At 37.9% G+C, this 72,089-nt stretch overlaps 1 protein-coding gene across 1 annotated transcript; it reads right to left on the bottom strand.

The window, feature by feature from the left end:
* Positions 1-49,025: 49,025 nt before the first annotated feature.
* Positions 49,026-52,021, bottom strand: LOC147616600 (pentatricopeptide repeat-containing protein At1g06140, mitochondrial-like). Its single transcript, XM_086777665.1, has 3 exons — positions 51,729-52,021; positions 51,506-51,644; positions 49,026-51,429 (listed from the first exon to the last, which is right to left on the bottom strand). Exons 2-3 carry the CDS (start codon positions 51,584-51,586, stop codon positions 49,462-49,464), a joined length of 2,049 nt encoding a protein of 682 aa, XP_086633791.1. The 5' UTR covers positions 51,587-51,644; positions 51,729-52,021; the 3' UTR covers positions 49,026-49,461.
* Between the last annotated feature and the right edge of the window lie 20,068 nt (positions 52,022-72,089).

Raw genomic sequence — 72,089 nt, forward strand, 5'->3', positions numbered from 1 at the left:
CATCTACATGTAACATGTACAAGGGAACCAAGTCGGGATGCCCGTCGTCAAAGTATTCTGTCCTCTTCATCAACATTCAAGCCTTTTGACATATTGAATGTTTCTGCATGAATTGGCCTTTGGATAGGTTCTACTGATCCCCTTACACCAGAAAGGTCAACATGGGCTTTTCGCTTTCCCTTTATGATGGAGATTTTGTTTCTGCCCAAATCCTACTTCACTTTGTCGTGTCTCAACTAGGGCCATCCCAATAACACTTGGTAAGACCCGGTGTGATTTTCAGTGGTTATGACCACTAGGTTGACCTTGAAGTCTACTTGTTTGATTTTCACTTGGACATTTTTGGCAATTCCCTTGGGAACCACCATTCTATTATCTGCCATTCTTATGTTAAATGTGATGGGTTCCCATTAGAGACACAATCCTACTGCAACTTCCTCTGTAATGACATTTACTCTAGATCCACCATCCAATGCTGCATCATTGATGAGCACATTGTTGAGTTGGATTGTGACTTTCGCCACTTCATCATCTCTAGAAACTGGGGTTCCTCAGCTTGCATTCAGGAGTTTCTTCTTGTTTGGAGTATCTTAATTCTTTACTCAATCCTTCAATGCTTGCCATCAGGATTGTAGCCTTAAATCTTAGGATTAAATCCAGCACTTGTCTCAAAAGGACCTGTTTATCCAGCAGCATTGATACTACATTGGTTTGCAACCAATATGTGAAGAATGGATGTGAAGAATGGATATGGATAAGTATGTGAAAGAATGGAGGTGGATGTATGTGAAAGAACGGATGTGGATGTGTATGTGAAAGAATGTGATGTGATGTAAACAGATGTGATGTGACATGAATATACGTGAATGTGAAGTGATAGATATGAATGTATGGATAGATGTGAGTAGTCATACATGTGAACGATTGGATGGATGTGGATGAATGAGATGAGATGTGTATAAATGAGATATGATGATGTGGATAGAAGTGATGTGATATAATGTGGATAGAATGTATGTGATGGGATGGTATGAGAATGAATGTGGTGGATATGAATGAATGAATGTGATGGATATGAATGGATGTGATGTGATGGATGTAAATGGACGTGAATAGATATGATGTGATGTGAATGAATGAATGTGATGGATGTGAATAGATGTGATGTGATGTGAATCAGGATGTGAATGAATGTCATGGATATGAATGAATGTGATGTGATGGATGTAAATGGATGTGATGTAAATGAATGTGATGGACGCGAATAGATGTAATGTGATGTGAATCGGGATGTGCATGAATGAGATGTGATGTCATGTGAATCGGGATGTGAATGAATGAGATGTGATGTAAATTGGGATAGATGTGATGTAAATTGGGATAGATGTGATATGTGATGTGAATGAATATGATGTGATGAGATATGGATATGGGTAGATGCGAATGGATGAGATCTGATGCTGCGAATAAATGAGAACAGATGTGATGAGATGGAAAATGATGTGATGAGAATGGGAATACATATGAGATAAATGAGGATTGATATGGAACAATGTGGAAAGACGAGAGTTCGTTATAGAAATTGTATATATGACCTATTTTTAAATGACTATTTTATGTCAAAAATGCTGGGGAAGTATTTTGACCATCTTGTGAATGAGGTCGTGGAGACCTATGCTGATAAAGTTGCAACAGCTGATGGAGAGTCAACGGAGGATGTCTTGCATAGCAATATCAGCCGAGGTCTTGGACAAGCCTCAGTTCGATTTAAATGGTGAGCTTCCGGTACGGTGGATGAGGGACCAAGGAAGCGGCCTATGAGTGAAGCGCTAGGTGACCTGCGAAAGAGGGTGCTGACCATACGGTGCTCGGGCTCTGGGTCACCAAAGATATCCACACGTGCATCAGGGAAGATATTGGAGCAAGGAGTAAGAGTTGTTTTCTGAATTCGGGCATGGATCTAGTTGATTGACCTTGCTGGTCCTCAATGGATTAGTCCATGGCTCTTTTATATGGATCTGTTGGTTGATCTTGCTAATCTTCAACAGAGATTCCATTTTGATTTTTATAAGTGAAAATATTATCGGTTACTATGAGCTAGGAACTATCAAAAAGGCCCCTAAGTGGACAGGTGGTGAGCATTTTGGTTGCAAATGATGCCATAGGTACACCGATGAAGGAAAAATTGGAAATTAGGATTCAATAGGATATTTTGGAGGATTATGATCAGTGATACTATAGTTTCATTAAATGATTGTTTTAAAGATAGCTGAATCTGTGAGAAAGGCAATTTCGTATTGGGTGTGTAAGTGGTTGTCTAGTTTTAAGTTTGCATGAATATCCAACTAGGGGGCCTGGGAACTCTTTTCCCTAGTACCTGAGACAAAACCTAACCAAATTCTTAAATGGATCCCATCACTACAATGGTTGGATGGTTGGCTAACCCACCAGACTCGATGGGGTTAGGCTGGACGACTAATGGATCCCTAAAATGAGACTCAATTCTGTTATGAGACGATAGATGAAGTAAATCCCAAATAAAAATTGTTCTATGGAAAAGAATCAACAGTTGTGCCTCTCAATGAGGAAAAAAGCGTTGGTATCTATGATCCAAGTGCAATTTTTTCCTTGACCTGACTATGGGACTTACAGGTTTGGTCAAATCAGTTCAGTTAGTTAAGGATTTTGACTATGTTAGAGTGAAAATATCGTGGAGGAATCGCCCGTGTTTTAAGGTGAGGGAAGTTTTTCCAGGTTTGGTTTGGAAGAACCGAGGGATTAGACTCTTATCTGGATATACATGGGCGAGGCCTCGAGTGAGGGACCCTACCCCATGGAAGAAGCGCTACTTCCACTGCTAGCACCCCAGAATTTGTTACGCGGTGGGGCCAGGGTGACCTGAATTACACAAGCCATAAGCTCGGTCATCCCATATCTCTTTTTCAATTAACACTTTGCACAGTTACAAAAAGTGTGGCCACACTTGAAAAATGATGTTAACCGAAGTGGTTAACAAAGGTGAATCTCACTGTTCTTTAACTTTTGTGGAGCAGCACATCAATGATGTGCCACCTCTACATGGTATTGCTATCGTGATTTATTGTATTGATATGTGTTTTATGTGATTGTGTTTTAATTCTTTGGGGTCTTGCCCTATGTTTTGGTTCTAGGTTATTTGGTTTGTATGTAGGCCTTAATGGCCACATCGTTGATTCTAGGTTATTTAGTTTTTATGTAGGCCTTAAAGGCCCCATTGTTCAAAAATTCCTCTCCATTTGTATATGTGTCAGAGCTTGCATATGGTGATCTACCACTACTTGGAGAAGCCAAGTGTATAGTGATAGCCACCAACTACATTGCTATAGGCCACAATTTTTCATTCAATGTGAGAAACCTTAGGTGGGCGCTGGTACATGAGCATATTATCAAAGGAAGAGAGTATGTTAGGAAGGGGAGGCTAGTGGGTTGGGCTGCATATTTCATCTTCTTGGATCTCCCGTTTGGAGGGGTGCATCATGCACCAACCACACACCCTATTTGGGATGTGTGTATAGAGGACATGTGCAATATGATGTGGCCCTTTCTGCTTTGACACTACTCCAGGTGGTTTCTTATTATGGCATCATTGGGAGGTATGTCTACATGTTTTCTGTAGTTTCTATTCCTACGAGGAGGTATTTGCCTTGAGTTGGGATGTGGCATAGCTCCCATCCTCCAGGCATGTTTACATATACGGCATGTGTGTACATTAACATGGATGAGAGACTTATTACTTCTTATGTTCAGCCTTTGCTTTGCACTAGGAAGTGGCCTAGGAAGGATGATTCTACATCTTTTGGAGATGAGGATGTGGACAAAAATGCGGGTGCAAACCTGTTCGATGATTAGTGAGCATTACATCTTCACTAACCACACATTTCTTGCTACTTATGGATATTTATGATAGGGTTTTGATTTCTAGGAGTTCTTGATGTGGTGTATATTTTGACATATCATGGACATATTTAACATAGTTCTGGTTTTGATGCTATCACTTTGTCTTTTGAGTGGTGATTTATGAAAGTTAATATATCTTTTAGTTTCTTGGAAAAGTGTGTTGCCAACGTATGTTGAAGCAATGGCAAGATCAATGGAGTGAATGATGAACGGTGTAAGAAGGATGTCCAACAATGTCAACTAAGGCGCAATGTCTTCATTGATGATGAGTGTGACTCATCTTTGTCATTCAGATTAGCTCTTATATTTGTGTTTTGATTTTGTTGCAGGGTGATCTTTTTTCCTAGTATATTTTTGAATTGTTAGTCTTTCGATATTAAACTCACATAATAAGCTACAAATATACCAAGGGTCTTTTGTGTACAATGCATTCAAAAACAAGAAACTAAATTGTATACTATAATATTTGGATGCAAAATCTTCATTGGAGATAGGTGCAACTTGTATTTGTCTTTGTTTTGTGGTTTTTTTACATAGTGATAAAGTACCCTTGTATCTTGGTCGATCATGTGTCATTTTGATGGGTTCTTCTTGGTTATTTTGGTTTGCTAAAAAAATCTCGCTTGGTGTTTGATATAAATCAAGCAAATGAGGTATAAATGTTATAATGCTGGACCATATGCGAGATAAGGGTGAGTAGGGAGAGTAGTTGGTATGCTTCTATAAAAGACTTGATTGGGGTTGGTGCATAAGAGCTGGCGGTTACACAGAATACAGGTCAACAATCACAATCATTGAGTGGATCAAGAGGGTTCTCTAACAATGGGTCTATTCATAGACCATGGAGTGGTAGGCTGCCTTAGAAAATTAATCATGGACAACAATTTTTGTGCCGAAAATGCATTTTGGGCATGTTAGGACCTCCGTTTTTCAGAAAGCAGACGATTTCAAGCACTACGGGTAAGTCATCGATTCCTTGCAGAACTTTGTTTTAAGAACTGCAGGAAGACAAATTGGTTGTGCAGACATTGTGTGTGCTGCAAGGAGGTCAACAGTTTTGCCATTGGGTGTATGTATGCACATTGAGGTCACTCGTGGTTGTGACATTTGAGTGTAGTACAGTTTGTGCAGGACAAACCAGAGTGCTGTTTCTGGTAAATTTGTGCATCTGGCAAGATGTCAAATGATGGCATAAACCAGATTGTTGCTGTTCAGCTTGATAAGAACAACTTCCATGCTTGGAGGTTCAGCTTGACAAATTTCTTGAAGGGAAAGGGTTACTGGGACTACATAGAAGGTGAGCATGAAGAGGCACCAGAGATACCAGAGATCAATCTGACTGTTGCAGATGTGAAAGAGTTCAAGGATTGGAACCAAGGAGCCATAAAAGTTATGTATTGGCTCTCTATCAGTATACAGGACACCATGATTGGGCACATACAGGATGCCAAGTCCCCCAAGGAGGCGTGGGACACCTTGGTAAAACTCTATGAAATGAATACCAAGGCACGAAAGATACAGTTGAAGAATGAACTGCATACTGTGGAGAAAAAGTGTATGTCTGTGAATGACTATGCATTGAAGATCAAGGGTATTGTGGAATCCCTTGCATCTATTGGCATTTCAGTAGATGATGATGATAAGGTGGAAGTTTGTCTACGTGGTCTCGGGCCACAATACAAGGCGTTCAAGACATCTATTCAGACTCGGGAAAACATTCCCAATTTCACAAATTTGGTGTCTATGTTGATTATAGAAGAGAAGAGCTTGGGTGAAGACCAACAGCCTTCACAAAACAAAAACAGTTCAAAGCAACAGGCCCTCTACACAAGTTCAAGAAGAGGACGAGGTAGAGGAGGCCGTGGACGCAACCAAGGAGGTGGCCGAACAAGTAATCAAAATTATGGCTAGCAACAGCAGCAACAACAGTCCCAAAATTCACAACAACAACACGCATGTGGAAGAGGCTCTAATTCAGAGGTAGGGGGAGTCAAAGAGGTCATGGAAATTGGCAAAGGCAGTATAATGATACACATGGATGCTTTTATTATGGTAAGCCTGGACATGTGAGGGCAGATTGTTATAAGAAGCAGGCTGACATGCAAAATGAGAAATTGCAGCAAAACAACTATGCATCCTCAAGCAAAAACAATAAGGATAATGAAAGGTTGTTTGTTATATGCAGCATGTTGTTAATGCCATGTCTGAAAATGTTGAAGCAGCACATAAAGATGATGTATGGTACGTTGATTCAGGTGCTTCGAACCACATGACAAGTCATGGGGAGTGGTTCAAGGAGATGAAAAACCTTGAAAGACCAGGTTTTGTGGAAACATGGGATGACACTGCTCATCCAATTGCCCATGTTGGATATGTGTCATTGTCTATGCAGAATGGCAAAGTGAAGTGCCTTGTAATAAATGTACTTCATGTTTCGAACATAACAAAGAATCTGGTTTCAGTTGGCCAGATGATTAAGCCTGATGGTTGTTATGTTGAAGACTTTAAAGACAAGTGCAGGTTGGTTACAAAAGGCAACAGAGTGGGCAGAATGTTTACATTGAATGTAAACATGCCTAAAGTGAGTGCTGCGATGTTTGCAAATGGTTCAGGAATTGTTGCAGACACAGACATTTGGCATAAAAGAATTGGACATGTGAATGTGCAGAGAATGACGTCTATGCAAACTAAAGGAATTGTGACAAGGCTGCCAAAGTTTAAAGTTGAAGGTGTGCACAAAATATGTGAAGCATGCCAATTTGGAAAGCAAACAAAGCATGTATTTTCACGTGAAAGAAATGTGAGAAGAAATGCACTAGATGTTGTGCATTCAGATGTATGGGGTCCTACGAAGACCATGTCTATGGGAGGCTAAGTATTATGTGACATTTACTGATGACCACACAAGGAAAGTGTGGGTATACTTCATGAAGGAGAAGGGTGAGGTGTTCACTCATTTTCAGAATTTCAGAGTTATGGTGGTTAAAAAGCAAATAGGAAAATATGTAAAGTGCCTAAGGTCAGATGGAAGGGGAGAGTACTCCAATGAGTTATGTGAATTTTTTAAGAAGAATGGTATTCGGAGACAATTTACATGCAGATACACTCTGCAGCAAAATGAAGTTGCTGAGAGAAAAAACAGGCACATTGCTGAGATTGCATGAGCATTGATGGGAGAGACGAATATGCCGCATAGCTATTGGACTGAGGTTGTTTCTACAACAGTTTACATCATGAACAGGACTCCAACTGCAACCATACATGATGTATTCCAGAGGAGAGGTTTACTGGTAGAAAACTTAATTTGTCTCATTTGAAAGTCTTTGGATGCATTGCATATGTGCATGTGCCAGATGAGCTGAGAACTAAGCTGGATCCAAAAGCTGAAAAATGTGTGTTTATTGGGTATTCCCTTGAGCAAAAGGTTTACAGGTGTTATAACCCTGCTACACGTGAGTTGAGGGTAAGCACCGATGTTGTTTTTGATGAGATGAGCAGCTAGTATGCTGCTTAAAAAGAAGCTTTTAGGGCTGATGTGAGTGGAAATGTGGTTGCACAGAATGCAAGTTAGCAATCACAGTCTTTGAGTGGACTAGGAGAGTCCTCATCTAGTGGTTCAGTTGATAGACCATGGACTGGTATCACGCTTTTAATATATATAAAAATATCTTTTATGCATATGTTTATGCATACAAATCATTTATGATGAAAATCACTCTTTTAATATATAAAAGAATTTCTTTTATGCATCCATTTATGCGTAAAAATCATTTATGATGAAAATCACACTTTTAATATAAAAAATATCTTTTATGCATACAAATCATTTATGATGAAAATCACTCTTTTAATATAAAAGAATTTCTTTTATGCATCCATTTATGCATAAAAATCATTTATGATGAAAATCACACTTTCAATATTTTAAAAAATATCTTTTATGCATATGTTTATGCATACAAATCATTTATGATGAAAATCACTCTTTTAATATAAAAGAATTTCTTTTATGCATAAAAATTATTTATGATGAAAATCACACTTTTAATATAAAAAAATATCTTTTATGCATACAAATTATTTATGATGAAAATCACTCTTTTAATATAAAAGAATTTCTTTTATGCATCCATTTATGCATAAAAATCATTTATGATGAAAATAACACTTTTAATATTAAAAAAATATCTTTTATGCATATGTTTATGCATACAAATCATTTATGATGAAAATCACTCTTTTAATATAAAAGAATTTCTTTTATGCATCCATTTATGCATAAAAAAATCATTTATGATGAAAATCAAACTTCTCATATAAAAAAATATCTTTTATGCATATGTTTATGCATACAAATCATTTATGATGAAAATCACTCTTTTAATATAAAAGAATTTCGTTTATGCATCCATTTATGCATAAAAATCATTTATGATGAAAATCACACTTTTAAAACATAAAAAAATATTTCAATATGCTTCCTTCTATACATAGAATTTAATTCTAAAGAAGTAACATTTTTTTAATAAATTATTTTTAGTATGCATTTTTCCATACCTAGGATGAAAAATAACACTTCAAGAATACATATACGATGGGACTTACTCTTTTTGAATAAAAAGTAAAACTTATTTTTCACAATTTTAGAAAACATTTGCCATAACCTCCTTTGTATGGCTGACCATTTTTCAATTTTTAGCTCTCTAAAATTAATTAGAAGTTCACCCCAAGAGTATTTAAATCATTCTAATGTAAACATTTTCTACTTTATCAAAGAGAAACATTATGAAAAACTTGATTTTATCCATTAATCATTCATCTAGGATAAAGAATGGTTGGATTTACTAAAGAAGAGAGGGGAATGCCTTTTTTCAATGAGGCATAACATCATATTCAATTTAGAGAAGACAAAAATCATAAAAAAAACCATAAAATGAATAGAAAAGAGAAGAATCTCCAACTTACAAAGGAATTTGAGAGCTTTCCTTTGGCTTGATGGTTTTAAAAGGATTTTTTCTATTGTGGCAAACCAACTCACTTTGTAATAATAGAATGCTACAAAGACGCAGAGTGATATAAAAAGTGGCAGGTTGTAGCAAAATAGTTATACCTCTTCAAGTAAACAAGCTAACGAATGATGTCAGTAATTGTTTCTTATGCAAGACGTTGAATTCACTGATTATAGATATATCTAGAAATGGTGATAATGTATGGTATGTGGATTCAAGAGCCTCTAACCATATGACCTATCATGGTGAATGGTTTAGAGATGTCAAAAATTTGGAATCAAGTTATGTAGAGATGGGGCATGACATGGCTCATCCTATTGCTCACATTGGGAATGTACCATTAGCTATGCAAGATGGAAAGATGAGTTACTTGGCTGATGTACATCGTGTGCCTAATATAACAAAGAATTTGCCAAGGTTTGCAGGTATGCTTTAACCCCGTGAGGGCTGCTATGTTGAGGACTTCAATAACAAATGTCATTTAGTTGCAAAGGGTAAAAGAGTGTACATAATGTTTACTTTAGATGTAAGGATTCTTGAGGTGAAAGTTGTTATGTTTACACAAGGTGCAGGTGTTGTGGCCCAATATAAATATTTGGCACAAATGTATTGGGGTTCATGTGAATGAACAGATTGAAGTCTATGCAGAATTGATAAATTGTTACATGTTTGCCAAAGTTTAAGGTGGATGAAATGCATAAAGTATGTGAAGCATGTCAGTTTGTAAAGCAAGCAAATAATGTATTTCCACATGACACAAATGTAGTAAGAGAGCACTTAATGTGGTGCATTGAGATGTATGGGTGCAACAAAGGTGACATAAATGGGAGGATGCAATTACTATGTACCTTTCATTGACCACATAAGGGGAAAGGTGTGGGTCTATTTCATAAAAGAGAAAAGTGAAGTGTTTACTCACTTTCATAATTTCATAATGTTGGCTAAAAAGCAAACAAATTTGTATGTTAAGTGCCTTATGTCAGATGGAGGGGAAGAGCACTTATCCAATGAGTTCAGTGGAGAGTACGTGAGAAAGCATGGAATTCAGAGGCTGAAAAGGAAACAAGGCTAAAAAGGAAACAGATTTGTATGTTAAGTGCCTTAGGTTGGATGGAGGGGGAGAGTACTTATCTAATACGTTCAATGGAGAGTACTTAAGAAAACATGGAATTCAGAGGCAATTCACATGCAGGTATACTCTGTAGCAAAATAGTATGCTGAGAGGAAGAATAGGCACATTGCATTGGGGTGGTGGTTGAGAAGAGTATGCCTCACCATTATTAGGCTGAAGTAATTGTTGCAAACTACTGTTGTTTATATTATGAACACGACTCCCATAGCGCGCAAGCACAGCATTGCATGGTCTGACTCCAGAGGAGAAGTATACTAGAAGAAAACCACATTTATCACATTTAAAATGTTTGGATGCATTGCATATGTACACATTCCTGATGTTCTATGCAATAAGTTGAATCGAAAGGCTGAAAATGTGTGTTCGATGATTAGTTATACTCCCTTGAGTAAAAGGGATAAAGATGATTAGTTATACTCCCTTGAGTAAAAGGGGTAAAGATGTTATAACCTTCTCACACATGAGATGAGGATGAGCAGGGATGTCTTTGATGATGATGAGATGAGAAATCGGTATGTTGTTGTAAAATTTAGGGCTAATGCACAAGAGCAGGTCATAGTACAAAACACAAATCAACAATCACAGTCATTGAGTGGGGACCCGAGAGAGTTCTCTAGTAGTGGGTCTATTAATAGACCATGGAGTGGCAAGCTACGTCAAAAAATTAGTCCTACAAGTTCAAAAAGTGAATCACATAAAGTTAAAGAGAAGCTTGGTGAGTCTTTGAGTATGCCTGACATTTCACCACCAATAATGCATTCATACGTTGATGGAGAGTCTAGTGGCTCAGAGCAAAGCCTTGCTTAGGAGTTTGGAATTCTGACACCTGGTGCAATGAAGGCTAAGCTAGTCATTATAAGGACACCAACAAGGATAGATTCAGGACCATGCAGGTCGAGCACGGTCAAAACATCTCTTCAAAGATTGATATATAATGGTTATATAGCTCACCATTATGCATACATGTCAAAGGTTGTGTAGGAGGGTTGAACGCACATGTTTTGAGGATGTTGTTGGGCATGTAAATTGGGAGGTTGTGTAGGAGGGTTGAACCCACATCTCTTCAAAGATTGATATATAATGGTTATATAGCTCACCATTATGCATACATGTCAAAGGTTGTGTAGGAGGGTTGAACCCACATGTTTTGAGGATGTTGTTGGGCATGTAAATTGGGAGGTTGTGTAGGAGGGTTGAACCCACATGTGTTGAGGATGTTGTTGGGCATGTAAATTGGGAGGAGAAAGCCATGGATGAAGAAATGGCTACATTGGATGCAAATAAGACATGGGAATTGGTGTCTTTACCCGAGGGTAAAGAGGCTATTGGATATAAGAGGTTCCACAAAGTGAAGCATAACTCGGATGGAAGAATTAGCAAGTACAAGGCTTGATTAGTTACCAAAGTTTATGCTTAGACCTACCGCATATATAATGAGAAGACATTCAGCCCCATTACTAAGATGGCAACAACTGTGAGAGTTGTTATTACATTGGGGTGGCTACATCAAAAGGTTGGGTTTTTCATCCTGAAATGGATGTAAGAAATGAATTCTTACAAGGTGAGTTGCAAGAAGAAGTATATTTGGAATAGCCACATGGATATGAGGATTTGAGTCACCCAGATTATGTGTGTAGGCTACATAAATCCTTGTATATCTTGAAGAATACATATACGATGGGAATTACTCTTTTTAAATAAATTTTTTTTTTTACAATTTTAGAAAAATTTTGCCATAACCTCCTTTGTATGGCTGACCATTTTTCAAATTTTAACTCTCTAAAATTAATTAGAAGTTCACCCAAGAGTATTTAAATCATTCTAATGTAAACATTTTCTACTTTATCAAAGAGAAACATCATGAAAAACTTGATTTTATCCATTAATCATTCATCTAGGATAAAGAATGGTTGGATTTACTAAAGAAGAGAGGGGAATTCCTTTTTTCAATGAGGCATAACATCATATTCAATTTAGAGAAGACAAAAACCATAAAATGAATAGAAAAGAGAAGAATCTCAACTTACGAAGGAATTTGAGAGCTTTCCTTTGGCTTGATGGTTTTAAAAGGATTTTTTCTATTGTGGCAAACCAACTCACTTCGTAATAATAGAATTCTACAAAGAAGCACAGTGATATAAAAAGTGGCAGGTTGTAGCAAAATAGTTATACCTCTTTAAGCAAACAAGCTAACGAATGATGTCAGTAATTGTTTGTTATGCAAGACGTTGAATTCAATGATTGTAGATATATCTAAAAATGGTGATAATGTATGGTATGTGGATTCAAGAGCCTCTAACCATATGACCTATCATGGTGAATGGTTTAGAGATGTCAAAAATTTGGAATCAAGTTATGTAGAGATGGGGCATGACATGGCTCATCCTATTGCTCACATTGGGAATGTACCATTAGCTATGCGGGATGGAAAGATGAGTTACTTGGCTGATGTACATCGTGTGCCTAATATAACAAAGAATTTGCAAAGGTTTGCAGGTATGCTTTAACCCCGTGAGGGTTGCTATGTTGAGGACTTCAATAAATTGCAAAGGGTAAAAGAGTGTACATAATGTTTACTTTAGATGTAAGGATTCTTGAGGTGAAAGTTGTTATGTTTACACAAGGTGCAGGTGTTGTGGCCCAATATAAATATTTGGCACAAATGTATTGGGGTTCATGTGAATGAACAGATTGAAGTCTATGCAGAATTGATAAATTGTTACATGTTTGCCAAAGTTTAAGGTGGATGAAATGCATAAAGTATGTGAAGCATGTTAGTTTGTAAAGCAAGCAAATAATGTATTTCCACATGACACAAATGTAGTAAGAGAGCACTTAATGTGGTGCATTGAGATGTATGGGTGCAACAAAGGTGACATAAATGGGAGGATGCTGTTACTATGTACCTTTCATTGACCACATAAGGGGAAAGGTGTGGGTCTATTTCATAAAAGAGAAAAGTGAAGTGTTTACTCACTTTCATAATTTCATAATGTTGGCTAAAAAGCAAACAAATTTGTATGTTAAGTGCCTTATGTCAGATGGAGGGGGAGAGCACTTATCCAATGAGTTCAGTGGAGAGTACGTGAGAAAGCATGGAATTCAGAGGCTAAAAAGGAAGCAGATTTGTATGTTAAGTGCCTTAGGTTGGATGGAGGGGGAGAGTACTTATCTAATACGTTCAATGGAGAGTACTTAAGAAAGCATGGAATTCAGAGGCAATTCACATGCAGGTATACTCTATAGCAAAATAGTATGCTGAGAGGAAGAATAGGCACATTGCATTGGTGGTGGTTGAGAAGAGTATGCCTCACCATTATTAGGCTAAAGTAATTGTTGCAAACTAATATTGTTTATATTATGAACACGACTCCCATAGCGCGCAAGCACAGCATTGCATGGTCTTACTCCAGAGGAGAAGTATACTAGAAGAAAACCACATTTATCACATTTAAAATGTTTGGATACATTATATATGTACACATTCCTGATGTGCTATGTAATAAGTTGAATCGAAAGGCTGAAAATGTGTGTTCAATGATTAGTTATACTCCCTTGAGTAAAAGGGATAAAGATGATTAGTTATACTCCCTTGAGTAAAAGGGGTAAAGATGTTATAACCTTCTCACACATGAGATGAGGATGAGCAAGGATGTTGTCTTTGATGATGATGAGATGAGAAATTGGTATGTTGTTGTAAAATTTAGGGCTAATGCACAAGAGCAGGTCATAGTACAAAACACAAGTCAACAATTACAGTCATTGAGAGTGGCAAGCTACGTCAAAAAATTAGTCCTACAAGTTCAACAAGTGAATCACATAAAGTTAAAGAGAAGCTTGGTGAGTCTTTGAGTATGCCTGACATTTCACCAATAATGCATTCATACGTTGATGGAGAGTCTAGTGGCTCAAAGCAAAGCCTTTCTTAGGAGTTTGGAATTCTGACACCTGGTGCAATGAAGGCTAAGCTAGTCATAATAAGGACATCAACAAGGATAGATCCAGGACCATGCAAGTCGAGCACGGTAAACACATCTCTTCAAAGATTGATATATAATGGTTATATAGCTCACCATTATGCATACATGTCAAAGGTTGTGTAGGAGGGTTGAACCCACATGTTTTGAGGATGTTGTTGGGCATGCAAATTGGGAGGTTGTGTAGGAGGGTTGAACCCACATCTCTTCAAAGATTGATATATAATGGTTATATAGCTCACCATTATGCATACATGTCAAAGGTTGTGTAGGAGGGTTGAACCCACATGTTTTGAGGATGTTGTTGGGCATGTAAATTGGGAGGTTGTGTAGGAGGGTTGAACCCACATGTGTTGAGGATGTTGTTGGGCATGTAAATTGGGAGAAGAAAGCCATGGATGAAGAAATGGCTACATTGGATGCAAATAAGACATGGGAATTGGTGTCTTTACCCGAGGGTAAAGAGGCTATTGGATATAAGAGGTTCCACAAAGTGAAGCATAACTCGGATGGAAGAATTAGCAGTACAAGGCTTGATTAGTTACCAAAGTTTATGCTTAGACCTACCGCATATATTATGAGAAGACATTCAGTCCCATTACTAAGATGGCAACTACTGTGAGAGTTGTTATTACATTGGGGTGGCTACATCAAAAGGTTGGGTTTTTCATCCTGAAATGGATGTAAGAAATGAATTCTTACAAGGTGAGTTGCAAGAAGAAGTATATTTGGAACAACCACATGGATATGAGGATTTGAGTCACCCAGATTATGTGTGTAGGCTACGTAAATCCTTGTATATCTTGAAGAATACATATACGATGGGAATTACACTTTTTAAATAAAAAATAAAACTTTTTTTTTACAATTTTAGAAAAATTTTGCCATAACCTCCTTTGTATGGCTGACCATTTTTCAAATTTTAACTCTCTAAAATTAATTAGAAGTTCACCCAAGAGTATTTAAATCATTCTAATGTAAACATTTTCTACTTTATCAAAGAGAAACATTATGAAAAACTTGATTTTATCCATTAATCATTCATCTAGGAAAAAGAATGGTTGGATTTACTAAAGAAGAGAGGGGAATGACTTTTTTCAATGAGGCATAACATCATATTCAATTTAGAGAAGACAAAAACCATAAAAAAACCATAAAATGAATAGACAAGAGAAGAATCTCCAACTTACGAAGGAATTTGAGAGCTTTCCTTTGGCTTGATGGTTTTAAAAGGATTTTTTCTATTGTGGCAAACCAACTCACTTTGTAATAATAGAATGCTACAAAGAAGCAGAGATATAAAAAGTGGCAGGTTGTAGCAAAATAGTTATACCTCTTTAAGCAAACAAGCTAACGAATGATGTCAGTAATTGTTTCTTATGCAAGACGTTGAATTAGCTATGCAGGATGGAAAGATGAGTTACTTGGCTGATGTACATCGTGTGCCTAATATAACAAAGAATTTGCCAAGGTTTGCAGGTATGCTTTAACCCCGTGAGGGCTGCTATGTTGAGGACTTCAATAACAAATGTCATTTAGTTGCAAAGGGTAAAAGAGTGTACATAATGTTCACTTTAGATGTAAGGATTCTTGAGGTGAAAGTTGTTATGTTTACACAAGGTGCAGGTGTTGTGGCCCAATATAAATATTTGGCACAAATGTATTGGGGTTCATGTGAATGAACAGATTGAAGTCTATGCAGAATTGATAAATTGTTACATGTTTGCCAAAGTTTAAGGTGGATGAAATGCATAAAGTATGTGAAGCATGTTAGTTTGTAAAGCAAGCAAATAATGTATTTCCACATGACACAAATGTAGTAAGAGAGCACTTAATGTGGTGCATTGAGATGTATGGGGGCAACAAAGGTGACATAAATGGGAGGATGCTGTTACTACGTACCTTTCATTGACCACATAAGGGGAAAGGTGTGGGTCTATTTCATAAAAGAGAAAAGTGAAGTGTTTACTCACTTTCATAATTTCATAATGTTGGCTAAAAAGCAAACAAATTTGTATGTTAAGTGCCTTATGTCAGATGGAGGGGGAGAGCACTTATCCAATGAGTTCAGTGGTGGAGAGTACGTGAGAAAGCATGGAATTCAGAGGCTAAAAAGGAAACAGATTTGTATGTTAAGTGCCTTAGGTTGGATGGAGGGGGGGAGAGTACTTATCTAATACGTTCAATGGAGAGTACTTAAGAAAACATGGAATTCAGAGGCAATTCACATGCAGGTATACTCTATAGCAAAATAGTATGCTGAGAGGAAGAATAGGCACATTGCATTGGTGGTGGTTGAGAAGAGTATGCCTCATCATTATTAGGCTGAAGTAATTGTTGCAAACTACTGTTGTTTATATTATGAACACGACTCCCATAGCGCGCAAGCACAGCATTGCATGGTCTGACTCCAGAGGAGAAGTATACTAGAAGAAAACCACATTTATCACATTTAAAATGTTTGGATGCATTGCATATGTACACATTCCTGATGTGCTATGCAATAAGTTGAATCAAAAGGCTGAAAATGTGTGTTCGATGATTAGTTATACTCCCTTGAGTAAAAGGGATAAAGATGATTAGTTATACTCCCTTGAGTAAAAGGGGTAAAGATGTTATAACCTTCTCACACATGAGATGAGGATGAGCAGGGATGTTGTCTTTGATGATGATGAGATGAGAAATTGGTATGTTGTTGTAAAATTTAGGGCTAATGCACAAGAGCAGGTCATAGTACAAAACACAAGTCAACAATCACAGTCATTGAGTGGGGACCCGAGAGAGTTCTCTAGTAGTGGGTCTATTAATAGACCATGGAGTGGCAAGCTACGTCAAAAAATTAGTCCTACAAGTTCAACAAGTGAATCACATAAAGTTAAAGAGAAGCTTGGTGAGTCTTTGAGTATGCCTGACATTTCACCAATAATGCATTCATACGTTGATGGAGAGTCTAGTGGCTCAGAGCAAAGCCTTGCTTAGGAGTTTGGAATTCTGACACCTAGTGCAATGAAGGCTAAGCTAGTCATAATAAGGACACCAACAAGGATAGATCCAGGACCATGCAGGTCGAGCACGATCAAAACATCTCTTCAAAGATTGATATATACTGGTTATATAGCTCACCATTATGCATACATGTCAAAGGTTGTGTAGGAGGGTTGAACCCACATGTTTTGAGGATGTTGTTGGGCATGTAAATTGGGAGGTTGTGTAGGAGGGTTGAACCCACATCTCTTCAAAGATTGATATATAATGGTTATATAGCTCACCATTATGCATACATGTCAAAGGTTGTGTAGGAGGGTTGAACCCACATGTTTTGAGGATGTTGTTGGGCATGTAAACTGGGAGGTTGTGTAGGGCGAGGCCCCGAGTGTGGGACCCCTGTCTCGTGCGAGAAGTGCTACTTCCGATGCTAGTACCCCGAATCTATTGCTCGGTGGGAACAGGGATCTCACAGTTGGTATCAGAGCGAATTGGCTAATAAAGATCAACTGAGAAGCCAAATAGGTCAAAAATTTATCAAGAAGCACAAAAAAGTTGTAATTGTGTGATATAATTCATACAATTTGATATTCAAACTGAAAATTCGTAATTTAGTAATTGGGTCTTCAGATGGAAGTACCGCAATTGTATGGAACCCTGACTTGCTTGAGGCCTAGACATGATGGTTTTTACCTTATACTTCCAAGTATCATGACTACCCGTATATACCGAGGGTATAACTGCAGCTCTTTACCGGCAGTATATACGAGTAAATCTAAGACTTGAAATTATAAACATTAATGCTATCCAGATGATGATTTCGAATGTGGTTGATATGATTTTTAATTTTGTTTGAGTTTTGATGAATTGATTTGGATTCTGATTGAAAAAAATGATGATTTTTGAAAAGTGGTTAAAATATAATAACCTGAGCGAAACCGCAATGAGGATGAATGGGACGAGTCCCTATGATGATATTCATAACTAGAATAATGATAATGATTTCAGCAAATCACTATGAGATTAGTGGATTGTGCTGTCAAATTGCTACTGTTAACACTTGACATGGTAGATCAAGTTAAGGGATGACAAATTGAGAACTTGCTTGACTGAAATTCTCGTGGAGGAATGTTCAGAAAGAAATTTTTCGGTCTAATGGACCATTATCGTGTTAAAAATATAGATGATATGATCTGAATGAATTGTTATTTAATGATGAGTTCTATATAAGGGATACTTATCCCCGTATTCTATTGGGTTGACCAGAATATAAGGAACCCCAAAATAAATTGGATCTTAAGAAAAAAGAGTTGTCCTCTACTTGCGAGATGAGGACATCTCGCGCCTTTTTAAGTGGGGTAGAATGTAAGATTCCTCCCCCAGCCTTTGAGGTATACAGGAGTAAGAACCTCCCTTTCTGATCTTATAATTATTCCCTCTCTAAAATAAAAGAAAGATTCTGTTTAAAAAAGGAAGACCCTTTCCCCAGAATACTTCTCAGGAGCCCAACTGTTTTAAGGATTCAGAACGTTGAGTTCGGAAGTGAGAACCGGTGTTTTGATACCAAGGTTTTGGTCTTAATTCGAGTACGGCCCAAAAGAAGTTCTTTATCTCTTGAGAAGTATAAGAAGTTATACCCCAGTTATTGTGGGCCATATCTAAATTCAAAGAAAGTAGGTGACTTAGTCTACGAGCTTCTTTTACCTCCTCATCTCAAAGTTCATAATGTATCTCATGTAAGCCTTCTATAGAAATATGTGCCAAAACCAAATCATGGAAAGACGGTAAAAATTCAGTGACAAGATACCCCATTGGCTTCTAGGTTACGCTAGTTCTTTCTTTTATATATAAGTCGTAACTTTTACTTGTTGCTCACAGTAATCTTACTTCCATCGATCTCCCTTCTTCTTAATCTCCTTTATGGCTTGGCAACAGGAATTAGTTTTATCCATGATGATTTCTCACCTTCAAGACGCAAGCGAGTCTATGAAGAAGGATTTTATAGAACAGTATGAGCGCTCACTTTTTCCTCACTTGGGAACTTCTGTAGCTCAGACTAAATGGCGAACCTATCAAGACATAACTAGGGTAACACCCTGGGGTCAGCAGCACTTTCGTAACAATGTCCGCTTGGCCATGGTTATTGAAGCCTTGGGTTTAGGTCCCCGATACTACTGCGTCATGAGATCGACATCTTGGGTTTTCTGAGCGGGTCTTCTTATTGGCGTGTTTTCTTCCTCATCAGAAGATATGCCTTTACCCCGTTTTTGGCTTGCCTCTCAGAGGTCCTTTTGTTAGATCACCTCATACCACTGAGATAGGTGCGGCAATAACCAACATAATTATTCCCATAGATGAGTTACCTTATACGTGCGTAGCTTGTGAGTGCTGCTTTTGTGATCATATGATGGACGGGCTTATGGAAGTGTAAAGAGTTCTTCTATCCTTACTGTATATGTTCCAAGAATGAATAAAGTTTAAATATTGTTCTTGTCTTGACCCTTACTCTCTTTGAGACTTTTCTTCGTGGTTAATCTTAATTAAAAAATTTCTCTCAGTCTCATATTCGTGTATCTTGCGAAATTACCCCAGTTCGCGAGATGAGGGCATCTCGCGTTTTTCAAGTGGGAGAGAATGTAAGATTCCTCCCCAGCCTCTCAAGATGTCCAGCATCTTCCCCTGTAATCAATCCCCTCTTCAGAAATATAAAAGATCTTGTCTCTACCTATTTTGACTTAGAGAGAAAAAATATTCTAGAGAGAGAATATTCAGGTTGGCTAATAAAGATCAACTGAGAAGACAAATAAGTCAAAAATTTATCAAGAAACACAAAAAGGTTGTAATTGTGTGATATAATTCATACAATTTGATATTCAAACTGAAATTCGTAATTTGGTAATTAGGTCTTCAGATGCAAGTACCGCAATTATATAGAATCCCTCACTTGCTTGAGGCCTAGACATGATGGTATTTACCTTATAATTCCAAGGGTCGTGACTACCCATATATACCGAGAGTATAACTGCAGCTCTTTACTGACAGTATATACAAGTAAATCTAAGACTTGAAATTATAAGCGTTAATGCTATCCAGATGATGATTTCGAATGTGGTTGATTGATTTTTAATTCTGTTTGAGAATTGATGAATTGATTTGGATTCTGATTGAAAAATGATGATTTTTGAAATTTAGTTGAAATATAATAACCTGAACAAAACCACATTGAGGATGAATGGGACGAGTCCCTGTGATGATATTCATAACTGGAATGATGATAATGAATTCAGCAAATCACTATGAGATTAGTGGATTGTGCTGTCAGATTGCTACTGTTAACACTTGACCGGTAGATCAAGTTAAGGGATGACAAATTGAGAACTTACTTGATTGAAATTTCCATGGAGGAATGTTCAAAAAGAAATTTTCAGTCTAATGGACCATTATCGCGTTAAAAATATGAATGTTATGATTTGAATGAAATGTATTTAATGATGAGTTCTATATAAGGGATATTTATCCCAGTATTCTGTTGGGTTGACCAGAATATAAGGAACCCCATAATAAATTGGATATAAGGAACCCCATAATAAATTGGATCTTAAGAAAAAGAGTTGTTCTCTACTTTGCGAGATGAGGACATCTCGCATTTTTAAGTGGGGTAGAATGTAAGATTCTCCTCCAGCCTTCAAGGTATACAGGAGTAAGAATATCCCTTTTTGATCTTATAATTATTCCCTCTCTAAAATAAAACAAAGATTCTGTTTAAAAAAGGAAGACCCTTTCCCTAGAATACTTCTCAGGAGTCCCACCTATTTTAAGGATTGAGAACAATGAGTTTAGTAGTGAAAATCGGTGTTTTGGATACCAAGGTTTTGGTCTTCATTCGAGTACGGCCCAAAAGAAGTTCTTTATCTCTTGGGTAGTATAAGAAGTTATCTCCCAGATATTGTGAGCCTTATCTGAATTCAAAGAAAGTAAGTGACTTAGCTTACGAGCTTCTTTTACCTCCTCATCTCAAAGTTCATGATGTATTTCATGTAAGCCTTTTATAGAAATATGTGCCAAACCCAAATCATGGAAAGACGGTAAAACTTCAGTGGCAAGATACCGATGGCTTCTAGGTTACGCTAGCTCCTTCCTTTATATAAGTCATAACTTTTACTTGTCGCTCACAGTAATCTTACTTCCATCGATCTCCTTTCTTTCTTAATCTCCTTCATGGCTTGGCAGCAAGAATTAGTTTTATCCATGATGATTTCTCACCTTCAAGACGCAAGCGAGTCTGTGAAGAAGGATTTTATAGAACTGTATGAGCGCTCACTTTTCCCTCACTTGGGAACTTCTGTAGCTCAGACCAAATGGCGGACCTATCGAGATATAACTAGGGTAACACCGTGGGGGCGACAGCACTTCCGTAACAATGTCCGCTTGGCCATGGTTATTGAAGCGTTGGGTTTGGGTCCCCGATACTATTGCGTGATGAGTTCAAGGCATGGTGGATTTTCTGAGCGGGTCTTCTTACTTGCGTGTTTTCTTCCTTACCAGAAGATATGCCTTTATCCCAATTTCGGCTTGCCTCTTAGAGGTCCTTTTATTAGGTCACCTCATACCAATGAGATAGGTACTGCAATAACCGACCGAATTATTCCCAGAGATGAGTTACCTTATACGTGTGCTGCTTGTGAGTGCTACTTTTGTGACCATATGATGATGAACGGGCTTATGGAATTGTAAAGAGTTCTTCTATCTTTATTGTATACGTTTCAAGAATGAATAAAGTTGAAATCTTTGTTCTTGTATTGAGTCTTGCTCTCTTTGAGACTTCTCTTAGTGGTTAATCGTCGTAATTAAATTTTCACTTAGTGCATCTTGCGAAATTACCCCCAGTTTGCGAGATGAGGGCATCTCGCGTTTTTTAAGTGGGAGAGAATGTAAGATTCCTCCCTATCCTCTCAAGATATCCAGCATCTTTTCCTGTAATCAATCCTCTCTTCAGAAATATAAAAGATCTTGTTTCTAACTGTTTTAACCTAGAGAGAGAAAATATTCTGGAGAGAGAATATTCAGAGTTTGAATATTTTTAGATAGAAAAATATCTCATGTTATTAAAATTAATTTCCCTGAAACAGAAATTCAAAAAGAATTTTCCAATGTGCAATTGGAATTAATTGGAAATAGGTATAAAGGACCTTAACCTAAGGGTCTAGATTTTCAGAAATTTTTGGATTATGGTCCAATTAAGGTTCCTATGGACCAATAAGATCAATCCATGTGTGGGGAGGAGATAAATCCAATTTTGTAAAAGATGATATCCAAAAATGAGTAAATGCTCACATAAGATGAAGAGTTGAAAATGTACAAGGTTTATTAGTAAAAAACTATGAGCAATATTAAAAATATGAGATATTTTGGGTATCCAAAAATGAGTAAATGCTCACATAAGATGAAGAGTTGAAAATGTACAAGGTTTATTAGTAAAAAACTATGAGCAATATTAAAAATATGAGATATTTTGGGTATCCAAAAATGAGTAAATGCTCACGTAAGATGAAGAGTTGAAAATGTACAAGGTTTATTAGTAAAAAACTATGAGCAATATTAAAAATATGAGATATTTTGGGTATAATGATTCCATTTTGACACATATGTAAGGAAGGGGAGTCCATTAAAGGAGGTGTATATTTCACATGCTTGAATGAGTTTTAAACTCATAAATAATGTGATATTTTATCTCTCCTCTCTCCTAATTCGAGTATAGTTGCAAAAAGTTAGCTCAAGTGACCTAAAAATGGTCAAAAATTGACCAAACTGAGTTGGAAAATTTTAGAATCAGTTTGTTTGGTTAGGAGCTCAATTTTTCCTATAAATAGAGGCCTTCCCCTTTGTTGAAACTCAACAATGTCTAATGCATTGTTACTCTACTTCACCCAAGCCAAGAACTATGAATTTGATTAATAATTCATTAGTTTTTAACATTTCCCTCTTCCAAAGATTGGTGGTCACTCTTGTCCAAACAAGAGTTGAACCCTCAAACCATCAAGCCAAAGGAAAGCTATCAAAGTCATTAGTAAGTTGGCGATTCTACTTTCTTTCAATTATTTTATGGATTTTTATGATTTTAAATGGTTTTGATGCTTTATGTCTTCTCTATAATGTTAGGCCTCATTACAAAAGGCATTCCCCTCTCTTCTCTAACAAAACCAACCATTCTCTATCCTAAGTGAATGGTTAAGTGATCAATGTCAAATTTTTATAATGTTTATCTCAATTAAGTGAAAAAAAAATATTTACTTTAGGATAATTTCAATATTGGTGTACTTTTAATTAGTTTTAAAGATGTAGAAAATTGAAAAATGGTCAGCCATACAAAGGAGGTTATGGCAAAATTTTTAGAATTTAGTAAAAGAAAATTCATCTTTTATTTTATTATAAAAGTGTTACTTTTAGCATAATTGAATTTCATGCATAGAGGTATGCATAAAAGATAAATATTTTATTATAAAAGTGTTACTTTTAGCATAATTAAATTTCATGCATAGAGGTATGCATAAAAGATGAATATTTTATTATAAAAGAGTTACTTTTAGCATAATTGAATTTCATGCATAGAGGTATGCATAAGAGATGAATATTTTATTATAAAAGAGTTACTTTTAGCATAATTGAATTTCATGCATAGAGGTAGGCATAAGAGATGAATATTTTATTATAAAAGTGTTACTTTTAGCATAATTGAATTTCATGCATAGAGGTAGGCATAAGAGATGAATATTTTATTATAAAAGTGTTACTTTTAGTATAATTGAATTTCATGCATAGAGGTATGCATAAAAGATGAATATTTTATTATAAAAGTGTTACTTTTAGCATAATTGAATTTCATGCATAGAGGTATGCATAAGAGATGAATATTTTATTATAAAAGAGTTACTTTTAGCATAATTAAATTTTTATTATAAAAGAGTTACTTTTAGCATAATTGAATTTCATGCATAGAGGTATGCATAAGAGATGAATATTTTATTATAAAAGTGTTACTTTTAGCATAATTGAACTTCATGCATAGAGGTATGCATAAGAGATGAATATTTTATTATAAAAGTGTTACTTTTAGCATAATTGAATTTCATGCATAGAGGTATGCATAAGAGATGAATATTTTATTATAAAAGTGTTACTTTTAGCATAATTGAATTTCATGCATAGAGGTATGCATAGAAGATGATTATTTTATTATAAAAGTGTTACTTTTAGCATAATTGAATTTCATGCACAAAGGTATGCATAAAAGATATGGGAAGTGATAAGATGTGATAAGATGCATATGAGATGAGTTAGGATGTGATAAGATGAGTTAAGAAGTGATAGGATGTGTATGGGATGAGGTAAGAAGTGTATGTGATGGGATAAGATGTATATGGGTTGTGATAGGGTGAGAATATGGATGTGAATGTGGATGGGTATGTATGGATGTATGCATGTAGATGTAGATGTATAGATGTGGATGTGAATGTGGAGGTGGATGTATGCATGTAGATGTAGATGTATGGATGTGAATGTGAATGTGGATGTGGATGTATGCATGTAGATGTAGATGTATGAATGTGGATGTGAATGTATGCATGTAGATGTGAATGTACGCATATAGATGTGGATGTATGGATGTGAATGTGCATGTAGATGTGGATGTATGGATGAGGATGCATGAATGTGCATGTAGATGTGGATGTGAAAATAGATGCATGGATGTAGATGTGGATGTATGGATGTAAATGTGGATGTAGATGTGGATGTATGGATGTAGATGTGGATGTAAATGTGGATGTGAAAATAGATGCATGGATGTAGATGTGGATGTTTGGATGAGGATGCATGAATGTGCATGTAAATGTGGATGTAGATGTGGATATATGTATGGATGTGAATATATGATATGTGATGTGAAGGAATCTGAAGTGATGAGATGGAAAATGATGTGATGGGATGAGTACACATATAAATGGAATGTGGAATAAGTAATGTGGATTGATGAGGGATAATGTGGAAAAATGAGAGTTAATATAGAAACTGTATTTGTAAACTGTTTGTAAATGCTATTTGTAAATGGCTGTTTTATGTCAAGAATGCTGGGAAAGCATTTTGACCGTCTTGTGATTAAGGTCGTGGAGACCTAACTGATAAAGTTGCAACTGCTGACGGAGAGTCAATGGAGGACGTCTCGCGTAGCAAAGTCGGCTGAGGTCTTTATCAGCCTCGGTTCGATTAAAATGGTGAGCTTCCGGTACGGTGGATGAGGGACCAAGGAAGCGGCCTATAAGTGAAGCGCTAGGTCACCTGCGAAAAGGATCCTAGAGGGTGCTGACCATACGGTGCTCGGGCTCTGGGTCGGCTAGGATACCCATGCGTGCGTCGAGGAAGATATTGGAACAAGGAGTAAGAGTTGTTTTGTGAAATCGGGCATGGATCTCGTTGATTGACCTTGCTGGTCTTCAATGGATGAGTCCATGGCTCTTTTTATGGATCTATTGGTTGATCTTGCTGATCTTCAACGAGAGTCCATCTTGATTTTTATAAGTGATAATTTGCCGAGTATTATGGGCTAGAAACTATTGAAAAGGCCCCTGAGTGGACACGTGGTGAGCGTTCTAGTTGCCAATGATGCCATAGATACTCTAATGAAGGAACGATGGAAAATTAAGAATCAACCGGATAATTTGGAAGATTGTGATCAGTGGTACTATGGTTTCATTAAAGGATTGTTTTAAAGTTAGTTGATGCTAAGAAAAAGGCAATTTCATATTGGGTGTGTAAGTGGTGTGGCTAATTTTATGTTTGCATGAACTTCCGGCTAGGGGGCCTTGGAACTCTTTTCCTTGGTACCCGGGACAAAACCTAACCAAATTCCAAATTGGATCCCATTACTACACTGGTTAAGCGGTTGGCTAACCCATGGGATCGGCGGATGGAGGGGTTAGGCTGGACTGATGGATCCATAAATCGAGACTCAATTTGTATTATTACTATAGATAAAGTAAACCCCGGGTAGTAATTGTTCTATGGATAGGAATCAACGGCTGTGCCTCTTGATGGGGAAAAAAGCGTTGATCCCAATGATCCAAGTGCAAGTTTCTTCCTTGATCAGACGAGTATCTTTATAGGTGCAATCGGATCAGCTTGATGAGTAATGGCTTTGACTACGTTAGAGAGAAAAAGCTATCCTGGTAGAATCGCCCGTGCTTTATGGGTAAAGGAAGATTTTTCGAGTTCGGTTTTGGATAAACCGACGGATTAGTCTCTTGTCCGGATATCCGTGGTGGGCGAGGCCCCGAATGTGGGACCCCTGTCCCACGCGAGAAGTGCTACTTCCGCTGCTAGTACCCCGAATCCGTTGCTCGGTGGGAACAGGGATCTCACAGTTGGTATCAGAGCCAGGTCGGCTAATAAAGATCAACTGAGAAGACAAATATGTCAAAAATTTATCAAGAAACACAAAAAGGTTGTAATTGTGTGATATAATTCATACAATTTGATATTCAAACTGAAATTCGTAATTTGGTAATTGGGTCTTCAGATGGAAGTACCGCAATTATATAGAATCCCTCACTTGCTTGAGGCCTAGACATGATGGTATTTACCTTATAATTCCAAGGGCCGTGACTACTCGTATATACCGAGGGTATAACTGTAGCTCTTTACTGACAGTATATACAAGTAAGCCTAAGACTTAAAATTATAAGCGTTAATGCTATCCAGATGATGATTTTGAATGTGGTTGATATGATTTTTAATTCTGTTTGAGAATTGATGAATTGATTTGGATTCTGATTGAAAAATGATGATTTTTGAAATTTAGTTGAAATATAATAACCTGAATGAAACCACAATGAGGATGAATGGGACGAGTCCCTGTGATGATATTCATAACTGGAATGATGATAATGAATGGGACGAGTCCCTGTGATGATATTCATAACTGGAATGATGATAATGAATTCAGCAAATCACTATGAGATTAGTGGATTGTGCTATCAGATTGCTACTGTTAACACTTGACCGGTAGATCAAGTTAAGGGATGACAAATTGAGAACTTACTTGACTGAAATTTCCATGGAGGAATGTTCAGAAAGAAATTTTCAGTCTAATGGACCATTATCGCGTTAAAAATATGAATGTTATGATCTGAATGAAATATATTTAATGATGAGTTCTATATAAGGGATATTTATCCCAGTATTCTGTTGGGTTGACCAGACTATAAGGAACCCCAGAATAAATTGGATATAAGGAACCCCATAATAAATTGGATCTTAAGAAAAAGAGTTGTTCTCTACTTTGCGAGATGAGGACATCTCGCATTTTTAAGTGGGGTAGAATGTAAGATTCTCCTCCAGCCTTCGAGGTATACAGGAGTAAGAATATCCCTTTTTGATCTTATAATTATTCCCTCTCTAAAATAAAATAAAGATTCTATTTAAAAAAGAAAGACCCTTTCCCTAGAATACTTCTCAGGAGTCCCACCTGTTTTAAGGATTCAGAACAATGAGTTTAGAAGTGAAAATCGGTGTTTTGGATACCAAGGTTTTGGTCTTCATTCGAGTACGGCCCAAAAGAAGTTCTTTATCTCTTGGGGAGTATAAGAAGTTATCCCCCAGATATTGTGAGCCTTATCTGAATTCAAAGAAAGTAAGTGACTTAGCTTACGAGCTTCTTTTACCTCCTCATCTCAAAGTTCATGATGTATTTCATGTAAGCCTTCTATAGAAATATGTGCCAAACCCAAATCATGGAAAGATGGTAAAACTTGAGTGGCAAGATACCGATGGCTTCTAGGTTACGCTAGCTCCTTCCTTTATATAAGTCATAACTTTTACTTGTCGCTCACAGTAATCTTACTTCCATCGATCTCCTTTCTTTCTTAATCTCCTTCATGGCTTGGCAGTAAGAATTGGTTTTATCCATGATGATTTCTCACCTTCAAGACGCAAGCAAGTCTGTGAAGAAGGATTTTATAGAACTGTATGAGCGCTCACTTTTCCCTCACTTGGAAACTTCCATCGATCTCCTTTCTTTCTTAATCTCCTTCATGGCCTGGCAGCAAGAATTGGTTTTATCCATGATGATTTCTCACCTTCAAGACACAAGCGAGTCTGTGAAGAAGGATTTTATAGAACTGTATGAGCGCTCACTTTTCCCTCACTTGGAAACTTCTGTAGCTCAGACCAAATGGCGGACCTGTCGAGATATAACTAGGGTAACACCGTGGGGGCGACAGCACTTCCGTAATAATGTTCGCTTGGCCATGGTTATTGAAGCGTTGGGTTTGGGTCCCCGGGGTTTGGGTCCCCGATACTATTGCGTGATGAGTTCAAGGCATGGTGGATTTTCTGAGCGGGTCTTCTTACTTGCGTGTTTTCTTCCTCACCAGAAGATATGCCTTTATCCCAATTTCGGCTTGCCTCTTAGAGGTCCTTTTATTAGGTCACCTCATACCAATGAGATAGGTACTGCAATAACCGACCGAATTATTCCCAGAGATGAGTTACCTTATACGTGTGCTGCTTGTGAGTGCTACTTTTGTGACCATATGATGATGGACGGGCTTATGGAATTGTAAAGAGTTCTTCTATCTTTACTGTATACGTTCCAAGAATGAATAAAGTTGAAATCTTTGTTCTTGTATTGAGTCTTGTTCTCTTTGAGACTTCTCTTAGTGGTTAATTATAATTAAATTTTCACTTAGTGCATCTTGCGAAATTACCCCCAGTTTGCGAGATGAGGGCATCTCGCGTTTTTTAAGTGGGAGAGAATGTAAGATTCCTCCCCAGCTTCTCAAGATATCCAGCATCTTTCCCTGTAATCAATCCCCTCTTCAGAAATATAAAAGATCTTGTTTCTAATTGTTTTAACTTAGAGAGAGAAAATATTCTAGAGAGAGAATATTCAGAATTTGAATATTTTTAGATAGAAAAATATCTCATCTTATTAAAATTTATTTTCCTAAAACAGAAATTCAAAAAGAATTTTTCAATGTGCAATTGAAATTAATTGAAAATAGGTATAAAGGACCTTAGCCTAAGGGTCTAGATTTTCAGAAATTTTTGGATTATGGTCCAATTAAGGTTCCTATGGACCAATAAGATCAATCCATGTGTGGGGAGGAGATAAATCCAATTTTGTAAAAGATGATACCCAAAAATGAGTAAATGTTCACATAAGATGAAGAGTTGAAAATGTACAAGGTTTATTAGTAAAAAACTATGAGAAATATTAAAAATATGAGATATTTTGGGTATCAAAAAATGAGTAAATGCTCACATAAGATGAAGAGTTGAAAATGTACAAGGTTTATTAGTAAAAAACTATGAGCAATATTAAAAATATGAGATATTTTGGGTATCCAAAAATGAGTAAATGCTCACATAAGATGAAGAGTTGAAAATGTACGAGGTTTATTAGTAAAAAACTATGAGCAATATTAAAATTATGAGATATTTTGGGTAGAATGATTCCATTTCGACACATATGTAAGGAAGGGGAGTCCATTAAAGGAGGTGCATATTTCACATGCTTGAATGAGTTTTAAACTCATAAATAATGTGATATTTTATCTCTCCTCTCTCCTAATTCAAGTCTAGTTGCAAAAAGTTACCTCAACTGACCTAAAAATGGTCAAAAATTAACCAAACTGAGTTGGAAAATTCTAGAATCAGTTTGTTTGGTTGGGAGCTCACTTTTTCCTATAAATAGAGGCCTTCCCCTTTGTTGAAACTCAACAATGTCTAATTCATTGTTACTCTACTCCACCCAAGCCAAGAACTATGAATTTGATTAATAATTGATTAGTTTTTGACATTTCCCTCTTCCAAAGATTGGTGGCCACTCTTGTCCAAATAAGAGTTGAACCCTCAAACCATCAAGCCAAAGAAAAGCTATCAAAGTCATTAGTAAGTTGCTGATTCTACTTTCTTTCAATTATTTTATGGATTTTTATGGTTTTAAATGGTTTTTATGCTTTATGTCTTCTCTATAATGTTAGGCCTCATTACAAAAGGCATTCCCCTCTCTTCTCTAACAAAACCAACCATTCTCTATCCTAGGTGAATGGTTAAGTGATTAATGTCAAATTTTTATAATGTTTATCTCAATTAAGTGAAAAAAAATGTTTACTTTAGGATAATTTCAATATTGGTATACTTTTAATTAGTTTTAAAGATGTCGAAAATTAAAAAATGGTCAGTCATACAAAGGAGGTTATGGCAAAATTTTTAGAATTTAGTAAAAGAAAATTCATCTTTTATTTTATTATAAAAGTGTTACTTTTAGCATAATTGGATTTCATGCATAGAGGTATGCATAAAAGATGAATATTTTATTATAAAAGTGTTACTTTTAGCATAATTGAATTTCATGCATAGAGGTATGCATAACAGATGAATGTTTTATTATAAAAGAGTTACTTTTAGCATAATTGAATTTCATGCATAGAGGTATGCATAAGAGATGAATGTTTTATTATAAAAGTGTTACTTTTAGCATAATTGAATTTCATGCATAGAGGTATGCATAAGAGATGAATGTTTTATTATAAAAGTGTTACTTTTAGCATAATTGAATTTCATGCATAGAGGTATGCATAAGAGATGAATGTTTTATTATAAAAGTGTTACTTTTAGCATAATTGAATTTCATGCATAGAGGTATGCATAAGAGATGAATGTTTTATTATAAAAGTGTTACTTTTAGCATAATTGAATTTCATGCATAGAGGTATGCATAAGAGATGAATGTTTTATTATAAAAGAGTTACTTTTAGCATAATTGAATTCCATGCATAGAGGTATGCATAAGAGATGAATATTTTATTATAAAAGTGTTAGTTTTAGCATAATTGAATTTCATGCATAGAGGTATGCATAAAAGATATGGGAAGTGATAAGATGTGATAACATGCATATGAGATGAGTTAGAATGTGATAAGATGAGTTAAGAAGTAATAGGATGTGTATGGGATGAGGTAAGAAGTGTATGTGATAGGATAAGATGTATATGGGTTGTGATAGGGTGAGAATATGGATGTGAATGTGGATGGGTATGTATGCATGTATGCATGTAGATGTAGATGTATAGATGTGGATGTGAATGTGGAGGTGGATGTATGCATGTAGATGTAGATATATAGATGTGGATGTGAATGTGGAGGTGGATGTATGCATGTAGATGTAGATGTATGGATGTGAATGTGAATGTGGATGTGGATGTATACATGGAGATGTGGATGTATGCATGTAGATGTAGATGTATGAATGTGGATGTGAATGTATGCATGTAGATGTGAATGTACGCATATAGATGTGGATGTATGGATGTGAATGTGCATGTAGATCTGGATGTATGGATGAGGATGCATGAATGTGCATGTAGATGTGGATGTGAAAATAGATGCATGGATGTAGATGTGGATGTATGGATGTAAATGTGGATGTAGATGTGGATGTATGGATGTAGATGTGGATGTAGATGTAGATGTGAAAATAGATGCATGGATGTAGATGTGGATGTATGGATGAGGATGCATGAATGTGCATGTAAATATGGATGTAGATGTGGATATATGTATGGATGTGAATATATGATATGTGATGTGAAGGAATCTGAAGTGATGAGATGGAAAATGATGTGATGAGATGAGTACACATATAAATGGAATGTGGATTGATGAGGGATAATGTGGAAAAATGAGAGTTAATATAGAAACTGTATTTGTAAACTGTTTGTAAATGCTATTTGTAAATGGCTGTTTTATGTCAAGAATGCTGGGGAAGCATTTTGACCGTCTTGTGATAAAGTCGTGGAGACCTAACTGATAAAGTTGTAATTGCTGAGACGGAGAGTCAATGGAGGGCGTCTCGCGTAGCAAAGTCGGCCGAGGTCTTGATCAACCTCGGTTTGATTAAAATGGTGAGCTTCCGGTACGGTGGATGAGGGACCAAGGAAGCGGCCTATGAGTGAAGCGCTAGGTCACCTGCGAGAAGGATCTTAGAGGGTGCTGACCATACGGTGCTCGGGCTCTAGGTCGCCTAGGATACCCACGCGTGCGTCGAGGAAGATATTGGAACAAGGAGTAAGAGTTGTTTTGTGAAACCGGGCATGGATCTCGTTGATTGACCTTGCTGGTCTTCAATGGATGAGTCCATGGCTCTTTTTATGGATCTGTTGGATGATCTTGCTGATCTTCAACGAGAGTCTATCTTGATTTTTATAAGTGATGATTTGCCGAGTATTATGGGCTAGGAACTATTGAAAAGGCCCCTGAGTGGACAGGTGGTGAGCGTTCTAGTTGCCAATGATGCCATAGATACTCTGATGAAGGAACGATGGGAAATTAAGAATCAACCGGATAATTTGGAAGATTGTGATCAGTGGTACTATGGTTTCATTAAAGGATTGTTTTAAAGTTAGCTGATGCTAAGAAAAAGGCAATTTCATATTGGGTGTGTAAGTGGTGTGGCTAATTTTATGTTTGCATGAACTTCCGGCTAGGGGGCCTTGGAACTCTTTTCCTTGGTACCCGAGACAAAACCTAACCAAATTCCAAATTGGATCCCATCACTACAGTGGTTGGGCGGTTGGCTAACCCATGGGATCGGATGGGGTTAGGCTGGACTGATGGATCCATAAATCGAGACTCAATTTTTATTATTACGATAGATAAAGTAAATCTCGGGTAGTAATTGTTCTATGGATAGGAATCAACGGCTATGCCTCTTGATGGGGAAAAAAGCGTTGATCCGTGGGCGAGGCCCCGAATGTGGGACCCCTGTCTCGCGCGAGAAGTGCTACTTCCGCTGCTAGTACCCCGAATTCGTTGCTCGGTGGGAACAGGGGTCTCACAGTTGGTATCACAGCAATTGTGAGATCCCTGTTCCCACCGCGTAACAGATTCGGGGTACTAGCAGCGGAAGTAGCACTTCTTGCGCGGAGCAGAGTCCCACACTCGTCGGGGCCTCGTCCACGGATATCCGGACAAGAGACTAATCCGTCGGTTTTTCCAAAGCCGAGCTCGGAAAAACTTCCTTTATCCAAAAAGCAGGGGCGATTCCACCAAGATAACTTTTTACTCTAACGTAGTCAAGACCATTACTGATCAAACTGGTCCGACTGCACCTATAAAGGTACTCAGTCAGATCAAGGAAGAACTTGCACTTGGATCATTGGGATCAACGCTTTTCTCCCCATCAAGAGGCACAGCCGTTGATTCCTATCCATAGAACAATTACTTTCCGGGATTTACTTCATCTATCGTAATAACAGAATTTGAGTCTCGATTTACGGATCCATCAGTCCAGCCTAACCCCATCCAGTCTCATGGATTGATGAGGGATAATGTGGAAAAATGAGAGTTAATATATAAACTGTATTTGTAAACTGTTTGTAAATGTTGTTTGTAAATGGCTGTTTTATGTCAAGAATGCTGGGGAAGCATTTTGATCGTCTTGTGATTAAGGTCGTGGAGACCTAACTGATAAAGTTGCAACTGCTGACGGAGAGTCAATGGAGGACGTCTCGCGTAGCAAAGTCGACCGACGAGGTCTTGACCAGCCTCGGTTCAATTAAAATGGTGAGCTTCCGGTACGGTGGATGAGGGACCAAGGAAGCGGCCTATGAGTGAAGCGCTAGGTCACCTGCGAAGGATCCTAGAGCGTGCTGACCATACGGTGATCGGGCTCTGGGTCGCCTAGGATACCCACGCGTGCATCAAGGAAGATATTGAAACAAGGAGTAAGAGTTGTTTTGTGTAACCGGGCATGGATCTGGTTGATTGACCTTGAATAGTTACTGTCCGGGATTTATTTTATCTATCGTAAAAACAAAAGTTTGAGTCTCGATTTACGGATCCATCACAGTCCAGCCTAACCCCATCCAGTCCCATGGGTTAGCCAACCGCCCAACCACTGTAGTGATGGAGTCCAATTAAGAATTTGGTTAGGTTTTGTCCCGGGTACCAAGGAAAAGAGTTCCAAGGCCCCCTAGCCGGATGTTCATGCAAAAATAAAACTAGTCACACCACTCACACACCCAATATGAAATTGCCTTTTCACAGATTCAACCAATTTAAAACAATCCTTTAATAAAACCATAGTATCACTGATCACCATCTTCCAATTTATCCAGTTGATTCTTAATTTTTCCATCATTCCTTCATCAGAGTATCTATGGCATCATTGGCAACTAGGACGCTCACCACCTGTCCACTCAGGGGCCGTTTCCTAATTCCTAGCCCATAATACTCGGCAATATAATCACTTATCAAGATGGACTCTCGTTGAAGATCAGCAAGATCAACCAACAGATCCATATAAAGAGCCATGGACTCATCCATTGAAGACCAGCAAGGTCAATCAACCAGATCCATGCCCGATTTCAGAAAACAACTCCTACTCCTTGTTCCAATATCTTCCTCGACGCACGAACACCATATTAGTGAATTTGGGAATTTCCCAATTCTCATTTTTGAATACTTAAAAAAGGGGACATGGATAACATGTTTGTAAGTTTCTCAAAACCCTATCATATGACCTATCGTTAGAAAGCACTTGAAAAATGGAATCTAAAGAGCTATAAAGCGCTCATTTTGGATTAGTGGTGTTCAAGTTATGGTTAATCCAAACTTTTGACCACGTGTCCCAAAGTTGTGAGAAATTCCCATATTCCCCAATATGGTGTTCACGCTGGGTATCCTAGGCGACCCAGAGCCCAAGCACCGTATGGTCAGCACCCTCTAGGATCCTTCGCAGGTGACCTAGCGCTTCACTCATAGGCCGCTTCCTTGGCCCCTCATCCACCGTACCGGAAGCTCACCATTTTAATCGCACCGAGGCTGGTCAAGACCTCGGCCGACCTTGCTACGCGAGACGTCCTTCATTGACTCTCCGTCAGCAGTTGCAACATTATCAGTTAGGTCTCCACGACCTTAATCACAAGATGGTCAAAATGCTTCCCCAGCATTCTTGACATAAAACAGTCATTTACAAACAGCATTTACAAACAGTTTACGATACAGTTTCTATTTTAACTTTCATTTTTCCACATTATCCCTCATCAATCCACATTACTTATTCCATATTCCATTTATATGTATACTCATTCCATCACATCATTTTCCATCTCAACACTTCATATTCCTTCACATCACATATCGTATATTCACATCCATACATATATCCACATCCACATCCACATTCACATCCATACATCCACATCTACATCCATACATCTATTTTCACATCCACATCTACATGCACATTCATGCATCCACATCCATACATCCACATCTATATGCGTACATTCACATCTACATGCATACATCCACTTCTCTATGCATACATCCACATCCACATTCTCCTCCATACATCTACATCTACATGCATACATCCACCTCCACATTCACATCCACATCTATACATCTACATCTACATGCATGCATCCACATCTCTATTTACATCCTCATCTATACATCTACTTCTACATGCATACATCCACATCACCATTCACATCTACATCTATACATCTACATCTACATGCATACATCCACATCCACATCTATACCTCTACATCTACATGCATACATCTACATCTCCATTCACATCCACATCTATACATCTACATCTACATGCATCCATCCACATCTCTATTTACATCCTCATCTATACATCTACTTCTACATGCATACATCCACATCTCCATGCATACATCCACCTCCACATTCACACTCACATCCATACATCTACATCTAAATGCAAACATCCACATCTCCATGCATAAAAAAATTCTTTTAATTAATCTAGGATGATAGTTCCTAGAATATGGTAGGAAGTCCTCTTTTTATACTTTGAATGAAATTATTTTATGCATAATTTCTATAAAAATTTTGCCATAGCTCCGCTACTATGACTCATAAATCTCACTTTTTTCTAAGGGATAAAGCTTATCATTAAGGAAATAATTAGAATGGTCTCTAATTGGATCATCAATCCATAATGGATTGAATCATCAATATGCATAAACTAAAAGCATAGAAAAAAGCCATTAATTTGGCCTCAAGCATAGCTTAATCTTGGATTAAGGAAAAGCTTTATGAAAAGCTTCATTTGGATTGAGAATGGGTCATGAGTATGACCATTTCTTGAGTGAGAGAGAGAAATTACATAAAAACCATTAGAATTTAAACATAAATAGAAATTAACTTCAATAGCATTTATTAAATTATGTAACTCTTCACTACTATTCACCAATTAACTTCAATAGCATTTAAAAAACCATACCAATTAAGCTTCTCAAGCTTGAGAGGGGTTGAGAAGAGAGAAACATTGAGAAATTATAGAAAAGATCAAAATTCACTATACTTATCTTATAATTTGCTTGATTCTTTGTTCACGGTAGAGGCCCCCAACCAATCAATTGGTTAAGTATGTTGATGGAGCCACTAATGGGGATTGAAGAAAGAGAGAAGCTCCAAAAACTAGCGAATTATTAAATGAATTCACAGTTCTTGGCTTAGGTGGAGTAGAGTAACAATGCATAAACACTATATATTTTTCAACAAGGGGGAGGCTTCTATTTATAGGAAAAATTGAGCTTCTAACCAAACAAACTGATTCTAGAATTTTCTAAATCAGTTTGGTCAATATTTGACCATTTTTAGGTCAGTTAAGCTAACTTTTTGGAACTAGACTTGAATGAGGAGAGAGGAGAGATGAAATATCTCAATTTTTATGAGTTTAAAACTCATTCAAGCATCTGAAATATGCACCTCCTTTAACACTAGTTTGGTACCAAAACAGGACACTTGAGTGTCCTTTTTTGGGGGTTGCGAAAAAAAATCAAACTCCTAATGTAGGCTTTAAAAACCAAAATGCTTCATTCGGCATGTAGAATATAACCCTACGCTTATGTAAAAAATGCTAAACATATAAAATGCCTTTTTATTTGGAAGTACATAAGCAACAAAGTAGCATATCTCTTGAAAATGAACATTTTTCAGGATTTTTTGGGATTTTTCCAAATATGCAAGCATCATTCTCTCAAAAAAAAAATCCAATGATATCAATAGCATTTTTCCCAAGATATTTTGATAGCATACATCAGTCCAAGGAGGTAGAAGTTCACCAAAAAAATCATTTTCTTTTCCTAGAATTTTTTCCAAAAAAGTTGTATAAAATCAGCAAAAGTAACGCGTATTATCAAAACTCAATCACGCCACTAAAAAACATTGTAGCCCTATCAATGAGAATGTTGATTATTGGTTTTCATGCTTGAGATGAGATAAATAAGCCATAATTTGATGTGTATGACACTAACTTAGCCTCCACTTAAGTAGGTTCTTATCGCCTAGTTCTAAAAAAACTGTAAAAAATAAAAATACAAAATTTGATCATCTTTTTTCAAAAACTAATCATAACTATGCTTGCACAAGTAGTCTAAACCTATAGTTACAACAAATAATGCATTTACACAGCTTTTCCCTTTGATGAAAATCAAAATTAGGCTCATAATTAGACATTTTACGTATTAAAAACAGGTTGCGCAAAAGACCATGTATGAGAAGAGGCCCAAAAAGTGGCTCTAAAGTTTTGGAAAATTCAAAGCAAAGTAGTATTTACCCTATATAACATGGGTGCACCTCAAGTTTTACATTATTAGCTTGCATATGGAAGGAGAAAAATTCATGCTCCACCTGTATAAAAAACATCATTTCAATATTAGCGAGTCAAAAATTTATCCAATAATTATCGTTTGATGATTCCAAGATTTAGTTTACATCATGGGCTTTCCATCAAGCTAAGTTTCATGATCAAACTATGTCCCTTCTAAAAGTTATGTACAAATTACTACTATTTTGAAAACAGCAAAAATCATGCGTTTTATCAGCATGCGTCTAAGAAAATTAAAATATTACCTTGCAAAAGCTAAGAAAAGTGCAATTTAAAAAATCTCAATTTTTTTTTGGGTCTTGAGGCACATCTGTGGATGTTAAGCATTTCAAAACTCTTAATAGATTGCCCACAAAAATTCAAGAAAAATGCTAACTTTCAGGACACTTTAGTGTCCTCAGGACACTTTAGTGTCCAATTACAGAACTAGTGTTAAAGAACTCCCCTTCCTTACATATGTGTCATAATGGAATCATTTTAATATTGCTCATAGTTTTTTACTAATAAACCTTGTACATTTTCAACTCTTCATCTTATGTGAAATATGCACCTCCTTTAAAGAACTCCCCTTCCTTACATATATGTCATAATGGAATCATTTTAATATTGCTCATAGTTTTTTTTACTAATAAACCTTGTACATTTTCAACTCTTCATCTTATGTGAGCATTTACTCATTTTTGGATACCCAAATTATCTCATATTTTTAATATTGCTCATAGTTTTTTACTAACAAACCTTGTACATTTTCAACTCTTCATCTTATGTGAAATATGCACCTCCTTTAAAGAACTCCCCTTCCTTACATATGTGTCATAATGGAATCATTTTAATATTGCTCATAGTTTTTTACTAATAAACCTTGTACATTTTCAACTCTTCATCTTATGTGAAATATGCACCTCCTTTAAAGAACTCCCCTTCCTTACATATGTGTCATAATGGAATCATTTTAATATTTCTCATAGTTTTTTACTAATAAACCTTGTACATTTTCAACTCTTCATCTTATGTGAGCATTTACTCATTTTTGGATACCCAAAATATCTCATATTTTTAATATTGCTCATAGTTTTTTACTAATAAACCTTGTACATTTTCAACTCTTCATCTTATGTGAGCATTTACTCATTTTTGGGTATCTTCTTTTACAAATTGGATTTATCTCCTCCCTACACATGGATTGATGCTATTGGCCCTTAGGAACCTTAATTGGACCATAATCTAAAAATTTCTGAAAATCTAGACCCTTAGACTAAGGTTCTTTATACCTAATTCCAATTAATTCCAATTGCACATTGGAAAATTCTTTCTCAATTTCTGTTTCAGGGGGATTCATTTTAATAAGGTGAGATATTTTTTTATCCAAAAATATTCAAAATCTGAATATTCTCTCTCTAGAATATTTTCTCTCTCTAGGTTAAAACAGCCACAAATGAAGGGGATGACAATGAAGATGAATCGCTCAAGCAAAAGGGTAAGTCTGACCCTAACTATTCAGAAGCAGAAGGTAAGCCTCAAGCTCATTTGTTACTCAAAATAAAAGGAAAAATTAATGAGCATGAAGTTATTGTTTTGCATGACGATGGTAGCACTCATGACTTTATTTCTTAAAAGAGAATTAGACCTTTAAACATTCAACCTTTACCTACACATTATAGAGTTAAAGCTGCATTTACTGGAACCAAGTATAATTGCACGCAAGAGGTGAAAGGTTTAACTTTAAGCATCAATTCCTTAACAAAAAAAAGGGATTTCTTAGTTGCATCTTTACAAGGCATAGATGTAATATTGGGTATGCCTTGGAGACATATGCACAACCCTATTATAGACTATGATACACATAGCATTTGTGTAAGGAAGGACAATGAAAATATTTTCCTCCAATGTCTAGTCAAAGGAGAGACGAGCCCTTTATTGAGTCATACTCAAGCAAAGCGAGCTCTTAGGAAAAGGGAGAAGACTTATAGGTTAACCAGCTTAGCGCTGAGTCTAACACATCCAAAAGTCCAAAACTTGATCCTTATATCTCCAAATTCAGGGATTGTTTTATGGAAGATTTACCTCCAGGATTACCTAAGTCTAGGCCTGAAGACCATGGTATTGACTTATTGGCCAGGCAACTCTCCACCTTGTAAAGCTCTTTATAGAGTCAACAATTTAGAGCAAAAAGAAATCCAAAAACAAATCGATGATTTGTTAGAAAGAGGCCTTATTAGACCTAGTAGTTCACCCTTTGGAGCTCCAGTCCTTCTTGTTAAGAAGAAGAATGGAACTTTCCGAATGTGTGTTGACTACCGAGCATTGAACAAAATCACTGTCAAGAACAAATATCCTATCCCTAGGGTAGATTACTTACTTGATAAGCTTAGAGGTTCAAAGGTATATAGCAAGATCGACTTAAAGTCTGGTTATCATCAAGTACGCATGACTGAGTCAGACATATTCAAGACTGCATTTAGAACCCAGACTAGCCATTATGAGTTTTTGGTTATGCCATTTGGTTTGACCAATGCTCTAGCTACATTCAATCGTATGATGAATCGCATTTTCCTAAAGTTTCAAAGCTTTGTTGTGGTGTTTTTTGATGATATTCTTGTTTTTAGCGAGAATCGTCAAGAGCATGAGCAACACTTGGAGCAAGTGTTTAACCTTTTGAGAGAAAATGAATTGTATGTCAATCCTGAAAAGAGTTCTTTCTTTCAAAAAGAGATTGAATACTTAGGCCATATAGTGTCAGGTGAAGGAATCCGTGTGGATCCTAAGAAGATTGAGTGTATAGCCTCTTGGCCTACACCTTGAGACATTCATGACCTTAGATCTTTTCTAGGTCTATGTAGTTACTATAGGAAGTTTGTCAAGAATTTTGCTTATATTGCACATCCTTTGACGGAACTTCTCAAGAAAACTACATTTTTCCATTGGACCGATAGTCACAAGATAAATCTTTTATATTACTCAAGGATGCATTAACTCATGCACCAGTTCTTACACTACCTGACTTTCAAAGACCATTCTTTGTGGTAGTAACTGATGCTAGCGGCAAAGGTTTTGGTGCAAGACAACCATCCTATTGCCTATGAAAGTCGAAAGCTAAAACCTGCTGAAACAAATTATAGTACATATGTGCATGCCTTGAAGATTTGGAAGCATTACCTAATGGGTTCAGAATTTCTTATCAAGACTGATCAACAAAGCATTAGGCATTTGCTTTCGCAACCCCTTATTTCAGATAGGCACATCAAATGGGCATCTATCATACAAAGTTTCCAACCCATGATTCAATACCAACCTGGAAAGGAAAATGTTGTTGCCGATGCTTTAAGTAGAAGACCTCATATCAACAACATTTTCGCTATTGAAAGTGAACCATTTGTACTTATGAAGTAGATCCAGATTTTTCTGAGATATGGATCAAATTGCGTGAAAACAATTGGACACCTCAAGGAAATTATTCTCATAATGATGGCTATCTTTTCTTTGAGAAAAGATTATGTGTTACTCAACCCTATAGACAACTTGTCTTGGAAGAGATGCACCAACCACCATTCATGGGACATAGAGGAGTTTCCGCAACACTTCAAGTAGTTTCTCGAGAATTCTTTTGGCCTCATTTGAAAAATGATGTAGCAAAATTTGTAGCTGAGTGTAACATTTGTCAAGCAATTAAAAGCTACAAAGGCAAAGCTTTGGGATTGCTTATGCCTTTACCCATTCCAGACGGACCATGGGAACAAGTGTCTATGGACTTCATTACAGGCTTTCCTACTACTTCCAGTCATCATGATATGATTTGGACAATAGTGGACAGGTTTAGTAAGCAAGCCTATTTCATTCCATGTAAAAAGACACTGACTTCTCAGCAAGCTGCGACCATATTTGTCAAGCAAATCTTTGTTCATCATGGTCTACCCAAAGTGATAGTTTCTAATAGAGATTTTGTTCATCATGGTCTACCCAAAGTGATAGTTTCTAATAGAGATTCCAAATTTTGTAGTCACTTTTGGATTGCTCTTTTCTCAAACTTAGGCACTAAGTTAGATTTTTCTACGGCTTTTCATCCTGAATCAAATGGATAGACCAAAGTCACGAATAACACTATCTTGGATATGCTTAGAGCCTATGTTTCCCAGCAACCTAGTTCATGGGATAAGTACATACATCTACTCCAATTTGCTTATAATAATACTCCTCATTCTGCTACTGGTCGAGCACCATTTGAGATTAACTATGGTAGAGCTTTGCCTATTCCGGCTACTAGACTCTCCCATAAGATTGAAGCTGCTGACCAATATACTCAAGACTTTGATCGCATTTTATCTGAAGTGCGTGAGGGTTGTTGCAAGATCAGGGTGTCCAGTTTTATCTAGTTTATGCTAGACTGGGACAATGCTTGGAGAGCAATTTTTTGGGGGGCAAGGTACTTAAAATGAGATCAAGCAAATAATAGAAAATACGCTTGCCTTAAATTAACCCAATATAACTTAAATTAATATAAATTAGTCTAATTAATTAAAATTAATCAAAAATATGATGAAATAATAAACAAATGATCTTTCCATACTTAGAGTGATCCAATTTATTTTTCCATAGATGCACCATTACAAGTACACTAGTCCCTATAGGTTTTAGATGATTCACATCAAAAATGTAATTTTACTAATTAGATTATTAATATTTGCAGGCCTTCTGACAGTTTGGAAGAATTTTGAAAAAGAGATTATTAAAAATCCAACCATTGGATTTGCAATTTTTACTAACCACCACATTCTACTAATGTCTCAGTATCTACCCACTCTTTTGATCTACAAGATTGAGGATTTTAAGTGGTAGCTATTGTGGGTACAAAAAGTGGCGTATATAATAACACTTTAAAGACCTTGAAATATTTTAAAAAAATAGACAAATATCTTAAAATTTTCTCAAAAAATCAAGTTAAGCTCCATATTATGTGAAGATCTAAGGTACAAAGTGGGAATCTCATATGAGTTTATATGCAAAAGATATTAGCATTTTATGGAATTAGTTCAAATTTGGGACAGGGTGTATACATTGACTTTGTACCTAAGAAAATGAGGACTTTTGACTATATATTGCTTAATCAAATTATGCAACTATATTTCCAACTTTGAATATAATGTTTCAACATAAGAACTTGAAACGAAATTCCTTCATTTACTAGGAGAGATTAGCCACTAAAGGTAAATAAATGCCTGTTTTTTTATTGTTTACAGGGTGCCTGAGTGGACAAAACTGGGCACCCTGATCTTGCAACCACCCGTGATTGTATTGCAAGAGCTCAAGAGAAGTATACATTTCAAGCAAATAGGAAGCGTAAAGATTTTTCATTCCAAGAAGGTGATTATGTACTTTGGAGAATTGAGAAGAGACGATTGAAGAGTGTGGAAAAATTCCCTGCAGTTAAACTTGCACCTAGATACTATGGACCATTTAAAATTATTGAAAAGATTAACGATGTGGCCTATAGACTAGAGTTGCCATCTAATTGGAATATCCACAACTTTTTTCATATTCATCTCTTGAAACCCTTTCGAGGAACACTTCCTTCTCACCCAATTTATGAGGAACCACCTCTTGTTGAAGGAGAGGAAGAAGTCTTAGTTCCTAATGCTATTATTGATCAAGAGATGACAACAACAAGAACTGGGAACCAATACATCAAATATCTTTTGACATTCAAAAACCATCCTCAAGAAGATGCAAAATGGATGCCCGAGAAATTTTTCCAAGCTTATCCTGAGATCCTTCGTTCTTTTCAAACCCAGCAAACCCGCAATTGAGGGCAATTGCAAACTCAAGCAAAAGGGATGTCATGAGAATATATTTTAAGTCCTTTTTAAGAATATTATTTTCCCCTCTTGAGTAATTTGGGGACGCCTAGGTTACTCTTGAATCATGCCTCTTGCGTCATGCCGGCTAGGTTAATATCATGGGTGACACTACTATAAATATTAATACGTGCGGTATATGACGTATGCTTGGGGCCGCCTATGATTATTTCAGTTAGGTTTGTATGGCAGGGTGATTCCTGGGATACTTACGCCTGGTAGTCATGAGTTGGTGATGGTTTGTGCCTGTTTAATATTTGTGGGATTAATTTAACTATTAATTGGGCTTATATTTTCAGGTGATGATGAAGATTACGAGGATTGATGAATAATGTTGAGGAGAATGTTTCTTATGCGCATCATATCTATTTTTACAAGCGTAGCTTGTAACCTTAGTAGTTGATTTTTCCATTTTGATACATTGGAAAAAATACATTTATAATGTTGAATTTATTAAAGCCTAAAGGCTTTACCCTAGCCCCAATTTTTGGGACACTCTATTTTTGTTGTGGAAGAGTGTCGTGCTCTCTAAAAGCACACTTTGTATATTTTTAGGGGCTATGGCCTATTTTTGCTTGGAAGCTAATAAAAATACTCTTGTGTGGGGAAGGCCACACATAAGGGGGGGAAAGACTACACCCAGCATGTTTGTCTTGGAGCTAAGTATTATGTTTGCTATGCTTTTGTTTAATTTATTTGATTTTGTTGAAACCTGCAAAGCATGTGTTTTCATGGTTGAATTTATGTGTTGAATTTCTCAAGTGTTCCGCAAGCTATCCTAGAGAACGATTCCGTTTTCAAGTAACTAAAGCTTAGAGAAAAGCTTCAACTAACAAAATCGTGCAGCACGAATGTGTAAAAAAAAGTATTTGAGAAAGGAGGTGCCACCATGAGCCATTCATTAGAGGACGGGTCGAGAAGAATAACAGTCGAGGATCAAAGGAAAAGTAGTCTAGGGCCTTTGGGTGGGAGAAAAACATCCGATCAGAGAGAGGATTGGGAATAAAAAATTTACTTTGAATTTTTGGGTCGTTTTTGTAGGTGGTTTTGAGAATAGAAAAGTGGTTTTTCACTTTGTAGTGACCTTTGGGTAAAAGAGTTATGGATTTTTATTGCCCAATGAAAAAAAGGACGCTTGAAACTAAGGTCAGATGGAGGGGGAGAAATTAAAGCTTTAGTAACTAAAGCTTAGAGAAAAGCTTCAACTAACAAAATCGTGCAGCACGCATGTGTAAAAAAAAGTATTTGAGGAAGGAGGTGCCACCGTGAGCCATTAGAGACGGGTCGAGAAGAATAACAGTTGAAGATCAAAGGAAAAGTAGTCTAGGGCCTTTGGGTGGGAGAAAAACATCCGATCAGAGAGAGGATTGGGAATAAAAAATTCACTTTGAATTTTTGGGTCGTTTTTGTAGGTGGTTTTGAGAATAGAAAAGTGGTTTTTAACTTTGTAGTGACCTTTGGGTAAAATAGTTATGGATTTTTAATGCCCAATGAAAAAAAGAATGCTTGAAACTATAGTCTCTCTATGCTTTCCAATTGAAACCTTTGATCAAGCTTCTTTCACCTCTTTGTCCAATGGTTCTAGCTCTTCTTCACAGCTTTCAATTGTTGCAATCACTCTTGGCTCCGAACCATTGTTGTGGGAGGTTGACATGAACCCAAAAACTTGATTGCAACAATATTAAATATCAAGCATAAATAGAATAAATAATTGCTTAAGATACAAGATTGGGTCCAATTTGTCCCCACATAAGAGTGAGCCCACACTTTCTTTTGGTGTACTTAAATATATTTCTTGAGATAGCTTTTGGGACTCAAAATAGTATATTTTACAAATATGTGAACTTCTTCAAAAATAGCTTGCTTCAAAAGTAGCTTGCTTTAAAATAGTGTACTTGAGAGTGAAAGTTAAACTACTTCAAAAATAGATGTGAGTTTAAAACCATATAAAAATGTAAATATCTTGTAAAATTAAATATTATTATGAAAAAAAAAACTTTCACATATGTCTCAAGCAATATATACATTGTTAATAAATAAAAATGTAGCAAAATAAATTAATAATACTTTTTTGTCACAAAATCGAATATTATTTGTGACACTCAAAATAGGTCATCTCTCATTGGTGGTTGGTGAAGGTTCGGTTCTCTCTCTTGGAGGCCTGCGTCTGTTGTGTTTGAAGACATGGCGTCTCTCTGCGCAACATTGGCAGTAACTGAGAGGCTATGTTTGCTATTTTTCTGGATTTGTGTGGATTGCAGGAAGGCGTTTTTGATCGCCAAGGCATGCTGGTCATCGGTTTAGGGAGCTGGCCATATGGGTGGTGGTGCTGGACGGCGATGGGCTACTTGGAGCATTGCAAAGCTTGGAAAACCTTAGAGCAGGAGGGCTCAAGGAAGGCACAATGTGCGGTGTGGTGGCTTGGTTTGCTGCGGTGTTGACATCAAGGAGAAGAACATTTGCATGGCTGGCCAGCATGCTGTGGTTCTTCGTCCTCGATGGACACACATGTTAGTGTGTTTTTGATATTTGAGAGCGTTTAGGATCATGACAGAGAAACAGGGTACATTCCTCATGGTGTGGGAGTTTACAGGTTTCTGCATGAGCATGGATCCAGGCTGCTCAGTTTTGCTGGGATAGAGTCGGCATTGGTATTCAGAGGACGGGAGGAGTTCATCCGCCTAGGTAGTTGGTCGGATACGAATAGCTTGAGGTTGAAGTTAGCATATTGTGAAACTTCTAGAGCATGTTAACATGCTCACATGGTTTTGTCCTTTCCTCTACGATTTCCAAAGTATGGTTTTGTCCTTTCTTCTACGATTTCCAAAGTATATACATATATTGTATATTCGTATATACATCTCTCTCTCTCTCTCTCTCTATATATATATATATGTATGTCTCTATATACATCTATACACACACACACATATATATATATATGTATGTATGTATATGTATATGTAAATAGATGTATATATGTACATCTATTTACATATATATGTATATATATATACATACAATTTGGAACTTCTTCTCCACCTACTCACAGTTCCATAATTTTTTCATCACTTCCGAAGATGGAAGTGGCCTAGGCTGGGGGGGGGGGAGTGTTAACATTGTTCCATACCACCTCATTTTCTGCCATATGGCTCCATTGTAATCATACATTTATAAAGAAATGTAATTTTCCATCCAAGGAGTAATACCATTGCCAATAAGTTGCCCTTTTGAGTCTAGGACATGTAGAATGTTCGTAATACCCTAGCTATTGAGAAAGGGACACTAAGGCTAGCTCTTGGACGGTCGGCCACATGTGGGCACTATAGTATGTATATAAGGCAACTCTTTTGATATGAACTTCACTTTTTTACCTATGCAATAGTGAAACTTGGAGCTCTATCTCGTCTTCTTGCTATCTTATCGTCTATGTAGAACAATTGTGTTGTGATTTCATGACTTGCTTGCTTGCATGCATGCTTGGAGTGAGTGTAGTTGTGTATGTGTGTAAGTTCCTTGCTTGAGATCTACCAGTGTTTATGTGAAGGCCATGTTGGAACTTAAGGATTGGCAACCCTTGAGGTTTCCTAGCCTCCCATAAACACATGCTTCCTAGGCCTTAATTGAGCAATACTTTCCACATTACAACATTGTAACTAAAACCACTCTCCAAACACCAAAAACAAGCCAACAGGATGGTAACATATGGAATGGTAAATGAAATGCCATAATGCACATCAATAGAGAGAACAAAAGAAGCCAAACAAGACAACTACAGACAACAGCGACTAACAAACCAAATAAAAAACAAACAATACAGAATATGAACTTTTACTAGAAGTGACAAACTATTCACCCAAATCAAATCTATGCATACTTGGAAATGCTAGAGCATTTCCAAGTATTCGGATGTAGTAGGATCGCCAAAAGTATCAACAGATTAGAAAAATTAGCCGACACTCTTGATAATTATCTGGATCAACAATACTTAATAGCGTTGATCAAAGAAATGTAACAAAGATAATGTTCAAGACAAAAAATTGACTTGTATTGATTCATCTACTATTTTCAAGACTCTTACATGCGGATTATATACAGATACAAAATGTATGCCTATCACATGAACTTTTCGGATACAAGTTGTCATAATTTTTTGGGTTATCGCCTATTGAGCTCAACCAGCATCGTACTTTATTGATGCTTATAAAAGAAAAGATACTACTAGGACTAATATTACTAAGGGTAGTTCCATCTGTTAACAACTTACTTCCACTTAACCTAGTGAGAAATGGCTTATCAGAAATGACTTATGAAGTATATAAGTCAATCTATTCTCGCTACTCTCATTCTCCTTTGCAAGCCACTTGTGTGTGTGTGTGTGGGCATGCTAATACTAAGGGTTTGGGAAGGCAATGCCCTCACTTAGCTCCCAAGACTGCTTTGTCTTGTTCTCTACTCTTTCCTTACCATTGCAACAAAGTAGATTTGGAGCGTAAGGTGACCGCACAAGCATTGGCTTCATCAATTTGCAACACCTACAGTACAAGCAGCCCGCTTTAGTGCGATAGCGAAGGCGAGAACCATTTGACGCACGTGCTTTCCACACGAGGAGGTGAAGCTATGGAGTTTTAGCTTGGTTTTGAGGCAAGCTCCCTAACGACCCTTGCATCAACAAGACTAAACATGAATTGGTGTCGGTTTCAAGGAGCACCTTATTGCTTTACAAATCTTTCATTCTTTGTAGAGTCTCGTCTGAATTTGGGGGATTTGGATGGTCTGGGAGTATTGGAGGATATTAAATTCTTGGCATCATAAAACCTCTTCCTTTTTAATACATTTTACACATTTCATTTTCAAAAAAGACGTCGTGAAAGAAAAAGGGGCAACTTGGTGACCCCAAGAGGATAGGATGCTTGTGGTTCTTGGTAGAGGTGCCGAGTTTGAGTGACACCGCGCATTCATGATGCTTTCTGTGTATAATTTAATGCCTTCTAAATAAAGCGCCACCAGTAGCAGCTAGTGGGAACCCTGCCTGCAGTTTAAACGTTACAAGTTACACAATGTGTCCAATGAAATGAGCGTTTTGCAAGTCATGAAAAGTGTTGCCAATTGGCATCTTCTTTAGGACTTCCAGGATAAAGTCCCATCTCATCCCATCATATGCTTTACTCCATCTGAATACAGCTGCATGCAAGGAGAGTTCTAAGATAGAGGGAAGTCCATTTTTCTGATGATATTCAAATCCGCAGCATGAAAATTGTAACCAATGGAGAAAAGGATATCAAACTGGTTTGAGCTGACAACTCGGAGGTAGGATGTACTTCTACAACATCAATGATTGTGGAAGACTCTTAATTAAAACAACTGTATAAAGCAATACAACACAACAAAGAGAGCCAAAAAAATAGTTTCTGCACAACTCACCTCTAGAGTCCTAAAATTGCTATATATCATCGAATTGCAAAAAGGCTAAAAGAGAACAAATGCTTCACTTCAGCATACTAAAGAGTTCTGTCCTCAGCAGTCTAGCAACAACATTTGGAGTAGCATACACAGAAGTGTAGGCAGTTACACTACCATCACCAATATTCCTCACAAGTACACTTTCCATCCTGAATGCGGTTTGCATCTTTGACCTGAAATTTGCACTGCTCCACTTGATGTAAGCGATGTAGCAAAATGGCAGTCACCACAAACCTGCACGTTCTTCGTAACACATATAGGTGTCCCTTCAGGTGTATTAATGAGGGCACATGCGATGGCCAACTTCTCACTATGCTTGCATAGCGCATCTTCCTTTGCATCATCTGATCTTGTGACACCAAATGCAAACCTGGAGAATACCTTTCCTGCAATATTTTCTAACCAGTGTCTTTTAGCTTTGCATGGATATTAATGCCTTGGGGATGACTGTCATCCCCGACAATAAACGAATGTACATTTCCACTTGAATCAGTCCAGCAACAATGTCCTGGCATCTTCCATGCTCCATTTTCCATTCTCATAGCTTCAACCTTGTCCGCTTCCTCTCGCATGCCAGCAGCTGCATATATATTACTCATGCAGACGTATGTTGCAGCATCCTTTTCATCCAATTGTACTGCATGTTCAAAGGCCAATCTTCCAAGCTTCACATTTCCCCATTTTCGACAAGCACCCAACAGAGAAAACCAAAGCGGAAGACAATCAAAATGTGGCATTTTCTCAATCACTCCTATTGCCTTGTCGAAGTGCCCTGCACGGCTGAAAAGATCAACCATGCAAGTGTGGTGCTCTAAAGTTGGGATGATGCTATGGACCGTGCTCATAGTCTCAAAGTACATTTGCCCCTCATCCACAAGACCTGTGTGACTGCATGCAGTAAGCAAAACAAGGAACGTGACCAGATCTGGCTCTATACCTTCTTCTATCATTTTGCTGAATGCGTCAAAAACAGTTTCAACCTTTCCAAGCTGGGCATATCCTGTGATTAGGGCACTCCAGGAGACTACACCCCGAACTGGAAGCTTGTCAAACACTTCATGCGCTTTTGCAAGGGCACCACATTTGGCATACATATCCACCAGCGCAGTGCCAAGCACAATGTCTTTTTCCAATAAGCCCTGCCTGACAACCTCAGCATGTACCTCTTTGCCCTTCTCAGCTGCTCCTATGCTGCCGCAGGCTTTCAACATGCAAGTAAAGGTGACTGCATCTGGGCAGAGACCCTCCTCTCGCATCCGTCCAAAGCAGTTCAGAGCCTCATCACCATGCCCGTGTTGAGCATATCCTGCGATTAGGGCATTCCAAGAGAAAACATCGCGAACTCGAAGCTCGTCAAACACTTCTTCCGCTTTTTCAAGTGCACCACATTTGGCATACATATCCACCAATGCATTGCCAAGCACAATATCTTTTTCCAATAAGCCCTGCCTGACAACCTCAGCATGTACCTCTTTGCCCTTCTCAGCTGCTCCTATGCTGCCACAGGCTTTCAAGATGCAACTAAAGGTGACTGCGTCTGGGGCGAGACCCTCCTCTCGCATCCTTTCAAAGCAGTTCAGGGCCTCATCACCATGTTCGTGTTGGGCATATCCTGTGATTAGCGCATTCCAAGAGACTACATTCCGAACTGGAAGCTCGTCAAACACTTCTTGTGCTTTGGCAAGTGCACCACATTTGGCATACATATCCACCAACGCAGTGCCAAGCACAATATCCTTTTCCAATAAGCCCTGCCTGACAATCTCAGCATGTACCTCTTTGCCCTTCTCAGCTGCTCCTATGCTGCCGCAGGCTTTCAAGATGCAAATAAAGGTGACTGCATTTGGGGAGAGGCCCTCCTCTTGCATCCGTCCAAAGCAGTTCAAAGCCTCATGACCATGCCCGTGTTGGGCATATCCTGCGATCAGGGCACTCCACGAGACTACATCCCGAAATGGAAGCTCATCAAACACTTCTTGCGCTTTTGCAAGTGCACCACATTTGGCATACATATTGAGTAGGGCAGTGCCTATATAAATGTTCTTTTCAAGCAACCCCCTTTTGAGAATATCAGCATGTATTCTGCTGCCTTTGCACAGGTCCTTTTTCTTGGCACAAGCCTTTAGTAAGGCTACAAGAGCAGTATCCTCTTGAAACTCCCGGTGGTTGCTGTTGCTATCTCCTTGTCCTGCTTTGTGGTGGATTTCCTTGGCCTTCGTCATCCGCTTATCCTTCCGCACACAGGACTCTCGTTGTAGTCCTCTTCTTCTGAGCTCCTCTTGGACCCAAGATGGATTGTACCCGCCATCCATCCACAGCGACTCCTTTGTCATTTTGTGTTTGAAGTCTGGGGATCTTGGGCTTCTCTGTGATGCAAAACAATAACTCAGGAAAGCCAATAGGTTTTCGTGTACTCTCATGTAATTGTAAAACAGTGCTTACCTTGCTAGTTCTATTGTCCAACCATTGGGAGGGATCCCTGAAGTACTCCTTCCATAAGAAATCCATCTCTCTACACGCCATAGGGAGGGACCTAAGACGAAGTCCTCCTTTTCGGTTGTCACGTGGTGAGCTCTGCAGCCTATATGTACCCAAAATTAAGACAAACGTTTGTATTGTATAATATTAAGACAAACGTTTGTATTGCATTAAATAATGTTGCCACCTCCTCTTGTCCTCCCCATCCGCTTGGCCGTCCCTTATGTCTCCTCACCATCTACTCCATGGCCAAGCCCCCCTCCGTCTCCTTCTCCTCCTCGTCCTCTCCATGCCCAAGCCCCCTCCGTCTCCTCCTCGTGCTCACCATCTGCTCCATGGCCACCCCCCTCTGTCTTCTTTCCCAACCAGCAGAGATGCAGGGAAGCAACGCTTCATGGAGCACTGAAAATTCATCCTCCCAGCGGCCTACACAACCCGTTCGAATTTTTTGTAGCTAAGTAAACCCAGAGGACCTTTCTCCATGCTTGTCGATGCCCCTATACATGTCCACATGCAGATGCTAAATTAAAACTTTATTTAATTCATTTACGCAACCCATTCAAATATATTTTTGTTGCTTAATGAATATATCGAAACCCCCAAAAAATTGGGTACATATTACAAACGTTTGTCTTAATATATGGCACCAAAATGTTTTTTTATTTACATTAAATATATTATGTGAGGTTTCCTTTTGGTATGTAATGATTAATGCTTGAAAAAGTCAATGAAATGATGACCCCCATACCCTCTCTATTTAAGGCAATAAAATGATGACTCCCCATATTATTTCTATTTGCATACATTCACCTAGATGCTTTCTATTTGCAATCCTTTATGTAACTGTTTTAAAAAAACTTACTTTTGCGAGGTCTTATTTAGTCAATAGGTTCATATCATGTTTTGCTACCCTTATGTTCACCCATTAAGAGTCACAAAGAACTCCACACATGATGAAACCTTGTATTACTTACGACTCAAGCTCTTAAGTAAGCAATGTTGCTTAATCACAACGGCTCCCTCGAACATGGTCACGTGCTTGTAAGCTAAAGTGAAAATAACTGCAAAAAAAGGATAGCCATTGGGATCAAAGGAGGCTAAAGCTCAGTAGTCTCCAGTGGCCAAGGGACCAAAGGACAAACAACCTACTCTGATGCCACAAAAAATGATGGTTGTAAACAAACTGCCAAAGTTCTTAAATTCCAAAGAAGTTGGAAGCTACAAAAGATGTTGAAGCATCAACATCCAAGATTGTCACAAAGAAACAAGCGTAAACAAACAAAAAAACCAATTATTACTTACAAAAAGAAAGTCTTCTCTCACCACATTAGCAATGGTGACAAAATGACAATCCAAAGTGGATTCGACACTAATACGGTCTCATCCAAAAAAAGAGGACCTTATGCCTAATGTGCCTATCCCACCAAAAGCTCAAGGGGGACCCAAAAAAACACATGAATTATCCTAACCTTGTGCTATAAAAGTTCAAATAGAGTATGAATAAGAATTCATTCCTGTGCTAGGATAAATGCAAGAATATGGTTTGTTAACACCTCTTAAACTAATCCATGAGCTCTGACCCAAACCAACTTCAAAACCAACACAAATACTCAAGTAAACTGATGAATACCTTGTAGGGGAAGACAATTTATTTGATAGATTGTTTAAGGACCCACAAGGGCTCGTTGATATGAGTAAAACTAAGGAAGCACCCTCTCTTGCATGTAAACATGGAGAGTAAGCACTCAAGGGTTCTCCACAAGTGTGGATGCCCAAAGATAACCTAGAAACAAAGGTGTGGAGGCCCAAAGACAACCAAGAAACAAAGGTGAAATAAAGCCACACAACCACAATCTCGAAATCCTTGAACATATCCTAGTAGAAGACTCTAACAATGAGTCCATTAACATCGAGGATCTATGGCATCAAAAGATTAAAGATCTAGTAAAACCTTCATACAAAGAGAGTAAATTGCCATACCTAATAAGATAACAAGCCCTAGTCCACCACCTAGCGAGTATGAATATAAACCTCGAGATATAGTTGCTAGTAGCGAGTGTGAATATAAACCTCGAGATATAGTTGCTGAGAGTGGCAAGCACCTACCTTAGGACCACCATTCAAACATGTGTCGTGGGGCCTTTCTGATTAGCCAACCCAAGCCAAGGCTCAATGTTGAAAATCCTAATATGGGATTGATCATGGTGTTTAGCAATATAGATTAAGCATAAGATTAAGGTGGGTTGAACCACACCAAGAACTCCATGACTAGAGAGAGAGAGAGAGAGTAGCACACTCAACAATACTCTATTGCATATGTTGTTGTGAACCATACAAATGAAAGGCTTCTAATATAGGTAGCCATTGACCCAATCTCCTTTACACATCATCATGCCAGTGGCAATCTCTATCCCACTTCTTCTTGTGTGACTCTCATAAATCACATCCCACATAATATCTCATCTCACCCATAAGGTGTGTTCCCACACAAACATAACACACACATCAAAACCCGTTGCAATTTTACATTGCACATTTTAACACCCCTCCTCAATGTAAACTTAAGTGTGTGCATACAATATCTCCTACAAGATTACCATTCAACTTCTGACAATTTGGCATTGACAGTCTCAACACTCCCCATCAATGCAAATGAGAGTGTTCTATTGAGTATGGCTAGCCACATCTAAACCGCTCATGCATGTGTCATCAACGTGCATGTGCTGTATCTAGCAAATCTAGACACCGTGTTCATTCAAGCACCACTTGCTCAGGGAGAATCCACCCATGTCCTTTCGGGACATCACAATGTTTGGGAAAGGCACCAACCCATCGTGCACTCAAAACATACACGTGCTTGCACACCACCACACAACAGTCTGACGAGCCAATTGCTGTCACAAGCGTCTCGAAGTCCATCGAGACTACACACATGCACACGAAAATTGGTGGAGGAGGGATGAGAACGGCCCTTGTCTTCTATTACTTATAGATGATCCCACTGCTTGGGACTCTATGCATGTGGGATGTAGGCAGCTAGGCCACGACCTTCCAACACTCTCCCTCAATAGGTACCCAGAGGCTTTGATGATACAGGGCTCAGAGGCTTCTTGCATTGTCAGTGATGTCACGGTTGGTACCCCTAGGATTTACCCGCACATCCTTCATTTTGGCCCGTGATTACACTTGGCATGTCAGCAAGCTTGTCCATCCACTCATATACACATTCAGCCTTCATTCAACTCCGTCGAGAGGAATTAGCAAGTCGACCAGCTTCTCTAACAACATCTCAACATGCCCTCCCTAGCTCTGATACCATGTTGATCCCTCCACTAATTTTCATGGCTTGGAAGGGATTAGAGTGGTGGAGGTTAAGCGCGCAGTGGTGTGAACACTACTGGGGTGGGTGACCTTCCAGGAAGTGGCCCCCAATTTCCAACACTCCACTCTCTTTTGAGCTCTCAGTAGCTTGGGTAGGAGAACCCTCATACTATAGGTGAATTACAAAAATTACTTGTTTTGAGCTTTCATGCTTAGGTACGATTACCCATCATCAAGAAGCACTAGTCGGTGAAACATATATTACAAAGTTTTTTGGCCCTAATCGGGCAAGGCACCCATCATCCTTTAACGTTCATGTATACTAGCCATTAAAGGCCTTTATCCAAATTTGTCTGAAGTGTGTGAATCAACACTTAAATGGACTAAGGGTTAAATTCAAATTGAATTTGTTTCTTTCCAAAAGTCAGTCTGCACAGTCTTCGCTGCACGCCAGAGGTCATCATCTTCTTCGACGCGTTCTCTGTATCTCTACACTGGCTCACCGCCTAAAAGGTTTCAACGTTGCAATCCCCTTCACTACTCGTCTTCTTCATGCACTACTAGCGATGATGGTTCGCTCTCTGCGTGCAGTGCTTTGCTTTACTTCTATCGTGTGCACAACTTCTTACTCCAGCCTCCATCTCGTGCTGCCTCTCTCTTGCACTCTCTCTTGCACTAGGCGTAGCTACTGCTTAGCTTGCTCCTTAGTTATCACCATAGCTGAACTTCAACCTTTTGGTGCATGCTTCTAGCCTTGCTTTCCTCCATGCTTGTTATGCCCTACTGTAGCTTTGGGACCTTTAGGTCATCTCCTCTACACTTGTAGTGGTGGCCGCTATTGTCAACTTCGTGATAGCCAGATTGCTCCCGATTTCTTGGTCTTAAGCTCGCTAGTGCGGGAGCTTTCCCTTCTATGCAAACTTCTTTGGTGCATACACTGATTGTTGGGTCTCATCACCATACCACAACCTTTAGCTCCCATTCACTGCTCTACATGTTGGTTTCCAGTAGTTTTGCCATGTTCTCTTTGTTCTCTTAAACAAGGGATCCATATGATGGAATTTCTCCATGCTACAATCATGTCTTTAATTTTCCTCAACAAACCTCCCATTTGAGGTTTACATAGCCATCATTATGGCTATAGTGAGATCCCCATTGAGCTCTCATGACCTCCTTTTGCATTCTATTGCTGTGCAGGCTATTAAGGGTGCTTTTCTGCAGGCTTTCTCTCAAGAAACCTAGGTGTCATATATTCTGGAAGTTGCTGAGACTTCTATTCAAACTTTCTCATCTTCAATGAGCAAATCCACAAGTTCATCATCTTCTTCATGCACACACACAAGCTCCAAATTGAGCCCACAAACTTGCTTGCTTGTATGCATCTTAACTACTTCTTTGCCAATGCAAAGAGCTATGGGATTTGTAAATCCCAAACCACAGCAACCCTTCTCAAAATGAGCATTCACTATGCCCAAATCAAATTTCATGAGGCAAAATTGTAATAAACTAACCTTCTTGATGCAACTCTCCTCCAAAGTCTTTGCTAAAATTTTCAATTTCGGCTTTGTAGGCAGCTTCATGATCTCCAAATGCAAGATTCTCTTCTTGCAACTCCATTAGTAGCTTCATACTCTCTCAATGCAATGATAATGATAATGAGTGTGCTTAAACTTTCTCATAAGAAAATGCTGAAAAATAAAACATATGTTGGATCAAATGAACTCTCATAATAACTACTATACATAGATATCCACCATAATCAAGAGCCCATCCTAGCTCTAATACTATGTTGAAAATCCGAATATGGGATTGATCATGGTGTTTAGCAACATAGATTAAGCATAAGATTAAGGTGGGTTGAACCACACCAAGAACTGCATATGACTAGAGAGAGAGAGAGAGAGAGAGAGAGAGAGAATAGCACACTCAACAATATTCTATTGTATATGTTGTTATGAGCCATACAAATGAAAGGCCTCTAATATAGATAGCCATTGACCCAATCTCCTTTACATATCATCATGCCATGTGGCAATCTCTATCCCACATCTTCTTGTGTGACTCTCATAAATCACATCCCACATAATATCTCATCTCACCCATAAGGTGTACTCCCACACAAACATAACTCACATGTGGAGAGCACCATTCGCAACATTCCTCCTGCTTGTGGTGTCACACTATTGGAGTTCCTCATCCAATGGTTTGTGCAATGAGCCTCTTTAAAGATTGGAGTGGCAAACCTCAAGAGCTTCCACCTCTATGCTATGCCTAAAGGACCAAGAGGAAGAGGAGAAGGAGAAGAAGAAGAAGAGGGAGAAGAAGAAATATAAGCCCATCAAGTAAGCATGCCCCAAAACCTCAACACAATCTAGATTAGGAGTACAAGAGAGGAGGTGAATACAAAATTGCCTCTATCGCCATGAATGGGGAGAGAATTGAGGAACAATAATAGCCCCACACTAGCTCCATGTGAACACCATGGTGCTCCACCAACCATTAGACACACTAAACCCCCAAAAATACCCATCAATAAACTCAAGCAACACTTTGAAAGAGATGAAACTAACATAGTCTTGTCCATTGAGTATGGAAATAGAAAAAGCGATAGCAATCCTAGATGGCAGTGTTTGACTCAATATCCTCATTAAGCATTGCTAGGAACAATGGGGTAAACTAAGATTTCAACCAGTCGGAATGGTTATAAAACTAATTGATGGATCCTCAAATAAATTGTTAGGGATGGTACACGGTTTAAACATCAAAACAATTATCTTTACTTTGAGCCATACCTTTGTCGTGATGAATTTTCAAAGACCTATGATATTTGATGCAATTCTTAGTCATCCATTTAGGCATAACACATGTTTGGGACATAAATTATCTAATTAGAAACAATAAGGACCAGACAATGCAAATCAACCTCAATGCATGGAAGTCTCAACCTAAATGGTTTTTTGATGAGACAAGTCTCAGATCATGTAAAGAACTAGCATCTCTACTGGTAGTGCCTCAATGAATAAATATCACACTTGTAACAAAGTCCTTAAGGATGAGCTTAAGGAACATGCCTCCAACCCTTGTTTTCATTTAAATGGCGACATGGATGCAAGTATAGGGTACCATAGATGCCATGGGAACCACTACCCGTGCACTCTCACTCAATTTGGGGACCTAAATGGGAACCTACTTGCTTCACTCTACACTATGAGTGTTATCCCTTCTAACATAAATCAAGATCGTGTACCTCCTACGTTGGTTGGGATTCCAAATTGCCAAAGACATAGAGCTCAAACGAGCTTTTATCTAGCCAAATCTAAGCCATGATACTATTACCATATAACAAAGTTAAAAAGGGTCTCATGTCTATTTTGGACCCAATACGTGAATGTGGAAGGGGTCAAAGGCTAGGAAACAGGTTAGCCATGCCCATCAATGATTTTATATTCACGTGATCACATTTTTTTTTTGGTTAATAACATGTGTTAACATGTTCCCAAAAAAGCCAGTGGGAGGTTCCCTGATAACCGGCTAAAATCCCGCCGGGATTTTACAATACCCGGCGGTCCCGCCGGGGTCGTCATCTAACCCGGCGGGCTACAATTTTGTATATATATGGGCCCGGGGGGCCCTTTGGGAGTTCATTGCTGACAGTATACACAGGTAATGATAGTTGTGGGTGTGTGTGTTTGTGTGGGTGTGTGTTCGTGCGGGCAGCCGCCCATTGTCGCAATGCACGACAGGATGTTGGTGGTCTGTCACACGAGGGGTGTGTGTGTGTAAGGCCATTCTTCGGAATGGTGCTTATCCTGGGGCACTTAGTCGGTAACGCGGCTAGTCTGTGTCCTATGGTAAGTATGGCACGCCGCAGCGGTACTAGTCGGTAACGTGACAAGCATAGTATCGTTATGGCAATGTCACCTTCCCTTCCCTTTCCTTTGTCAAATGCGGGCATATGGTCGGTAACGCGGCCAGTGTATGTTCGTATCCTATTCGTATTCCCATAGAATCGGGCGGCATTTTGTCATTAACGCGGCAAGTTGGTGTCGTCCGCTAGTGCATATATTGTTTTTTGCATATTACGGCATTTGATCGTTAACGCGGTCAGAAAAATGTCGTGAATTTGCTTGATTTGACTTGTATTGTTTTTATTGTGTGTGATCCGTGCGATACTTGGTTGGTAACGCGGCATGAGTATTTCATGGATCAAAGTTTACATCATATTGTCTTTAAGTTTAATTTCATAATATCGTAACTCGAAAAAATGAATATCTCTCTCTCTCTTCCTCCCCCCTCTCTCTCTCTCTCATGATACACTTCACAACTCTTTCTCTCTCTCTCTCTCTCTCATGATACACTTCACAACACGATAGATGTGTAGATGAGGAGTTCTTTTTTTTCTCTTAAAATATACATAATCCCTAATAAATTTCTTTTTCTCCCTCTATTTTCTTAAAATATAAAACATTACATTATTTTTCTCTCTTTAGGAACTCACAAAACTATTGAAAATGTCATCTAATGTTTCTTCTCTCTCTATCTATCACAACTCTCTCTCTTTCTCCCCCCCCCCCTCTCTCTCTCTCTCTCTCTCTCTCTCTCTCTCTCTCTCATGATACACTTCACAACTCTCTCTCTCTCTCATGATACACTTCACAACTCTCTCTCTCTCTCTCACGATAGGTGTGTAGATGAGGAGTGCTTTAGGAATACAAAACATTATTTTCCTCTCTTTAGGAACTCACAAAACTATTTAAAATGTCATCTAATGTTCTCTCTCTCTCTATCTGTCACACCTCTCTCTCTTCCTCCCCCCCCCCTCTCTCTCTCTCTCGCATGATACACTTCACAACTTTCTCTCTATCACGGTAGGTGTGTAGATGAGGAGTGCAACATGTATACACTTGATAAGTAATGATAAGTAATGATGCACTTGTTGCGTTTGTCTCACGTTCGATAATGTATTGCATGATGTTGAGTTCAGTAATATTGTTTGATATTCCGTTTTTGTTTGATCATTGATAAGTAATGATACACTTGTTACGGCTCACATTTGATGATATATTGGATGATGTTGATTTCAGTAATATTATTTGATATTCCGTTTTTGTTCGATCATTGATAAGTAATGATACACTTGTTGCTGTTCTCTCACGTTTGATGATGTATTGCTTGATGTTGATTTCAGTAATGTTGTTTAATATTCTGTTTAAATTGTTGTGTTTAGTGATATTTGCTAGATTTACGAAGACGACCAACATGCTTTCCTCTGAAGAGCGTAAAATCGTTCTACGAGCAATTCGCATTGAAGCAGTCATCACAGTGTCACAATGTGCAGATGACGTCATCAAAAAGATCAATGAGTCTGAGATACTCATGCGAGATCTATTAGAGCAGATATGGAAAAATGCACAGCGTCGACTTCGAAGTGGAGGCAACGCTGAGTTGCTTGATAGACAAAAGATAGCAGACTTCAACCATCAATATATAACACGAACTATTTTGGGGAGCATGCGTGTAGCATGCAATGATCTTAGAGATGCTGCCCCGCCTGAAGTTTATATGCATCGTCTACAGTTATGGGACGATGTATGGAGCGCGCAAAGAGCCAAGAGCAATCGCATGAAGGCGCTGGATGTAGAGTCACTCCCCAAAATAGTGCGCATTGCCCAGGACGTCGCTGCAACCTCCAGGCAGGCAAATGCGAGTGGGACAGGTGCCATTAATCGTACAATCTACAATTCTATGTGCACACACCTCATTGGCATCCCGCACGAGGCTCTGCGTGAAGGGGGAACAATAGACTCTGGTGTTTTTTGTCAGAGTAAAAGAGTATATAGTTAGAGGTATATCATTTTTGCCAGAGCACATTACTTTTTGCGGAAAGCACTACAAAGGAGAAGGCAGCGCCAAGTTTGAGAGCTTCCAGGCAGAGCAGGGCATGCAGGTTCTACACCCATCAATTGTCAGGTGTATTGCCTTCACAAAAGAATCTCCTTGGATCACTATTTTCCCATACTATAATGGCGGCTCGCTTGGTGATACTCTTCTGAAGGTCCCCTTTAGATTCAGTGAGTTCACCAGAGCAATTTTCCATTTGGATCGAGGATGGAGGAAACCCCCGCCCAATAATATTCCTTTAAGTCATCTAGAACTTTCTAAAATAAAACAAATAGTAATAACCATGCCACATATTATGCATGCCCTGGTGGAAGGCCTAGCGACAGCACATTTGGCAGGAATTGTACATACCGACCTACATCCATTCAATGTACTGTTGGATTTTACAAAAGAGTTGAAGCCACGCGTAGGTATTATCAATTGGGGGTTACTGCTGAGAGTACCCAAAAAATGGGTGTCTCTCAATTTTGTATTTGAAGCAGACAAGAACCCTGAGAAGGTGGCACAGGCAGTCTCCTACGCAGACAGAGAGCAAAATAAACAGCCGTGGATAGTCCCGAAAATTTATGATCCGTTTTTGGCAAATGCATACACTCCTACATCTAATGTTTTTGCTTTAGGGTATTTATTACAAATTTTATATGACTTTTGGCAGAAAGTACAAGAGTTGTGGATGGACAATAGTTCCTATGACAAAGTTACCATGGATACTATTATTTATAGAGTCAAAAATTGGATGTGTCTGCCTAATCGCGACGAGCGAAAATCTGTTTTGCAAGTAGTGGAATTTTTTAGATCACTAAATACTAACCCAACGAGGGCACAATGTCCTCTTGTAGAGCTATCGGTGTCATTCACCCCAATTTTGGTAATGATACAGTATCAGGAGATTAAGTTTCAAGAATGGCTCTTTGTTTGTCTCTCTTCAAAATTTGATATGTGCCCATTGTTTGAAATATTTTCTCATTGAGTCTTTGCAATATCTCTCTCCTCTTGTGGTGTTTAAGTTTATGTTTTCTCTTCAAAATTTGATGTGCGCGCATTGTTTGAAGTATTTTTTGAGTCAAGTGGATATTTCTCATTGAGTCTTTGCAATACATATCTCATCTCGTGGTGTTAAACTTTAAGTTTTTGAGGGTAATGGTCAATTTATCTTATGTTGATCTTTACAGTTCATTAAAATCCTAAAGTCATTTACGTTCATGCAGATATGGCAGAAGCACAAGCAAACGAGCATCAAGAGTTAGCCAAGAAGGCATATGAGCGAATGAAGGCCCTTGCACATGGACTGACAGCCCGCGAAGCTACGAGAACAGCATGCAGGTTGTCGAAATGGACAAATCCTACTTATGCCCAATGGAAAGACATAAATAAACGCGTAACCACAGAGATGATAAAGGAAATATGGCCATGTCCAGATGGCGAGATTAAGAAGGGAAGATGGAAGGTTTCGTGTTGCACTCATAATGATATCAAAATTAATGTCGAGCACATTTTCTTGGAGGTCTACGGTCGTCCTCTCCATAACGTCGACGCTCCACTCTATTTTGCTAAGATGCTATATGCACAATTTATCCTAGAAACTCTAGTGGACTTCGCCTCCAGAGAGGCCACTATCAACACCCACGACATACGTGAAGAGACAGTGACATTCACAAGGGAGGAACTTGCTCTCATGGTGGAGGGCACTGGATTGGAGTTAAACAAAGTCAAAGAAAGCTTAGGGGCACAGCTAGCAGAGAAGGAGAAAGAAGCTGTACGATTATCTCAAGCGTCAACTCCTCCCCCGGCCAATAGAGGGATTCAAGAGCAGCTCACAAAGATCAGCCAAGATGTACAGACCATCTCTTCACGTATAGCTCATGTGCGCTAAGGGAACCACATCTCTCATTTTTTGATACATCCTGATCTTGTGGGAGTTTCTACTGAGGCTACTAGTTCCTCCACCCCCAATGTCCTATATGTTACAAAGTATTCGATGGGTGGAGCGGCCAGTATATACTACCCTGTGGACACTACTACCACTTAATATGTTTAGTGAGGCAAATGCAAAATATTTCCACATGTGCATTGTGCAGTGTCCCAATAAATCAAGGTATTTATACAGTGTTCGACATGGCTAGCGAATATAAACCACCAGGACCTTTAGATGCAACTCCTAGTGCAATTCGTAATTTATTTCAAGATGAAAGCTAAGAAAGACATAAATCCTACTTTTGTATTGATAATTTCTCCAAATACAATCATTTGTACAAGTACTTTTTATGAAATTAATGAAATGACTTCTTCCTCTATGTCAGTATCTTGCTCCAAAATTCTTTCACCGTTTACCCTCTCGTCTACTAAATTAAGCTCATCTAAGCCAATGTCCGAATTGTCTTCTATCTCAAGGGTAGTGCACGACGTACGTCCAACATCAAAGTTCTCGTCTACTACATCATCACAATCGTACATCCATCTGGGCATATCTTCTTCATACTCTTCGCTTTCAATGTCTCGCAAGATCTTTTCATTGCAATAGATGTAAACAAGTTTATCTGCTCGATCTGCAAGAAGTCGACTGCGAATAGTACTGTGAATATATTTGTACATGCTCCAGTTTCTTTTTGAGCCTGAGTTTGAAGAGCACTGATTTAGAACCTTCATCGCAAGGTTGCGCAATAAAGCATAATGCTCACCACCATTCATCATCCACCACTTCCATGCAAGTTGCTCTTTAGCCATTTGTTGAACAAGGGAGTTGGAAAATAAACCCTCTTTCAATCGAAATGAGGTCATCTCCTTTATGCACTTTACACGATCATCAACATTATTATAAAAAGTGTTTACCACTATAAAAATCTTGCACCACCTCAACGTTGGACATCAAATCCATATTCCAATATTCAGGATCTAACATGTAAGCAGCACTGTGTAGTGGTGAATGCGCTCCAATCCATCTAGCATGAAAGTACTTCAATAGGACTTTTCTTTGTCTACTGGAGAATGGTACACGCCATTGCTTTTCCACCACTGAATGCTCTAATTTCTCAGGACACTCCAAACTCCGCTGGACAGTCCACCATTGCATCCATGCTTTCCCGAGATTAGGCACTCTTTGATCAAGACTTCGTACGGCATACATAACAGGCATCATTACATGGTATGCATCCATCACACTCTTCCACCAACTTCTTCTCGTAAGCGCTACTTTCAAGACTTTGATTTTCTCTTTCACTTTTTCAAGTTGAGTGCTCTCCCAGTCATGAAATGCTATGCATGTAAATGTTTCGCAAACTGTATCTTTATTTCGAAGAAGAGACTCAAAAGTGTAAAAAGTGAGTGCAAAACCTAGTCTCCGCTGGAAGCTTTAACATAACTGACATGCGAGGTCGAAAAATATCTAACACTCTCTGTCTCTTGAGCATGAATCTCACAAGCTAGCGAGCAGTGTCGACGATTGAGGCAAACCATTTGGTATCATCACTTTTATACCAATCTTTTAATACAAGATTCAAACTATGAGTATTACAACCTACCGGAAAAACATGTGGATAGTGTCGCTTTAGGATTTTGGATGCTTTCTTGCAATTCTTTGCATTGTGACGATTTGGACTACATTTTTGGCACCCACTTCCTCTATCACAGAGCCAACGACTTGAGCAATGTAAGCCCCAGTTTTGATTGAACCAGCAGAATCCATGGCACGGATGAAAGTCTCACCTCTAGGTGAAATAACCATTATATTAATTAATGGTTTTCTTTGTACATTAGGCCATCCACCATCACTTACTATACTACATCCAGAAAGCTCTATATTGCTAAGAATTATTCTTTGTACACGTTCTTTTACTTGCACATCACATTTCTCTAATAGATCATTTCGCATAGCATGGTACGTAGGCGGTGAAAACCCTGGTCTAAACTCACCAATTTTCTTCCATGCTCTCTTCCAATGCTCATTGTCCACCATCATCATAGCACTCCCAGAAAAGTAATCGCTTCAGCAAGGGCGAGTTGTGCATCATCGAGCCGACCTTGACGTAGGCTTTCTTGCAATGAAGTTTGACGCATGGGTATATTTCCTACATCAAAGTTCCACTTGCAAGAAGATGCACTGGGTAGATTACTTTCTGGTTGCACATTGACGTTCGGAGTACAAGCAAGCGATGTAGCGGGAGTTTGATGATTAGAACAACATTGTTCTTGCTGCCTTGATACATTAACAGTAGGAGTGTAATGTTTTCTTGAATCTTTCTTTTGAATTTCTTCTCTTTTGCGTTTGGCCACCACTGCTGGTGCAGAGGGGTGGGTACATGACTTTTTCTTCGCTCCGCCTAAAAAGTGTTCTCTTAGTCGAGGCGCCCCACCTGATTTTACTGCGTGGCATAGCTTACACTCCCAATCTATGAATCGATCACCAACATTAATTGCATATTGCCATTCTATCCCAGGTGCCTTTTTTTCCCTACTATTTGGAATTTGGACTCTATTGGAAGTATCACTGGATCCAACATTGTCCTCCATCTCAAATAACCTATTCAACCAAGCATATAACAATGAATACACAAATGAAAAAACAACAAAGTCACTCACGTATTACAAAACATACATTAGTAGACAAACTACTTCGAAACTATCTTGACAACACAAAAGATCATCACATAACACAAAACTACTTCGAAACTATCTTGCAAGGTCTGACTACAAAACTACTTCCAAACTATCATGCACATTGCACCCCCAATAAAGGATACCTTTTGTACCCAATTAAGGATACTTTACTACACAATCAAAGATCTATGCTTGCCCAATACTCTAGTATAGGACAATAGACCTTCTCTAACATTCACAAAGAAAATCAAAGATCTATGCTTGCCCAATACTCTAGTATAGGACAATAGACCCTTGTCCACTCTAAACTATATCAAGTATCAAGAACCAATACAAGCCCCTAAGCAGGACTCTTGGCTCCATCAAACCATTCATAAAGCAGAATGAGGTAGATTACCTACGTAGATCAAATGCAAAGCTGAATGACTCCAACTTTGTTCCTAAATCTCCGCAAGTATTAGCTACGAACCACACCCTGCCCCCAATTCAAAGAACTAAGGACGAGTGGCACAATAGCCTTAGGAGTGCCTACAAGGAAAGACGACAGCCCCTAAGATAAGGACGTTCTTCCCAAGAGGACACTTCTAGCAACTCGAGAGCTCTACAAGTACTTTCAGGAGAGATATCACGCCCCCAAAACAAGGACTATCTCCCCAAAAGTTGCATGACGGGTGTCGGGAAATGTTTATAAACATGGTAGAATCCCGTCGGGCTTCTTTTGTTTTCCCGGCGGGCCCGCCGGGAAAACAAGAAGCCCGGAGGTGTTACAGGACTAGTGGGTTCTGGCAGGTCATTGCTCAGGTCATGTGAATATATAATGTGATCACAAGTTTTAATATGTTAACAACAGGTTTTGTTAACGTGATCACAAAATTGTGAAGACGTTAATGAAATCCCTGATGCCCATACACACTTTTAAGTGTAATGTGAAAGGAAAATCACGTATGCAAATAAGGCTAATGAGTAGACTAATTAATATACAAATCATAATTATAAGTTTTCTCTCTAATCTTGGCTATGGTAGCTTCTCCCACTTGAGAAGAAGAGTGTGCCCTCCTCTATTGAGTGAAACTGTGAAAACTCTCATTCATAAGTGTTCTATTCTCTTTCATGGTGGTATCATAGCACTTGTCTTTGATCCTAGTAATTTTAGCATAATTTTCATGTTCATGAAAAGTTAATTGATTAAAAAAAATTATTTCATATTTTCTTGAAAATCTTGATTCAAACATGAAAATACTTCAAGCTGAGATGCTTAGGCTTGTAGAAACTCTGATTAGTTAGCATAAATGTCCATGGGGATCTTAGGAACAGAGAGGGCATCCAATGGGAAATATTTGAGCCAAATAAATATGAGCAAAATTGGTCAATTTCATCACATCAAGCACCCTGGGAATGTGAAATTTGACGTGGACTAGTTTTTGGCCAAGTGTATGTGAAATGAAGTTCAACATACGGTGAAGAAAACATAGAAAATAGGTCACTGCATCTCTATGGATTTCTAGGGTTTTGGGAGCTTATTAGAGCCATTTACGAAGATTTGAAGGCTAAGAAAACATAGAAAATATGGTGAAGAAAACATAGAAAATAGGTCACCTATATCTCTACAGATTTTTAGGGTTTTGGGAGCTTATTGGAGCCATTTCCCAAGCATTGGAGGCTAAGGGAGATATTAGCAAGAAGTAGGAGGCTTTTCTTCACAAAGGGAGCGAAAACGGTGCCTTCTACAAGCTAAAAGTGTGCACCTACTGATGGCCACCACCACCATTGATCACTCTCAAGCTCCAATTCTCATCACGCTTTTGGTTTAACTTCTCCCTTTCATGCCTCATACAAGGGATGAATGACTCTTATGTTCAACCTCTATGTATTTCTTGCTTCATGGAACAAGATGGGATGAATTAGGGTTAATGTCATTAATGTCATGCTAATCTTCATCAATCTCTTCCAACTTAGATTTATCATCTTCAACCTCTATGCATTTATTGCTTCATGGAACAAGATGGATTGAAATTAGGGTTAATGTCATTCTAATCTTCATCAATCTCTTCTAAGATTTCTATATCAAGAAGCATCTAAATACATGAAAGATAGCTTTTCTTTTGTGCTTCCTTCAATTTCATGCTATTGGGAACCATAGAAGCTTTCTTGATCTCATGAATAGAAGCTTTTCTTCATAAATGTATACTAAATGATGTTATTCCAATAAAATATTTGACTTAGGCTTGGGGACTTGATCCATGCATGCACATTTTGTGATCTTAGACATTTAAGGGATTCGTTGTTGAGGGCATAACCATTGGATGATCGACACAGAAGTATGGAGAACCATGTGGAGGACAATTGAACCAAACTAACTTCATCGTCAACTTAACTCTTATTTTGGAATGGAATGTATTGGCATGCAATTATAAGTGTTGGGATTGCATTTGGTTTAAGTCCCATCACATTCTAGCATTCATCTATTTCTTATACGAGTGTTGAAGCTAGATATGTGATAAGGGTACCTTGGCAATAATAAGGAGAAGAGGCCAAGGAGAGTGTTTTCGTGAATCCATCTATCTAACTACCTTGGAAATGCAGATAGATGGAGGATTAGGTACATCAATGGTGAATAAATGGCCCTAACTTTTGCCTTTGACTTTAAAACTTGGTAAAGGGGTGAGAAGGCTTGGCTGAGAGATCACCGGAATACATTGAATCATTCAAAGATTGACAATTGGTTACATTTAGACAAAGCTTATGCACATATATTGACACACATAGTGAGTCACTTGGGATTGATGTTTGGATAGGAATTCATATAGGTTTTGCCAAATATTTTCCAAAATGTCATGCCAAGTGACACTCTTGATGGAATACATGCTTATGGATGTGGAGGGATGCAACATTGGGTCAATGTATGCACACTTGAGGCTTGTCAAGAAAATTTGACTACATACAGGCTAAGGGCAAAAGCAAAATTCAATCCTAAACCTTTTGGGCTGATTTGAAGTGCTATGGAGTGTTTTATAACTTGTATTGAGGGCTTTTGCATCAAGCTATTGAACCCTTAGATCAGACATCTCATCAATTTGAACATCTTTTGCATCAAGCTATTGAACCCTTAGATCGGACATCTCATCAATTTGAACATCTTTTAAAGTACTATTTTTTTTGGGACAACAAGTTGAAAATGTTAGCCTAGTAAAAAATGCTTAGGGATGATGGAAAGTTGATTACATAGCTTGAGAGCACACATTTATTTCCAAGATTACCTAAATCGGAGTTGTGATTTTTCAAGTCAAATTTGGCATAGTTGACTACACAGGGATCCCCGATTTAGTCAAAAATAGTCCATACTAAGTTGAATTGGATTGTTGGGTTGGATTATACATATTGAAATATTTAAGACAAGCTCTTGAGTGATTACCTTATTTGGATATTGTTGGGTTGGTCAAAAAGTCAAAGATGACTTTTAACCCACAATCAAAATAGAGAGGTGTTTGAAAAGAGAATATAGGGCAGCTCAGGAGACATACCTAATGATTCATTGCTCTCATTCCATCAACACACACAAAGTAGAGAAGCTTCATACCTTTCCTTCATTATCTTTCACAAAACACAGCACACTACATAATGATAAGTTCACATGGAAAATAAACCTAATGCTAATGTCCACACACTTGGCCAATTGGACAACCATTATTGTCCACACACACACATTGCTAGACTAGTGTCCACACACTAATCCTATCCACCAGTTCCCGATGAGCTTGTATTCTCAACACTTCCCCTCAAGCTCACCATGTCCATCTCATACACTCCAAGTTTGTCTCTTAAGTACTCACACTTCTCTTTACCAAGTGGTTTGGTAAAGATATCTGCAACCTACTTTTCAGTCTTCACATATGTCAAATCTATCTGACCATCCAACACTTTATCCTTGATGAAATGATATTGGACCTCTATGTATTTGGTCCTTGCATGATAAACCGGATTACTAGCCAACTAAATATTGCTCAAGTTATCACAATGTATGATAATAGCTCCATCATGATGTTGTCCCAAATCACCAAATAATATTTTCATCCAAACCACTTCAAATGCAGCCATAGCTACTCCTCTATACTCTACCTCTGTGCTAGATAAAAAAAACTGTGGTTTCTTTATCTAGAAACCCAATTCACCTAATAACCTTTTGAGCCATACCACTTCACATGCAGCCATAGCTACTACTTTATACTACCTCTGGGTGCTAGATAAAGCAATTGTGGGTTGCTTCTTGCTCCTCCAACTCACTGTAACACTTCCCATGGTAAATGCATACCCACTAGTAGACCTCCTATCATAAGCACTACCTGCCCAATCTACATCTGTGTATCCATACACCATCACATCCTTTCCATGCTCATAGAATAAACCTTAATGGGTAGTGGTCTTTACATATCTTATGATCCTCCTGATAACATCCAAATGTGGCTTCCTAAGAATCTACATAAAGTGACTAACTAGTCCCACTGTATAACATAAGTCCAGTCTAGTAATGATTAAGTAAATCAAGCTGCCAACCATATTCCTATACATAGGAACATCATCTAAGTCATCACCAAGATCAACCCTTAGCTTTATGTTCTTCTCCAATGGTGTTGCCATAGGCCTGCATCTAGCCATGCCATACTTTGCCAACATATCCAAGGCATATTGCCTTTGCACCAACCAAATACCATGGGATGTCCTGATAACCTCAATGCTACGAAAGAATCTCAGCTCTCCCAAATCTTTCATGTTAAATTGGCTACTTAATGCTACCTTCACATTGGCAATATCATTTGCACAATCACCTGTGTGACTATCAAGTCATCCACATAAATGATAATCACCACCATACCATTCTTTGCCTTCTTCACATATAATCTAGAATCCGAATTTCCTACATAATATCCAATGCTTATGAGATACTTGCTAATCCTTTCACTCCATGCCCATGGTGCTTGCTCCATCCCATATAATGATATCTTCATTCTACGTATATATATGAGAAATTTTGGGTGTACATAACTCTCTAGTTGTTCTATAAACACTTCTTCTTGTACCCTCAAGAATGCGTTCGTAAAATCCATTGATGTGATTCTTAACCTTTAGATGCAGCCAATGGAATCACATATCTTATTGTAGGCCATTTTAGCCACTAGGCTAAATGTCTCATTATAATCAAGTCCATGTGTTTGTGTATAACCTTTAGCGACTTATCACAAGAGTGAGATTTTTCAGAATATTTTATCATGGGAGTGAATCCAATGCATTATGTGTGATGCATGGTTCATGTGTGAAGCATGGTAGTAAATGATTTCTATTTTTTAAAATTAATTTTTGTGAGTGATTCCAAAGTAATTGTGATCTAACATTGTGGATTATGTTGAGTATAGATCATGAGTTCGGGATGACCAAGGTGGACATTGTGGACGAGATTATCTAGCCAAGCACATGTGTGCTAAATATTTATTTATTTTTGGTTTGGCCCATTGTACATATGTTGGACAAGGTTTATTTTTTATGAGATGCTTTAAAAGCATTGGTTCAATTTTGTAAAAGCCCAATCTTGGAAAAGCTATGCTATTTATGGATCTAAGGGCTAAATTTATTAATATGATTTAAATACCACGTGTGGGAGTGGAGCTATACTTCCCAATTAATTTTTTTCCCACCCTTTGTCTCCAATTGGCAGCGAACTTCAAAATTTTTTCTCTTCTCTAATAATGCGATTGCGCGCTAGCAGGTTTGGTGGGTTATAGCTTTTTATTATAAAGCTTTAATAAGCTTTTTAAATAAGTTATATATATATATATAAAAGAAGCTGGATATATAGCTTCGTTTACAGCTGTGGATATAGCTTCGTTTACAGCTGTGGGCAATGTAGTTTAATATATATATATATATATATTAAAATAAGCTTGATAGACTTTATTTAAAGTTTAATAAAGCTAATTAAAAATTTTATTTAAAAGTTTTAAAGACTTAAAGCTTTAACTTTTTCCAAAAAAAAATTTATATTAAAAGCTTTAGACCTTTAGAAGCTTCTAGTAAAAGCTTTCTATTAAGCCTCTACCTCTTCTTTTCATTTAAGACCTTAAGTTTTATTTACATTTAAGATCTTAAACTTTATGTTATAAAGCTAAAATAAATAATAATAATAATAATAATAACAAACCAAGAATATAACTAAAGCTTTATATTGCAACCTTATAAGCCTTCAACAAAAGCACCTCTTCAACTAAATTCAAGGGATTCCAAAGATCCAAAACAAGTAACATGAGACTTTAAAAAGTTTTGTCGAGGTTTAATTCTTATAGATTTCATTAAGGATTGTTAATTTTTGAGTCAACCATGAGGACAACAACTTCTCTTTCGATCAAGAGGGTAATTATCAACATCAAGTATTTATGATAATTCAGGTAAGCCTAAAACTCATACTTATTTAATTTATTCTTACTATTATTTTAAAAATAGATTAATATGTACTTTCTATACGCGAAAGAAAATACATATTAGACCATTCACTGTCAGGACTTGAGTGAACTAACAATGATGCACACATGTTTTTTGACTGATCACTAAAGAATGTGTGTAACTTATTGTTATTTCACATTCAACCTTTAAAAATTTAACACCTCGTTTAAAACACTTTCTTTAAGTTATTTTCTTTCTATTTTCAAATAAGGTTAACCAAGTGTCTGTGAAAGATACTTGTGTT

Source organism: Cibotium barometz, chromosome 38 (genome assembly GCF_041138505.1).
Source record: "Cibotium barometz isolate CiBa-2024 chromosome 38, ASM4113850v1, whole genome shotgun sequence".
Lineage (NCBI taxonomy): Eukaryota > Viridiplantae > Streptophyta > Polypodiopsida > Cyatheales > Cibotiaceae > Cibotium > Cibotium barometz.

Bases quoted from the DNA above. Each gene is read 5' to 3' on its own strand.
- LOC147616600 (XM_086777665.1), bottom strand. From the start codon at position 51,586: ATGGCGTGTAGAGAGATGGATTTCTTATGGAAGGAGTACTTCAGGGAT. The intron at 51,430-51,505 runs GTAAGCACTGTT...TTTGCATCACAG, and splicing joins TGGACAATAGAACTAGCAAG to AGAAGCCCAAGATCCCCAGA.